This window comes from Macrotis lagotis, chromosome X (genome assembly GCF_037893015.1).
Source record: "Macrotis lagotis isolate mMagLag1 chromosome X, bilby.v1.9.chrom.fasta, whole genome shotgun sequence".
Classification (NCBI taxonomy): domain Eukaryota; kingdom Metazoa; phylum Chordata; class Mammalia; order Peramelemorphia; family Peramelidae; genus Macrotis; species Macrotis lagotis.
Genome location: NC_133666.1, coordinates 574,694,939 through 574,767,027, shown reverse-complemented (window position 1 = coordinate 574,767,027; position 72,089 = coordinate 574,694,939). Strand labels below are relative to the sequence as shown.

Here is a 72,089-nt window from a genome sequence, read left to right as displayed (position 1 = left end):
CATTCCTGGGAGTTTTCATGTTGCAATTCCTTTCAAAAAGGCACGAGTAGATTTATTCAATTTTTAATTTTTTCCTATGGTTCCATATAAAGTAGGAAGTTTTACTTCATAATTTTTAATTTAATTGTATTTTATTTTTCAAATTATAGATTTAGTTTTCAGCATTCATTTTTGTAAGGTTGTGTGTTCTAAATTTTTCTCCCTCTCTGTTCCTGATATAAAATATACATGCTCAATCATATTAAACAAATTTCCACATTAGTCATGTTGTGAAAGAAGAATCAGAACAAAAGAAAAAAAAACACAAGGGAAAACATCAAAATAAAATTCTTTGATCTGCATTTAGATTCCATAATTCTTTTTCTGTCTGGGGGTAACATTTTGTAACATGAGGCTTTTAGAATTACCTTGAACCCTTGTTTTGCTAAGAAAAGTTAAGACTATTATTATATAACATTACATAATGTTGCTATTACTGTGTACAATGATTTCCTGCTTATGCTCACTTCATTCAGCATCATTTCAGGTAAATCTTCCCAGTTTCTTTCTGAAATATACCTGCTCATTATTTCTTATAGAAAAATAGTCTTTCTCTCTGTCTCTGTCTCTCTCTGTCTCTGTCTCTCTCTCTGTCTCTCTCTCCTGGTGTGGGTGTGTGTGGGTATGTGGATGTGGGTGTGTTTGTGTAAGTGTGTGTATGCATATATGCACATATATATGTGTGTATGTTTGTGTGTATTTGTTTTTATATAAAGGAACCATGTCTTTACCCTAAGCTTCTTGTTGTACAAATACAGTTTTGATTACATTCTAAATAGTATTCTAACTTAGGGCTATCAGGAAAAAACAGTACTGTGAAAGTTCCTAAGGCTCACAGTATGACTCTATTTTGAACATAAAAGGGATGTTTGGATAAAAATACTATTTAAAAAGTCCTGTTTAAAAAAAAGGAAAAAAATCTTTTCAGAAACAGAGAACAAGGTACTCCTTTTGGTCTTTTCCTATCAATTCTTTAAAATAAAGACCAATTACAAAATGATGGATTTTTTTCTTCAAATACAGGTGCAATATTTTGAAAGATTTTATACGCAATAATGATCTTACAAGCACTGATTTTCTAAAAATGCTAACACTAACAAATAATAAATACTAACCTAACATTGAGAAAAGGGAGAAAATTAATATTTTAAAGTTGTAACTTGTGTAACAACATATACACACAAACACACACACACACACACACAAAGCACAGTGACAACCCCCTTTATGTTTACAGTTTTCTTAGAAAACTGAATAGCAGGACAGCTAGGTGGCATAATGAATAGAGCACTGGTCCTGAAGTCAGGAGTACCTGAGTCCAAAGCATCAGAAACTTTGTAATTACCTAGCTGTGTAGCCTTGGGCAAGCCACTTAACCCCATTTGCCATGCAAAAACCTAAAAAACAAACTGATTAGCATTTTGCTTTTCTCAATGGAAAAATACCATAAAAACAATTGTCTAAATGCATTTGGTATTTAATTGACTTTTGTGAAGTACTTATATACCTATGCAAATTTAAAATAAAACTGAAAATAAAATAATTTCTTGTCCTCTGCCTCCAAATACCCATGTATACCTTTAATTTCCAATTCTTTCCCACCACAAGAAAATTATTAAAAATATTTTTGTATTCATGAATTTTTTTCATTTTTTTACATAATTCTTGACAGCTTTCTAGCCTTTTTAAATCATACTTTTCAGGTAGTGAAATAATTCTGAAATTATCTCTTCTATAACTATTTTCTAAGTCAGTTTATTTTTCCTAAGAGCTATTTCACATTTTCTATTTATTCTTTCAACCTTATTTTATTGTTTCTTGATGTCTTGTAGAGTCATTACCTTGCACTTGACCAAATCTAATTTTTAAGGAATTATTTTACTTAGTGAAGTTTTTAAATGCTTCTTTGCCACTTTTGCATTTCTGATTTTTAAGGTGTTATTTTCTTCAGATTTAGAATTCTAATTATCCTACTTTGAATGTTCTCAGTCTTTTCAATAGCCTTTTAAACCCCATTAGATTTTTTTTCCCCACAATTCTTCACATGTCGTTTGATTAGAAAGATTTAAATACAAATATTATTTCAAATATTTTTTGCTATGGATCTTTTCAAGTCTTTCACATTTGTGTGTGTATACACATATATTATACATGCATTAATATGCTATTAATACATATATAGACACATATACATACATTATTTTATATGTACTAGTATTGTATATTATATAATATATGCACATATGCAAATCAACACACATTTCTAAAATTACCAACACATATAAAACATGTTATATATAGTTATTTTAACCACATGTATGTCATATATATATACACATATATGTATATATAAAACCATTACATTACATCATTTTCAGTATTCTACTGTGTCAGGATCTTTTTGTACCTGATAATATCATGTAATTTGTTAGCAATTCCTACAAGTATGCTTGATATTCATAAATTCGAAAAGGATTCAATGAATAACTTTTAAATACATTCATAGAAAGTATAAAAATACACAGACCTAAGAACTATACATCTTCATTCCAATAAAAAAATAAATTATTAATGGCTACATGGATATGATGTTTCAATAAGTTCAACATCTACTAAACTACATGGTAATCTATATATGTCTTCATTATCTCTATAATTATGAAGAATTTTAATAAAAATATTTGGATAAAATCTAGAGTGATACACACACAGACATATACACACATATAAATATATATGCATATATATGTGTATGTATATATTTGTAAAAATGGGTCTAAAAAGTATTGCCCAGCAAGTTGGACTTTAATTCTTTGAAATTCTAATTTTCATATTTAAAGGTTTAGTTGCTATTATAGAAAAAGAAATGACAACTACAAAGAGCCAGTGTAGTTTTTTCAAAAGTAGGTTATGGTACACTATGTTCATTTGCTTTTTAGACAAGGCAACTAGACTGGTAGATCAGGAGCAAGCTAATCTTTTAGAGTATTTATGTTTGTGTGTGTGTGTGTGTGTGTGTGTGTGTGTGTGTGTGTGTGTGGAAGGGGGGGCAAGGCAATGGGGGTTAAGTGACTTGCCCAGTGTCACACAGGTAACTAATTATTAAGTGTCTGAGGTCAAATTTGAACTCAGGTCCTCATGACTCCAGGATCCATGCTCTTTCCATTCTGTCATCTAACTGCCCTACAAATATATTTTGGTAAATAGAGCAGCATTGTAATTTTCCAATCCTGCAATACTCCGTATTCCTGCTATATTTTTTTCAAGCTCTCTGACAAGGGGTTAGCAATCACATCTGATAGTCCTTTCAGAACTCTAGTTTATTTTCTTGGGGATCAAATACCTTGAAAACATCAAGGGAGGAGACAATGTATTTATTATTATTTTCTTATTTAACTTATTTAGGTGGAAACTGATACAATCAAATATATCAGATTGAATTGAGCAACACTTAAAAGATCCTGTTCTAACAATGAGTTATTGAAACCTAAAACCTATTAATAATAATTTAATAAGTAAGTAGAAAAATTTCAAATGTTTCTTTCCATAGAAGTAAGTTGATTTATGTTCTATTGTATTTTGGACTACTTAGTTGTGATATGCATCGGATAATTCATAACTGTTCATGAGAGCTGATTGTTAAATTTTAATTGATAGCATTTAGAACAAATAGATTTGCAAATGCTAAAAGTCAGGGTTTGGATTACTGTTTTTTGATTGTCTAAACTTAAGAAAAGTATTGAAAAATATTAACTCAAGCTAATCTTAAAGGTACATTCAATTTAGGGGTGAAGTGATTTTTTTTCTTTTTTTAAATTGCCAGCACAGCATTATATTTAACCAAGTTTACCCAAAATGAATAAATTCCTCCTGTCTCAAATAGATCAGCTTTTTAAAAATTTTATGAAATGTTTTACAAAGTATTTTTCAAATAAATGTTATTCTATTTCAGATCATGGGGAACATTAAACATATGATTTAAAAGGGATCTCAGAAATGAACTTTCTTCTTATCTCATTCATGAGGGAAGGGGAAGGAAAGAAAAATGACTTTACCAGTGCCAAATATCTACTATTTAGAATTAAAGCTAGAATTTGAAGGCCAGGACTACTGACTACAATATGAGTGCTCCTTCAATTCTAATACACTTTTGGTTGTTTAAAATGATACTATCTAAATTTTGAATGTATACTAGTCAATAATGTATGCATTTTTCTAAAATCATTTGTCTATTGGATTCAAAATGTTTGTTTTTAATACCCTGGAAAGCATTTGCTAAAATTAACTTCCTATTATTAAATGTGTTTCTGAGACTAAATATCTTAATATAATCTTGAGAGGTTGAATTGCTTTACTTGGAGTAGACTAATTTTCATATAAATTACATTACTGAACACATTAACCCTATCATCTTAAATCTCAGGGACACCATTAGCTGAATTGTTTGAAAATCTAGCTGTATTTCAATGTGGTCTAAGGAATCTATGATTGTCAGGCTCCCTAGAGATAAATGTTAGCTAAATTCTCATGTAAGGAAAGAATCACAAGTGATAGTCATTAGGGATGAGATGTAGTGGTTTTTCTGGGTTAATGTTAATGAGTACAAATCTATGTAAATCTGGCTCAATATTTGTAGTTTTGGTATGAATAAGCATTATGTAGAACAGCAGTTTAAGGACACAATGGAGGAGTGTTTTACTAAAATCCACTTTATCACTTGATAGTGATACTGGAATCATTTAAATTATTCCAAAGAGATGAAAGCAGTAGACAATCCAGCAAAACTATGAAAAATGCCAGCATGGATGTGATTGTGAACAAAATTTTACTAGTCTTGATTGACTAAAGTCATCATCACATATTATTTTTATCCATATTGATTCTTAAAATTATCTAATAATAGGTATTTCCCGAATAGTAGTGGTAATAATGGGCATAGTTGTTTCACCCCTGTTCTTATTGGGAATGCCTCTAGCTTCTCCCAGGTTCTTGGGCCCTCAGGCTCCCAGTCTCCAGCCCCGCCTATAATCAGGCTAATCCTTGGCTGATCTAGGCTCTCCAGTTCTCACCAGTCCCACGCTCCTGGCAGAGTCTGCCCTCTGTGCTGGGATTCACCCAGGATTTTGGAAGATGGATCCTGAGGTCAATATTCTTCTCCTGGCTTTTCTTTCTAGGTTTTGCCAATTGGATTTCTGTTAAGAGGTTTATTTCATATTATTTATAAGTGAAGATAAGGAGATTAGCGTTGTGCCTGTCTTCTCTCTGCCATTTTGTCCAGAAGTCTAAAGGTCTCATTTCTAAAATATATAGAGAATAGCATCAAATTTATAATGTCACAAGTCATTCACTAATTGATAAATTGCCAACAGATATGAACAGAGTTTTCAAATGAAGAAATTAAAGCTATATATAATCATATGAAAAGGTGCTCCAAATCATCATTGATTAGAGAAATGTAAATTAAAACAATAATAGGGTATTATCACATATATATCAGATAGACCAAGATGAGGAAAAAAGGAAGATGATCAGTGTTGGAGAAGTTGTGGAAGGATTGGGACATTGAGGCATTGCTGGTGGTTTTGTAAAGGATCCAACCTTTCAGGAGAGCAATAAAGAACTATGCTCAAAGAGCAATATAACTGTTTATACCCTTTGACCCAGCAATTCCAATTCTAAGTCTATATCCAGAAGAAATTATAAAAAATGGGAAAAGTCCTACATGTTCCAAAATATTCATAGCAGCTTTTTTTTAGTGGCAAAGAATTTAAATTAGAGGGGATGCCTCAATTGAGGAATTACTAAGCAAGTTATGGTACATGAATACCATGAAATACTATTTTTTCTATAAGAAAAAATAAATGGTGAAACTTTAGAGAAGCATGGAATGACTTATGAGATCTGATGCTGAGTGAAGGGACTAGAACCAAGAGAGTAATGTACATATGAACAACATTGCACAATGAATAACCCTGATAGAATCAGCTGCTCTCAGTAGTTCAGAAAGCTAGGACAACTATATTAGACTAGCTATGGACTATAATATCCCCAACCAGAAGAAGAAAACAAAACAAAACACCCTACAGAATAGATAAAAACTTTATAAAATTATCTCTTATGTGTCTCTTTCCCTTAATTCTAATTCTTCATACCAAAAATAACTAATCTGTCAACATGTTTATCAAAATATGTTATGTGCAATGCTAACGACTGTTTGTTGATGAGGATCAGGGAAGGGGAAGGGAGGGTAGAAGGAAATTTTGCAGCTTAAAATTATAAATGTGCATATGGATGAAAAGAAAAAAGAAAAAATGATTGGTTTAGATGTATCTACTCTTGTTATGGTGGTTTTCTCTTGAGAATTCTAATTTCTTTCCTTATATTTAAAATTTTTCATTAAATATTTTATTGGATTTGCTCTATTGCCATTCCTTAGGATGCATTTGGGAGCAGAGTGTTTGGGGAGGGCTTGATACATTTTAATCTTCCTAATTGTTTTTCTTTTATTTCCAAGCATTTGTTTATTGTGATGGATATATTATTGGTTTTTTGGGGGGGTCATCTTTCCTCAATTTCAATTTTTATCAGACTTGAGTCAATCTCTTGATGTTTTTAACATTGTAGTACAATTTAATGATATTAAATTATTATATATTTCCATATAACTTAAATTTTACCCAAGTATAGCTGCAACCATATCCAATCCCTTCTACCTATACTCTATTCGTTTCAGATTTCTAGGACTGGCTTATTGGGCTATAAGGATTCCCAGAGGAGTCATTTCAATGGCTTATTATTATAGATTTTTCATAATTCCTATGTTTTAAAATTCCATATTCTTCTACTCAATCAAGTTTTTTCAAATGTTAGACTGACTATAAGAACTCAGCAGTCATACACTCTAACAAATCAAACTTTTTTAGGGTTCCCCTTGTTACCATTGAGATGAAACTTAGAAAGTTTTTTTTATCAGGGTATATTCTCCAACTTCAGCTCTTTCTTCATGCAGGTTTCATACTGTTTATTTTACTGTTTTTTTATTATTACAACATAGATCTATATCTGATATTTTCTGTAGTCATCAATATTGGTCATTCTCTGCTTTCTCTTGGAACTTATTAGGTTCATGGATTCCCAAAGCACAGAGGACTGTGAGGGGGATCCACTCTTCAATTGTCACAGACAAACTCTTAGTCTTGCTTTTTGAACTTCTATTAGAAAAATCTCTTCCCTTAATGGAAGTTTGACATTATATTCAATTCATCGTTCATATCTTGTTTCTACCCAGCTTGCTTGCATGTTGTCATTTTCTTTTTGACTGTGTGTACCTGAGAGCTGGCTGCCTTTTCCCTTTCTTCAGGTGCCAAGAGCTCAGTACAATATTTGGCATATAGTAGGCATTTAATAAACATTTATTTACTTGATTTGATTGCTCTACATAAGCATAAAATATAATGCACAAATACATAAATATATAGAATCCAGAAGAAGTCCCAACCTTTGGCAGCTGAAATAGGATAGTATGGGCAGAGCATCAAGATTACTTAGGTACTTAGAGCACATTCTATAATATTTTGTGGATGAATGAGAATTATTTTATTTAATGTGGTTCCATTTTTCTCTTCATGCCACTATTATTTATTTATATATGATTATTTATTTATATTATTTATATAAAGCTTGTTGTTGATTTTTTTCTTTTGAGGGAAGATGAACTTTGAACCAATTTCATTCCATCATCTCCCCCATAATTTTTTAAAATCTCAAGCCACATAACATTATTGACGTCTTCAAAATATCTCTGTTTTAAGCAACTACTCCAAAAATCTGTATTGTCTCTATGTACAGATGAGGAGATCAAAGCAATCCATAGTCATATGAAAAATTTCTCTAAATTATTACTTATTAGAGAAATGCAAATTAAAGCATCTCTGAGGTACTACCTCATACCTCTAAGAATAGTCAATATGACCAGAAAGGATAATGATCATTTTTGGAAGGGTTGTGGGAAATCTGGCACACTAATCCATTGCTTGTGGATCTATGAACTCCTCCATCCTTTCTGGAGATCAGTCTGGAGCTATGCCCAAAGGGCAACAAAAATGTGTATACCCTTTGATCCAGCAATACCACTGCTGGGCCTATACCTGTAGATAAAAAAGGGTAAAAACATCACTAGCTCAAAAATCTTCACAGCAGCCCTGTTTGTGGTGGCAAAGAATTACAAATCAAGTAAATGTCCTTCAATTGGGGAATGACTTAGCAAAATGTGGTATATGTATGTCATGGAACACTAGTGTTTTTTGAAACCAGGAGAGATGGGAATTCAGGGAAGCCTGGAGGTATTTGCATGAACTGATCCTGAGCGATATGAGCAGAACCTGAAGAACATTGTACACCCTAACAGCAACATGGGGGTGATGATCTATCTTGATGGACTTGCTCATTCCATCAGTGCAACAATCATGGACAATTTGGGGCAGTCCATGATGGATAATACCATCTGTATCCAGAGAAAGAACTCTGGAGTTTGATCAAAGACCAAGGACTATTATCTTTAATTTAGAAAATTAAAAAAAACTGATGTCTTACTGTCTGATCTTGCTGTCTCTTTTACTTTATGTTTCTTCCTTAAGGATATTATTTCTTTCTTCACATTCAATTTGGATCAATGTATACCATGGAAACAATGTAGATTGTCAAATTGCTTTCTGTGGAGGGGGTTGGGGGAGGGAAGTAACATTAGGGGAAAAATTGTATAATCAAAATTAATAAAATCTTGAAAAACAAATGAGACCTTTATCATAATTCCTAGTTCTGAAGATTGTTTCCCAGCTTTCTGCTTTTCTTCTAATTTTGGCAGCATTCATTTTATTAGTGCAAAAACTTTTTAATTTAATAAAGTCAAAATCATTCATTTAGCCATTTATAATGTGCTCTAATTCTTTTTTGCACATAAATTCATCCCCTTTCCATAGATATGATAGATAAAATATTTCTTGGTCTATTAATTTATCTATGGCTAATCATTTTTTCAACAGTAGAATCTTTGAAACATAGATGAAGATATGTAAAAAAAACACATCAACAAATCAAGAAGAGAGATTAACTTGCCAAGAAAATAAATGAAGAGTGATAGAACAAAAGAAAGTCTCAAATATAAAACCACTAATATTAATCATGAATAATATTATGATTTGAAATATATTTGTATATATATGTATATGTATATATATATATTTATATATACTGAAAATGACATTTCGAGAAATCATGAAGAAAAATTATACAGAAGTACTAGCGTGAGATGGAAATATATACATAAGCATAGCATAGACCAATAATAGAATGAAATATGAAGTTAAGAACACATCAAATAACATGACCAATAAGTAATAATAAAATATCAAACATAAAATTACTGTCACCCAGAAGAAAACACAAACAGAAGCACACACAGAGTTGCCTCATTTTAAAGATAAGGTTATAATAAAACAAAATTATTCCTGATTTGAGAGAAATTAGGAGAAATATGAAAAGTAAAAATCTGTTATCAAAGTACAACTTCTAAAGTTGCAACTACTAATCAACAAAAAAGATGATGCATATATATATATATATATATATACCAATTGAATTATAGCATGTACATATCATTTCATATGCACACTTATATTAATGTACATGTGTGTCCATTGTTTTTGCAAAAATATTTTTATACATCATATACATAGGTCTATATTTGCTTATATAGTTTTAATGATAATGACATGATTTTGGAAAGGATATGTGGATAAATGCAGATAAATATATGGATACAGATATGTATTTGCTTATGGATATGGATATGAATATGTATTTAGTGTTGTTAAATAGACAGTTGCAAACTACTGAAACCACTTAAAGCATGCAAGAAAGAGTGAAAGATGATCTAATAATGGGGAAATCAATGAATAATCTATGAAATATAAATGTAATTAAATTGTGAAATAATGAAAAATTCAGAGAAAGCAAAATTTAAATGCTTTGATGTCATATATGTTTGTGTATATAAGAATAATATTCACAATAGGTAATTATGTAATTGAAAAGAAACCCATAATTAACAAATTTTAAAATATGCACACCTCATTTTTTTCTAGAAAACAACTAGTGATACAAATTTCTCTTCTTGGCAAAGAGATAAACAGTATAAAGGGCAGAATATCACAACATTTAAAAACATGGTCACTGTATTTATTTTACTTCATAGACTTCTTTATTAGTGTGTTTATAATTCTTTTGGTATAATTTGGTTACATTGCTATGACAAATCAATTTTGTAAAATCAAAACTTAAGTAAAATATAGTCAAAGGAAGGGTTTTTTATTAGTTTTAAGATTTTAGGTAATGGTTTACATTTAATTCATTATATCTCCTTGGAGAGTGGAACGAAATGAGGGAAACAAGAGGAGAAAACCATTTAAGTTTGGGTCATGCACTGTGTAAAATATTTTAAAAATATCTCTTTGAGTTCCACCTAGAAAATAGACTAACACTTATGTCTTAGATTAAACTCTTAAAGAAGGAGGCTGAATAAGTCAATAAGATCACAAAATCAAAAGAGAATTCAGTGAATGTCCAAGGACCTTTTTTGATCATATACTTTTTAATGTTTATTATTGAACTTGAATAAACACATAGAAAATATGCCTAAGAAATTTGTAGTTTGCTCAAATTCAAGAGTTACAATGTATAAAACAGATGAGAAGACAAAAATGCAAAAATATTTTAACAAGCTATAGGTTTAGAGTGACTATGATATGATGAAATTTGAAAATCATATATATTTGATCTCAAAAAATTCAATAGCACAAGTATAGGAGATAAATGCTTAATTAGTAGTTTGTCTAAAAATTATTTGAGAGCTTTAAGGACTACAAAATTAATTATAAAATACAATCCATCATGATAGGCATATAAATAATGAAATCTTTTTCAAGGAATATGGAGCTACTTCTTTCACTTTTCCCTATCCCAACTTGGACCAGGAAGATCTGAGTTCAAATTCTTCATCAGACTCTTAAAATCTTTGTGACTCTGGTCAAGTTTCTTAAACTGTCTGCCTCAATTTCATCATCTGTAAAATGGTCACAATAACAGAATCTCCTCATGTTTGCTGTGAGGAATAAATGAGATAACATTTGTAAAGTACTTTGAAAAGCTGAAAATAAGTACATACATAAAAAATTACATATATATACACAGGTACATGTAATATATATATATATATATATATATATATATATATATATATATATATATAAACACAATATATTATATATGAAGAATGATTTTATTATTGCTGAGTTTTATAGTAAAACAAAAATGAAACAAACCCCATAGTAATGAGATTTATATATCATTTTATACAAGTACTATATACATATAATCTCATATTTATTTTAATTTTTTGCAAAATACTTTAGAAGTTCTCATTTGAAACTCAGAATATCTCTATGAATTAGGTTCTCCAGGTACTAAATTCCATTTTATAGATGAAGAAAGTGAGACTTCAGAGAATTTAAGGGGGGGGGGGGGGGGAATCAGGATGTAGCCCAATGTTTTGCTAAAGCCAGTACAACAGTGTTTCCACTGTAAGCTGTAAGCTGGTAGCTGACCTTCTGATAATGAACTTCTCTGAATTTGAAAAAACTTTGGCATATGACAAATGTATTGTTTGCTGCCAGGCTTGTAAGTTGAACTTTTCTAACTTAGATGGACTTGCCAGAGATTGTGTTCTGCTGGCATTGCATTTGAGAACACAGGGTCACCTCTACATCATAATGCTGCATTACAGTTATATTTTATTGGAAGAAGTACTATTAATAATGAAAATTGTAAGGATCCAAAGAAGTGAATGTTGTATAAGTAGAAAATAGGAATAATAAGTTGAAAATAGCAGAAAAGGAACCCATTTTCTAATCTTACAGATGAAAGCTACTAATACAAGAAGACCATAGCTATAAAGAACTAATATTTATTTTTATCATAATGAATTAATAGTTATTGATCACCTGTGTAAGGTACTGAACTAAGCACTTTTCAAAATGTAGAGAAGTCATGGTCACTGCCTTCAAGGAATTTACAACCTAAAATAAGCTGGACAAACAGATTGCCTTTCATAGCTGATATTTATTCTCCTCTTTGTCTGTCTGGTTTTAAGTATTTGAGTGGTCTTCTAGTAATATAAATGTCAAGATGTTTTCCATTATTCATGGAATATATGATGGGAGGGTAGAATTCAAGCTACGCTTTAGTAAATGAAAAGGTAATAATTTATAGATTTGGAGATCCTAGGCAAAAGCACAAAGAAATATGTAATATAATGAAATTGGCATACATTTATGGTGAATTTCAAAAATGCTCTCAGATTTTAGCATGAGGAAGAAATTTGAAAAATTATTCATCCCAAGTCCCTTCTTCCATTACATAAATAAGAAGTTTTAAGAGTCAGTACTGAAATAATTTGCAAAAAAATTCAAAAAGTTAACAAATAGCAAATAGTGAAATAAGGTCCATTTGAATCCCACTCCAGTCTTTATCTATATATATACATATATATATATATATATATATATATATATATATATATATATATATATATATATATGATTTGTCTAAAAGTCAAATGATTCAAATTTCTTGCAAGATATGGAATTATGAGTATTTTATGAAATTAAAATTTCATTTAGTTCTATTTTTCATGTCCCACCACACACATACCTTAATTGCCTCTGTTCTTCATTTCTGCATCAGGTATCCATAAAAATAATTATAATTGTAACATGCCTCAGTACCTAAAATTGATTCTTTCATTAAAAAGTCAGAGAACTAAAGAAAGAAAGAGAAATTTTGATAGAAAGTTGAGCGTTTGTTCACTTTTAATTTGAAGGCTATCTGGAAATTCAGAGGTGTATATCCAACAGGCAGTTAAGAATATGAGATTGGAATTTAGGATAGAGTTTTTGATTTGTCATTATCTGCATGGAGGTTATGATTGAATCAATGAATATGATCAGCAAAAGAGAGAAAAATAAAGAAAAAAGATAAGATAATCATAGGCACAAGCTTGAAGGACACATGTTTAAGTCATAGGAGTTAGAAAAGGAATAAGTAAAAAGCCTATTGAGAAGGCATGAACATAGAGGTAGGGAGAGAACTATGAAAAGAGTTGTGCCCTTAAAGAAATAAATTAAGAGAATGTATTCAATAGGAATAGGCTGTCATAGTTCCAAATGCTCCCAAAATATTCATGATAAAAAATTTAATAAAAAATATTATTGCTTATCTTTGAGAAATATATTTTAACAATGTTAATGATAGTAGTTAAGTGAAGTAGGTACATGATGACAAATTGAAGATGTCATCTAATTATTTTTTTTGGAAATATGATAATGAAGAGATTATAGGAAAATATCTTGAAAAAATAAGGGTGATGGGGTAAAATTTTGTTTGTTTCATTTTTAAGAATATTTGAGAGAATTATATATTTATAGATAAATCAAAGGATTCATCCAATCAGGAAAAAATAAATCTTTGTGATAAGAACAATGGAGTGGAAGACATGTAAATAAAACATAAAAGTATTTCTGGAGCATGATCAAGAAGGAAGTGAAGAAAGAGCATCATAGACACAGATAGAAAATAATAGTTTGAGAAATGGATAAGGTCCTAAGATTATATGGAGAACCAATTGCCTTTCTCACATATGACAAAACTAATGAGTTTAAATTGGCCTGGCTAAGAAGGTAGAGATACCAAGTATCTGAGGAAGTATTCAAATTGAATGTTTATTGACTCTAAGACCAGGGTACTCTTCACCAGACCAACTAGTACTCTATAAAAGTACTCTTCCCATTGAGTGGGAAACACTTATTTCCCAAAGAATATATATGTTATAGAATTAGATTTGAAAGAAATTTCAGTGGTTATTGATTTCAAACTCTTCATTTTCTATATGAGAAAACTAAGATCTAGGGACCTAAAGAGTATTACCAAAGGGTCACACAGATAGTTATATTCGAAATGTGATTTGAATCAAAGAATTCTGTTATCAGAACCAGTAATTTTTCTGTTTTATATTGTGCAATAAAATAATATTGTTTTAGGAAAGAAAATTATGAACTAAATTATTAATTAGAAAATCTATTATTTTATATGATGCAATATATCAAATAAAGTGCTATTTTTGGATAGACAAATAGAAATTAAATATAGTTCCTAGTCTAAAGTAATTCACATTATGAAAGAGGATGACAACACACACACACACACACACACACACACGCACACATACACACACATAAATGTTTTCACCTTTGAGGTCAGCTGCAATACTGATGAAAAATTAATTAACTTGAAAAGGCTATAATCTAAGACTAAAGTGCAAAGGAAATTGGTGTTTGCTTTTTTTTTGTATCATGCATTCAATTTTGACTTTGAAATTGTGTTCCAATGATATTGATCAATTCTCTGCTACTTTGTCTAATTTTGGCCTAACAATTAATGCCAAGAAAGTATAGGTTCTCTTCTGGTCAGCACCATTCTGCAGAACCATTAAGTACAGCAAATAGAAAAACTTTGAATACTATGGATAAATTCACTTATCTTGGAAATATACTTTCTAGACATGTAAACAGACATATAAATTAGATAATCAGGTTGATAATATATTGCTAGAGCTAGCTCAGTATTTGGGGAAAATTCAAAGAAAAAATGTGGAAGAGATGAGGAATCAGATTTTCTACCAAATTGAAGGTCAAGAGAGCTCCTGTGTTGACCTCATTATTGAATTCCTGTGAAACTCAGAGAATATATAGCAGTTACCATGTGAAAAAAACAATATCTTCCATTTGAATTTTCTTAGGAAGATTCTAAAAACTCACCTGGTAAGATAAGGTATTGGACATTGAATTCCCTTTCTTATGTTGAACTGCCAAGCATTCAAACAATTTCAGAGAATATGATGGGCCTGACCATGTTGTTCAAATGCTAAAGTATATTGTCAAAAAAAGATTATTTTATGAAGAACTTATTCAGGGAAGGTGCTCACATAGAAATCAGAAGAAGTTGAACAAGGGAACTTTCAAGGTCATTCACTTTGGAATCAATTGCATGGCATGGAAGATAACTGGCAAAAGACCGCCCAGAATGGTGTGACCATCAGGAAAAGAAAATGGTTGTGCTCTACTAGCAAGGTAGAATTTCAGTAACTCAGAAGAAAATGTTATTTACACAAATATAGAAACGTTTCTTTTCCAAATATTCATATGGGTTATTTTTGCCCTAACCTATACTAAGAATCTTCTAAACTTATATTGGTCTAATCAATCTCAGTCAGACACTCTGTACCTTCTCTTCTGACATATTGATCTCTCTTTGAGTGTTAAGGAAAGGGGGTGGCTAGGTGGCTCAGTGGATAAAGCAGCAGCCCTGGAAGTCAGGAGTACCTGGGTTCAAATTCGGTATCAGACATTTTAATAATTACCTAGCTGTGTGAGCCTTGGACAAGCTACTTAATCCCATTTGCCTTACAAAAACCTAAAAAAAACCCTAAAGTTAAGCAGTGGATAGAGCACCAGCCCTAGAATCAGGAGGACCTGAGTTCAAATCCAGCCTCAGACACTTAATAGTTACCTAGCTGTGTGACCTTGGACAAGTCACTTAACCCACTGCCTTGAAAAACCCCCCAAAAAAGAGAAGTTAAGAAAAACAACCAAACATTATCTGAGTGTATATGCATGATAAATTAAATATAATCAGCAAAAGTTAGACACAAGAAATTAGGGAGCTTGAGGAAAAATTTTAAGAGAGAGTGGGATTTCAGTGGGATCATGGATATGTATAGTATTGCCCATGCCCTAGACTTGATCTAGTAGTCTCCACTTGAACTAGTAGGCTAAATCACCAAATGGCAATTACCACCTCTTCTCTCTGGGTTTCAAGTGTGGCAATATGATCCTGACAGTTTTCAAAAGAAGCCTTTGGATTTCTTATAAAGCAATATCTTTTTTTTTAGGTTTTTGCAAGGCATATGGGGTTAAGTGGCTTGCCCAAGGCTACACAGCTAGGTAATTATTAAGTGTCTGAGGGTTGAATTTGTACTCAGGTACTCCTGACTCCAGGGCCGGTGGAAAGAATCACAAGTGATAGTCATTAGGGATGAGATGTAGTGGTTTTTCTGGGTTAATGTTAATGAGATACAAATCTATGTAAATCTGGCTCAATATTTGTAGTTTTGGTATGAATAAGCATTATGTAGAACAGCAGTTTAAGGACACAATGGAGGAGTGTTTTACTAAAATCCACTTTATCACTTGATAGTGATACTGGAATCATTTAAATTATTCCAAAGAGATGAAAGCAGTAGACAATCCAGCAAAACTATGAAAAATGCCAGCATGGATGTGATTGTGAACAAAATTTTACTAGTCTTGATTGACTAAAGTCATCATCACATATTATTTTTATCCATATTGATTCTTAAAATTATCTAATAATAGGTATTTCCCGAATAGTAGTGGTAATAATGGGCATAGTTGTTTCACCCCTGTTCTTATTGGGAATGCCTCTAGCTTCTCCCAGGTTCTTGGGCCCTCAGGCTCCCAGTCTCCAGCCCCGCCTATAATCAGGCTAATCCTTGGCTGATCTAGGCTCTCCAGTTCTCACCAGTCCCACGCTCCTGGCAGAGTCTGCCCTCTGTGCTGGGATTCACCCAGGATTTTGGAAGATGGATCCTGAGGTCAATATTCTTCTCCTGGCTTTTCTTTCTAGGTTTTGCCAATTGGATTTCTGTTAAGAGGTTTATTTCATATTATTTATAAGTGAAGATAAGGAGATTAGCGTTGTGCCTGTCTTCTCTCTGCCATTTTGTCCAGAAGTCTAAAGGTCTCATTTCTAAAATATATAGAGAATAGCATCAAATTTATAATGTCACAAGTCATTCACTAATTGATAAATTGCCAACAGATATGAACAGAGTTTTCAAATGAAGAAATATAAAGCTATATATAATCATATGAAAAGGTGCTCCAAATCATCATTGATTAGAGAAATGTAAATTAAAACAATAATAGGGTATTATCACATATATATCAGATAGACCAAGATGAGGAAAAAAGGAAGATGATCAGTGTTGGAGAAGTTGTGGAAGGATTGGGACATTGAGGCATTGCTGGTGGTTTTGTAAAGGATCCAACCTTTCAGGAGAGCAATAAAGAACTATGCTCAAAGAGCAATATAACTGTTTATACCCTTTGACCCAGCAATTCCAATTCTAAGTCTATATCCAGAAGAAATTATAAAAAATGGGAAAAGTCCTACATGTTCCAAAATATTCATAGCAGCTTTTTTTTAGTGGCAAAGAATTTAAATTAGAGGGGATGCCTCAATTGAGGAATTACTAAGCAAGTTATGGTACATGAATACCATGAAATACTATTTTTTCTATAAGAAAAAATAAATGGTGAAACTTTAGAGAAGCATGGAATGACTTATGAGATCTGATGCTGAGTGAAGGGACTAGAACCAAGAGAGTAATGTACATATGAACAACATTGCACAATGAATAACCCTGATAGAATCAGCTGCTCTCAGTAGTTCAGAAAGCTAGGACAACTATATTAGACTAGCTATGGACTATAATATCCCCAACCAGAAGAAGAAAACAAAACAAAACACCCTACAGAATAGATAAAAACTTTATAAAATTATCTCTTATGTGTCTCTTTCCCTTAATTCTAATTCTTCATACCAAAAATAACTAATCTGTCAACATGTTTATCAAAATATGTTATGTGCAATGCTAACGACTGTTTGTTGATGAGGATCAGGGAAGGGGAAGGGAGGGTAGAAGGAAATTTTGCAGCTTAAAATTATAAATGTGCATATGGATGAAAAGAAAAAAGAAAAAATGATTGGTTTAGATGTATCTACTCTTGTTATGGTGGTTTTTCTCTTGAGAATTCTAATTTCTTTCCTTATATTTAAAATTTTTCATTAAATATTTTATTGGATTTGCTCTATTGCCATTCCTTAGGATGCATTTGGGAGCAGAGTGTTTGGGGAGGGCTTGATACATTTTAATCTTCCTAATTGTTTTTCTTTTATTTCCAAGCATTTGTTTATTGTGATGGATATATTATTGGTTTTTTGGGGGGGTCATCTTTCTCAATTTCAATTTTTATCAGACTTGAGTCAATCTCTTGATGTTTTTAACATTGTAGTACAATTTAATGATATTAAATTATTATATATTTCCATATAACTTAAATTTTACCCAAGTATAGCTGCAACCATATCCAATCCCTTCTACCTATACTCTATTCGTTTCAGATTTCTAGGACTGGCTTATTGGGCTATAAGGATTCCCAGAGGAGTCATTTCAATGGCTTATTATTATAGATTTTTCATAATTCCTATGTTTTAAAATTCCATATTCTTCTACTCAATCAAGTTTTTTCAAATGTTAGACTGACTATAAGAACTCAGCAGTCATACACTCTAACAAATCAAACTTTTTTAGGGTTCCCCTTGTTACCATTGAGATGAAACTTAGAAAGTTTTTTTTATCAGGGTATATTCTCCAACTTCAGCTCTTTCTTCATGCAGGTTTCATACTGTTTATTTTACTGTTTTTTTATTATTACAACATAGATCTATATCTGATATTTTCTGTAGTCATCAATATTGGTCATTCTCTGCTTTCTCTTGGAACTTATTAGGTTCATGGATTCCCAAAGCACAGAGGACTGTGAGGGGGATCCACTCTTCAATTGTCACAGACAAACTCTTAGTCTTGCTTTTTGAACTTCTATTAGAAAAATCTCTTCCCTTAATGGAAGTTTGACATTATATTCAATTCATCGTTCATATCTTGTTTCTACCCAGCTTGCTTGCATGTTGTCATTTTCTTTTTGACTGTGTGTACCTGAGAGCTGGCTGCCTTTTCCCTTTCTTCAGGTGCCAAGAGCTCAGTACAATATTTGGCATATAGTAGGCATTTAATAAACATTTATTTACTTGATTTGATTGCTCTACATAAGCATAAAATATAATGCACAAATACATAAATATATAGAATCCAGAAGAAGTCCCAACCTTTGGCAGCTGAAATAGGATAGTATGGGCAGAGCATCAAGATTACTTAGGTACTTAGAGCACATTCTATAATATTTTGTGGATGAATGAGAATTATTTTATTTAATGTGGTTCCATTTTTCTCTTCATGCCACTATTATTTATTTATATATGATTATTTATTTATATTATTTATATAAAGCTTGTTGTTGATTTTTTTCTTTTGAGGGAAGATGAACTTTGAACCAATTTCATTCCATCATCTCCCCATAATTTTTTAAAATCTCAAGCCACATAACATTATTGACGTCTTCAAAATATCTCTGTTTTAAGCAACTACTCCAAAAATCTGTATTGTCTCTATGTACAGATGAGGAGATCAAAGCAATCCATAGTCATATGAAAAATTTCTCTAAATTATTACTTATTAGAGAAATGCAAATTAAAGCATCTCTGAGGTACTACCTCATACCTCTAAGAATAGTCAATTAATGACCAGAAAGGATAATGATCATTTTTGGAAGGGTTGTGGGAAATCTGGCACACTAATCCATTGCTTGTGGATCTATGAACTCCTCCATCCTTTCTGGAGATCAGTCTGGAGCTATGCCCAAAGGGCAACAAAAATGTGTATACCCTTTGATCCAGCAATACCACTGCTGGGCCTATACCTGTAGATAAAAAAGGGTAAAAACATCACTAGCTCAAAAATCTTCACAGCAGCCCTGTTTGTGGTGGCAAAGAATTACAAATCAAGTAAATGTCCTTCAATTGGGGAATGACTTAGCAAAATGTGGTATATGTATGTCATGGAACACTAGTGTTTTTTGAAACCAGGAGAGATGGGAATTCAGGGAAGCCTGGAGGTATTTGCATGAACTGATCCTGAGCGATATGAGCAGAACCTGAAGAACATTGTACACCCTAACAGCAACATGGGGGTGATGATCTATCTTGATGGACTTGCTCATTCCATCAGTGCAACAATCATGGACAATTTGGGGCAGTCCATGATGGATAATACCATCTGTATCCAGAGAAAGAACTCTGGAGTTTGATCAAAGACCAAGGACTATTATCTTTAATTTAGAAAATTAAAAAAAACTGATGTCTTACTGTCTGATCTTGCTGTCTCTTTTACTTTATGTTTCTTCCTTAAGGATATTATTTCTTTCTTCACATTCAATTTGGATCAATGTATACCATGGAAACAATGTAGATTGTCAAATTGCTTTCTGTGGAGGGGGGTTGGGGGAGGGAAGTAACATTAGGGGAAAAATTGTATAATCAAAATTAATAAAATCTTGAAAAACAAATGAGACCTTTATCATAATTCCTAGTTCTGAAGATTGTTTCCCAGCTTTCTGCTTTTCTTCTAATTTTGGCAGCATTCATTTTATTAGTGCAAAAACTTTTTAATTTAATAAAGTCAAAATCATTCATTTAGCCATTTATAATGTGCTCTAATTCTTTTTTGCACATAAATTCATCCCCTTTCCATAGATATGATAGATAAAATATTTCTTGGTCTATTAATTTATCTATGGCTAATCATTTTTTCAACAGTAGAATCTTTGAAACATAGATGAAGATATGTAAAAAAAACACATCAACAAATCAAGAAGAGAGATTAACTTGCCAAGAAAATAAATGAAGAGTGATAGAACAAAAGAAAGTCTCAAATATAAAACCACTAATATTAATCATGAATAATATTATGATTTGAAATATATTTGTATATATATGTATATGTATATATATATATTTATATATACTGAAAATGACATTTCGAGAAATCATGAAGAAAAATTATACAGAAGTACTAGCGTGAGATGGAAATATATACATAAGCATAGCATAGACCAATAATAGAATGAAATATGAAGTTAAGAACACATCAAATAACATGACCAATAAGTAATAATAAAATATCAAACATAAAATTACTGTCACCCAGAAGAAAACACAAACAGAAGCACACACAGAGTTGCCTCATTTTAAAGATAAGGTTATAATAAAACAAAATTATTCCTGATTTGAGAGAAATTAGGAGAAATATGAAAAGTAAAAATCTGTTATCAAAGTACAACTTCTAAAGTTGCAACTACTAATCAACAAAAAAGATGATGCATATATATATATATATATATACCAATTGAATTATAGCATGTACATATCATTTCATATGCACACTTATATTAATGTACATGTGTGTCCATTGTTTTTGCAAAAATATTTTTTATACATCATATACATAGGTCTATATTTGCTTATATAGTTTTAATGATAATGACATGATTTTGGAAAGGATATGTGGATAAATGCAGATAAATATATGGATACAGATATGTATTTGCTTATGGATATGGATATGAATATGTATTTAGGTGTTGTTAAATAGACAGTTGCAAACTACTGAAACCACTTAAAGCATGCAAGAAAGAGTGAAAGATGATCTAATAATGGGGAAATCAATGAATAATCTATGAAATATAAATGTAATTAAATTGTGAAATAATGAAAAATTCAGAGAAAGCAAAATTTAAATGCTTTGATGTCATATATGTTTGTGTATATAAGAATAATATTCACAATAGGTAATTATGTAATTGAAAAGAAACCCATAATTAACAAATTTTAAAATATGCACACCTCATTTTTTTCTAGAAACAACTAGTGATACAAATTTCTCTTCTTGGCAAAGAGATAAACAGTATAAAGGGCAGAATATCACAACATTTAAAAACATGGTCACTGTATTTATTTTACTTCATAGACTTCTTTATTAGTGTGTTTATAATTCTTTTGGTATAATTTGGTTACATTGCTATGACAAATCAATTTTGTAAAATCAAAACTTAAGTAAAATATAGTCAAAGGAAGGGTTTTTTATTAGTTTTAAGATTTTAGGTAATGGTTTACATTTAATTCATTATATCTCCTTGGAGAGTGGAACGAAATGAGGGGAAACAAGAGGAGAAAACCATTTAAGTTTGGGTCATGCACTGTGTAAAATATTTTAAAAATATCTCTTTGAGTTCCACCTAGAAAATAGACTAACACTTATGTCTTAGATTAAAACTCTTAAAGAAGGAGGCTGAATAAGTCAATAAGATCACAAAATCAAAAGAGAATTTCAGTGAATGTCCAAGGACCTTTTTTGATCATATACTTTTTAATGTTTATTATTGAACTTGAATAAACACATAGAAAATATGCCTAAGAAATTTGTAGTTTGCTCAAATTCAAGAGTTACAATGTATAAAACAGATGAGAAGACAAAAATGCAAAAATATTTTAACAAGCTATAGGTTTAGAGTGACTATGATATGATTGAAATTTGAAAATCATATATATTTGATCTCAAAAAATTCAATAGCACAAGTATAGGAGATAAATGCTTAATTAGTAGTTTGTCTAAAAATTATTTGAGAGCTTTAAGGACTACAAAATTAATTATAAAATACAATCCATCATGATAGGCATATAAATAATGAAATCTTTTTCAAGGAATATGGAGCTACTTCTTTCACTTTTCCCTATCCCAACTTGGACCAGGAAGATCTGAGTTCAAATTCTTCATCAGACTCTTAAAATCTTTGTGACTCTGGTCAAGTTTCTTAAACTGTCTGCCTCAATTTCATCATCTGTAAAATGGTCACAATAACAGAATCTCCTCATGTTTGCTGTGAGGAATAAATGAGATAACATTTGTAAAGTACTTTGAAAAGCTGAAAATAAGTACATACATAAAAAATTACATATATATACACAGGTACATGTAATATATATATATATATATATATATAATATATATATATATATATATATAAACACAATATATTATATATGAAGAATGATTTTATTATTGCTGAGTTTTATAGTAAAACAAAAATGAAACAAACCCCATAGTAATGAGATTTATATATCATTTTATACAAGTACTATATACATATAATCTCATATTTATTTTAAATTTTTTGCAAAAATACTTTAGAAGTTCTCATTTGAAACTCAGAATATCTCTATGAATTAGGTTCTCCAGGTACTAAATTCCATTTTATAGATGAAGAAAGTGAGACTTCAGAGAATTTAAGGGGGGGGGGGGGGGGAATCAGGATGTAGCCCAATGTTTTGCTAAAGCCAGTACAACAGTGTTTCCACTGTAAGCTGTAAGCTGGTAGCTGACCTTCTGATAATGAACTTCTCTGAATTTGAAAAAACTTTGGCATATGACAAATGTATTGTTTGCTGCCAGGCTTGTAAGTTGAACTTTTCTAACTTAGATGGACTTGCCAGAGATTGTGTTCTGCTGGCATTGCATTTGAGAACACAGGGTCACCTCTACATCATAATGCTGCATTACAGTTATATTTTATTGGAAGAAGTACTATTAATAATGAAAATTGTAAGGATCCAAAGAAGTGAATGTTGTATAAGTAGAAAATAGGAATAATAAGTTGAAAATAGCAGAAAAGGAACCCATTTTCTAATCTTACAGATGAAAGCTACTAATACAAGAAGACCATAGCTATAAAGAACTAATATTTATTTTTTATCATAATGAATTAATAGTTATTGATCACCTGTGTAAGGTACTGAACTAAGCACTTTTCAAAATGTAGAGAAGTCATGGTCACTGCCTTCAAGGAATTTACAACCTAAAATAAGCTGGACAAACAGATTGCCTTTCATAGCTGATATTTATTCTCCTCTTTGTCTGTCTGGTTTTAAGTATTTGAGTGGTCTTCTAGTAATATAAATGTCAAGATGTTTTCCATTATTCATGGAATATATGATGGGAGGGTAGAATTCAAGCTACGCTTTAGTAAATGAAAAGGTAATTATTTATAGATTTGGAGATCCTAGGCAAAAGCACAAAGAAATATGTAATATAATGAAATTGGCATACATTTATGGTGAATTTCAAAAATGCTCTCAGATTTTAGCATGAGGAAGAAATTTGAAAAATTATTCATCCCAAGTCCCTTCTTCCATTACATAAATAAGAAGTTTTAAGAGTCAGTACTGAAATAATTTGCAAAAAATTCAAAAAGTTAACAAATAGCAAATAGTGAAATAAGGTCCATTTGAATCCCACTCCAGTCTTTATCTATATATATACATATATATATATATATATATATATATATATATATATATATATTATATATATATATATGATTTGTCTAAAAGTCAAATGATTCAAATTTCTTGCAAGATATGGAATTATGAGTATTTTATGAAATTAAAATTTCATTTAGTTCTATTTTTCATGTCCCACCACACACATACCTTAATTGCCTCTGTTCTTCATTTCTGCATCAGGTATCCATAAAAATAATTATAATTGTAACATGCCTCAGTACCTAAAATTGATTCTTTCATTAAAAAGTCAGAGAACTAAAGAAAGAAAGAGAAATTTTGATAGAAAGTTGAGCTTTGTTCACTTTTAATTTGAAGGCTATCTGGAAATTCAGAGGTGTATATCCAACAGGCAGTTAAGAATATGAGATTGGAATTTAGGATAGAGTTTTTGATTTGTCATTATCTGCATGGAGGTTATGATTGAATCAATGAATATGATCAGCAAAAGAGAGAAAATAAAGAAAAAAGATAAGATAATCATAGGCACAAGCTTGAAGGACACATGTTTAAGTCATAGGAGTTAGAAAAGGAATAAGTAAAAAGCCTATTGAGAAGGCATGAACATAGAGGTAGGGAGAGAACTATGAAAAGAGTTGTGCCTTAAAGAAATAAATTAAGAGAATGTATTCAATAGGAATAGGCTGTCATAGTTCCAAATGCTCCAAAATATTCATGATAAAAAATTTAATAAAAAATATTATTGCTTATCTTTGAGAAATATATTTTAACAATGTTAATGATAGTAGTTAAGTGAAGTAGGTACATGATGACAAATTGAAGATGTCATCTAATTATTTTTTTTGGAAATATGATAATGAAGAGATTATAGGAAAATATCTTGAAAAAATAAGGGTGATGGGGTAAAATTTTGTTTGTTTCATTTTTAAGAATATTTGAGAGAATTATATATTTATAGATAAATCAAAGGATTCATCCAATCAGGAAAAAATAAATCTTTGTGATAAGACAATGGAGTGGAAGACATGTAAATAAAACATAAAAGTATTTCTGGAGCATGATCAAGAAGGAAGTGAAGAAAGAGCATCATAGACACTCACATGTCGTTTGATTAGAAAGATTTAAATACAAATATTATTTCAAATATTTTTTGCTATGGATCTTTTCAAGTCTTTCACATTTGTGTGTGTATACACATATATTATACATGCATTAATATGCTATTAATACATATATAGACACATATACATACATTATTTTATATGTACTAGTATTGTATATTATATAATATATGCACATATGCAAATCAACACACATTTCTAAAATTACCAACACATATAAAACATGTTATATATAGTTATTTTAACCACATGTATGTCATATATATATATACACATATATGTATATATATGTATATATAAAACCATTACATTACATCATTTTCAGTATTCTACTGTGTCAGGATCTTTTTGTACCTGATAATATCATGTAATTTGTTAGCAATTCCTACAAGTATGCTTGATATTCATAAATTCGAAAAGGATTCAATGAATAACTTTTAAATACATTCATAGAAAGTATAAAAATACACAGACCTAAGAACTATACATCTTCATTCCAATAAAAAAATAAATTATTAATGGCTACATGGATATGATGTTTCAATAAGTTCAACATCTACTAAACTACATGGTAATCTATATATGTCTTCATTATCTCTATAATTATGAAGAATTTTAATAAAAATATTTGGATAAAATCTAGAGTGATACACACACAGACATATACACACATATAAATATATATGCATATATATGTGTATGTATATATTTGTAAAAATGGGTCTAAAAAGTATTGCCCAGCAAGTTGGACTTTAATTCTTTGAAATTCTAATTTTCATATTTAAAGGTTTAGTTGCTATTATAGAAAAAGAAATGACAACTACAAAGAGCCAGTGTAGTTTTTTCAAAAGTAGGTTATGGTACACTATGTTCATTTGCTTTTTAGACAAGACAACTAGACTGGTAGATCAGGAGCAAGCTAATCTTTTAGAGTATTTATGTTTGTGTGTGTGTGTGTGTGTGTGTGTGTGTGTGTGTGTGGAAGGGGGGGCAAGGCAATGGGGGTTAAGTGACTTGCCCAGTGTCACACAGGTAACTAATTATTAAGTGTCTGAGGTCAAATTTGAACTCAGGTCCTCATGACTCCAGGATCCATGCTCTTTCCATTCTGTCATCTAACTGCCCTACAAATATATTTTGGTAAATAGAGCAGCATTGTAATTTTCCAATCCTGCAATACTCCGTATTCCTGCTATATTTTTTTCAAGCTCTCTGACAAGGGGTTAGCAATCACATCTGATAGTCCTTTCAGAACTCTAGTTTATTTTCTTGGGGATCAAATACCTTGAAAACATCAAGGGAGGAGACAATGTATTTATTATTATTTTCTTATTTAACTTATTTAGGTGGAAACTGATACAATCAAATATATCAGATTGAATTGAGCAACACTTAAAAGATCCTGTTCTAACAATGAGTTATTGAAACCTAAAACCTATTAATAATAATTTAATAAGTAAGTAGAAAAATTTCAAATGTTTCTTTCCATAGAAGTAAGTTGATTTATGTTCTATTGTATTTTGGACTACTTAGTTGTGATATGCATCGGATAATTCATAACTGTTCATGAGAGCTGATTGTTAAATTTTAATTGATAGCATTTAGAACAAATAGATTTGCAAATGTTAAAAGTCAGGGTTTGGATTACTGTTTTTTGATTGTCTAAACTTAAGAAAAGTATTGAAAAATATTAACTCAAGCTAATCTTAAAGGTACATTCAATTTAGGGGTGAAGTGATTTTTTTTCTTTTTTTAAATTGCCAGCACAGCATTATATTTAACCAAGTTTACCCAAAATGAATAAATTCCTCCTGTCTCAAATAGATCAGCTTTTTAAAAATTTTATGAAATGTTTTACAAAGTATTTTTCAAATAAATGTTATTCTATTTCAGATCATGGGGAACATTAAACATATGATTTAAAAGGGATCTCAGAAATGAACTTTCTTCTTATCTCATTCATGAGGGAAGGGGAAGGAAAGAAAAATGACTTTACCAGTGCCAAATATCTACTATTTAGAATTAAAGCTAGAATTTGAAGGCCAGGACTACTGACTACAATATGAGTGCTCCTTCAATTCTAATACACTTTTGGTTGTTTAAAATGATACTATCTAAATTTTGAATGTATACTAGTCAATAATGTATGCATTTTTCTAAAATCATTTGTCTATTGGATTCAAAATGTTTGTTTTTAATACCCTGGAAAGCATTTGCTAAAATTAACTTCCTATTATTAAATGTGTTTCTGAGACTAAATATCTTAATATAATCTTGAGAGGTTGAATTGCTTTACTTGGAGTAGACTAATTTTCATATAAATTACATTACTGAACACATTAACCCTATCATCTTAAATCTCAGGGACACCATTAGCTGAATTGTTTGAAAATCTAGCCGTATTTCAATGTGGTCTAAGGAATCTATGATTGTCAGGCTCCCTAGAGATAAATGTTAGCTAAAATCTCATGTAAGGAAAGAATCACAAGTGATAGTCATTAGGGATGAGATATAGTGGTTTTTCTGTTTTAATGTTAATGAGTACAAATCTATGTAAATCTGGCTCAATATTTGTAGTTTTGGTATGAATAAGCATTATGTAGAACAGCAGTTTAAGGACACATTGGAGGAGTGTTTTACTAAAATCCACTTTATCACTTGATAGTGATACTGGAATCATTTAAATTATTCCAAAGAGATGAAAGCAGTAGACAATCCAGCAAAACTATGAAAAATGCCAGCATGGATGTGATTGTGAACAAAATTTTACTAGTCTTGATTGACTAAAGTCATCATCACATATTATTTTTATCCATATTGATTCTTAAAATTATCTAATAATAGGTATTTCCCGAATAGTAGTGGTAATAATGGGCATAGTTGTTTCACCCCTGTTCTTATTGGGAATGCCTCTAGCTTCTCCCAGGTTCTTGGGCCCTCAGGCTCCCAGTCTCCAGCCCCGCCTATAATCAGGCTAATCCTTGGCTGATCTAGGCTCTCCAGTTCTCACCAGTCCCATGCTCCTGGCAGAGTCTGCCCTCTGTGCTGGGATTCACCCAGGATTTTGGAAGATGGATCCTGAGGTCGATATTCTTCTCCTGGCTTTCTTTCTAGGTTTTGCCAATTGGATTTCTGTTAAGAGGTTTATTTCATATTATTTATAAGTGAAGATAAGGAGATTAGCGTTGTGCCTGTCTTCTCTCTGCCATTTTGTCCAGAAGTCTAAAGGTCTCATTTCTAAAATATATAGAGAATAGCATCAAATTTATAATGTCACAAGTCATTCACTAATTGATAAATTGCCAACAGATATGAACAGAGTTTTCAAATGAAGAAATTAAAGCTATATATAATCATATGAAAAGGTGCTCCAAATCATCATTGATTAGAGAAATGTAAATTAAAACAATAATAGGGTATTATCACATATATATCAGATAGACCAAGATGAGGAAAAAAGGAAGATGATCAGTGTTGGAGAAGTTGTGGAAGGATTGGGACATTGAGGCATTGCTGGTGGTTTTGTAAAGGATCCAACCTTTCAGGAGAGCAATAAAGAACTATGCTCAAAGAGCAATATAACTGTTTATACCCTTTGACCCAGCAATTCCAATTCTAAGTCTATATCCAGAAGAAATTATAAAAAATGGGAAAAGTCCTACATGTTCCAAAATATTCATAGCAGCTTTTTTTTAGTGGCAAAGAATTTAAATTAGAGGGGATGCCTCAATTGAGGAATTACTAAGCAAGTTATGGTACATGAATACCATGAAATACTATTTTTTCTATAAGAAAAAATAAATGGTGAAACTTTAGAGAAGCATGGAATGACTTATGAGATCTGATGCTGAGTGAAGGGACTAGAACCAAGAGAGTAATGTACATATGAACAACATTGCACAATGAATAACCCTGATAGAATCAGCTGCTCTCAGTAGTTCAGAAAGCTAGGACAACTATATTAGACTAGCTATGGACTATAATATCCCCAACCAGAAGAAGAAAAACAAAACAAAACACCCTACAGAATAGATAAAAACTTTATAAAATTATCTCTTATGTGTCTCTTTCCCTTAATTCTAATTCTTCATACCAAAAATAACTAATCTGTCAACATGTTTATCAAAATATGTTATGTGCAATGCTAACGACTGTTTGTTGATGAGGATCAGGGAAGGGGAAGGGAGGGTAGAAGGAAATTTTGCAGCTTAAAATTATAAATGTGCATATGGATGAAAAGAAAAAAGAAAAAATGATTGGTTTAGATGTATCTACTCTTGTTATGGTGGTTTTCTCTTGAGAATTCTAATTTCTTTCCTTATATTTAAAATTTTTCATTAAATATTTTATTGGATTTGCTCTATTGCCATTCCTTAGGATGCATTTGGGAGCAGAGTGTTTGGGGAGGGCTTGATACATTTTAATCTTCCTAATTGTTTTTCTTTTATCTTTCCTCAATTTCAATTTTTATCAGACTTGAGTCAATCTCTTGATGTTTTTAACATTGTAGTACAATTTAATGATATTAAATTATTATATATTTCCATATAACTTAAATTTTACCCAAGTATAGCTGCAACCATATCCAATCCCTTCTACCTATACTCTATTCGTTTCAGATTTCTAGGACTGGCTTATTGGGCTATAAGGATTCCCAGAGGAGTCATTTCAATGGCTTATTATTATAGATTTTTCATAATTCCTATGTTTTAAAATTCCATATTCTTCTACTCAATCAAGTTTTTTCAAATGTTAGACTGACTATAAGAACTCAGCAGTCATACACTCTAACAAATCAAACTTTTTTAGGGTTCCCCTTGTTACCATTGAGATGAAACTTAGAAAGTTTTTTTTATCAGGGTATATTCTCCAACTTCAGCTCTTTCTTCATGCAGGTTTCATACTGTTTATTTTACTGTTTTTTTTATTATTACAACATAGATCTATATCTGATATTTTCTGTAGTCATCAATATTGGTCATTCTCTGCTTTCTCTTGGAACTTATTAGGTTCATGGATTCCCAAAGCACAGAGGACTGTGAGGGGGATCCACTCTTCAATTGTCACAGACAAACTCTTAGTCTTGCTTTTTGAACTTCTATTAGAAAAATCTCTTCCCTTAATGGAAGTTTGACATTATATTCAATTCATCGTTCATATCTTGTTTCTACCCAGCTTGCTTGCATGTTGTCATTTTCTTTTTGACTGTGTGTACCTGAGAGCTGGCTGCCTTTTCCCTTTCTTCAGGTGCCAAGAGCTCAGTACAATATTTGGCATATAGTAGGCATTTAATAAACATTTATTTACTTGATTTGATTGCTCTACATAAGCATAAAATATAATGCACAAATACATAAATATATAGAATCCAGAAGAAGTCCCAACCTTTGGCAGCTGAAATAGGATAGTATGGGCAGAGCATCAAGATTACTTAGGTACTTAGAGCACATTCTATAATATTTTGTGGATGAATGAGAATTATTTTATTTAATGTGGTTCCATTTTTCTCTTCATGCCACTATTATTTATTTATATATGATTATTTATTTATATTATTTATATAAAGCTTGTTGTTGATTTTTTTCTTTTGAGGGAAGATGAACTTTGAACCAATTTCATTCCATCATCTCCCCCATAATTTTTTAAAATCTCAAGCCACATAACATTATTGACGTCTTCAAAATATCTCTGTTTTAAGCAACTACTCCAAAAATCTGTATTGTCTCTATGTACAGATGAGGAGATCAAAGCAATCCATAGTCATATGAAAAATTTCTCTAAATTATTACTTATTAGAGAAATGCAAATTAAAGCATCTCTGAGGTACTACCTCATACCTCTAAGAATAGTCAATATGACCAGAAAGGATAATGATCATTTTTGGAAGGGTTGTGGGAAATCTGGCACACTAATCCATTGCTTGTGGATCTATGAACTCCTCCATCCTTTCTGGAGATCAGTCTGGAGCTATGCCCAAAGGGCAACAAAAATGTGTATACCCTTTGATCCAGCAATACCACTGCTGGGCCTATACCTGTAGATAAAAAAGGGTAAAAACATCACTAGCTCAAAAATCTTCACAGCAGCCCTGTTTGTGGTGGCAAAGAATTACAAATCAAGTAAATGTCCTTCAATTGGGGAATGACTTAGCAAAATGTGGTATATGTATGTCATGGAACACTAGTGTTTTTTGAAACCAGGAGAGATGGGAATTCAGGGAAGCCTGGAGGTATTTGCATGAACTGATCCTGAGCGATATGAGCAGAACCTGAAGAACATTGTACACCCTAACAGCAACATGGGGGTGATGATCTATCTTGATGGACTTGCTCATTCCATCAGTGCAACAATCATGGACAATTTGGGGCAGTCCATGATGGATAATACCATCTGTATCCAGAGAAAGAACTCTGGAGTTTGATCAAAGACCAAGGACTATTATCTTTAATTTAGAAAATTAAAAAAAAACTGATGTCTTACTGTCTGATCTTGAGGTCTCTTTTACTTTATGTTTCTTCCTTAAGGATATTATTTCTTTCTTCACATTCAATTTGGATCAATGTATACCATGGAAACAATGTAGATTGTCAAATTGCTTTCTGTGGAGGGGGTTGGGGGAGGGAAGTAACATTAGGGGAAAAATTGTATAATCAAAATTAATAAAATCTTAAAAAACAAATGAGACCTTTATCATAATTCCTAGTTCTGAAGATTGTTTCCCAGCTTTCTGCTTTTCTTCTAATTTTGGCAGCATTCATTTTATTAGTGCAAAAACTTTTTAATTTAATAAAGTCAAAATCATTCATTTAGCCATTTATAATGTGCTCTAATTCTTTTTTGCACATAAATTCATCCCCTTTCCATAGATATGATAGATAAAATATTTCTTGGTCTATTAATTTATCTATGGCTAATCATTTTTTCAACAGTAGAATCTTTGAAACATAGATGAAGATATGTAAAAAAAACACATCAACAAATCAAGAAGAGAGATTAACTTGCCAAGAAAATAAATGAAGAGTGATAGAACAAAAGAAAGTCTCAAATATAAAACCACTAATATTAATCATGAATAATATTATGATTTGAAATATATTTGTATATATATGTATATGTATATATATATATATTTATATATACTGAAAATGACATTTCGAGAAATCATGAAGAAAAATTATACAGAAGTACTAGCGTGAGATGGAAATATATACATAAGCATAGCATAGACCAATAATAGAATGAAATATGAAGTTAAGAACACATCAAATAACATGACCAATAAGTAATAATAAAATATCAAACATAAAATTACTGTCACCCAGAAGAAAACACAAACAGAAGCACACACAGAGTTGCCTCATTTTAAAGATAAGGTTATAATAAAACAAAATTATTCCTGATTTGAGAGAAATTAGGAGAAATATGAAAAGTAAAAATCTGTTATCAAAGTACAACTTCTAAAGTTGCAACTACTAATCAACAAAATAGATGATGCATATATATATATATACCAATTGAATTATAGCATGTACATATCATTTCATATGCACACTTATATTAATGTACATGTGTGTCCATTGTTTTTGCAAAAACATTTTTATACATCATATACATAGGTCTATATTTGCTTATATAGTTTTAATGATAATGACATGATTTTGGAAAGGATATGTGGATAAATGCAGATAAATATATGGATACAGATATGTATTTGCTTATGGATATGGATATGAATATGTATTTAGTGTTGTTAAATAGACAGTTGCAAACTACTGAAACCACTTAAAGCATGCAAGAAAGAGTGAAAGATGATCTAATAATGGGGAAATCAATGAATAATCTATGAAATATAAATGTAATTAAATTGTGAAATAATGAAAAATTCAGAGAAAGCAAAATTTAAATGCTTTGATGTCATATATGTTTGTGTATATAAGAATAATATTCACAATAGGTAATTATGTAATTGAAAAGAAACCCATAATTAACAAATTTTAAAATATGCACACCTCATTTTTTTCTAGAAAACAACTAGTGATACAAATTTCTCTTCTTGGCAAAGAGATAAACAGTATAAAGGGCAGAATATCACAACATTTAAAAACATGGTCACTGTATTTATTTTACTTCATAGACTTCTTTATTAGTGTGTTTATAATTCTTTTGGTATAATTTGGTTACATTGCTATGACAAATCAATTTTGTAAAATCAAAACTTAAGTAAAATATAGTCAAAGGAAGGGTTTTTTATTAGTTTTAAGATTTTAGGTAATGGTTTACATTTAATTCATTATATCTCCTTGGAGAGTGGAACGAAATGAGGGAAACAAGAGGAGAAAACCATTTAAGTTTGGGTCATGCACTGTGTAAAATATTTTAAAAATATCTCTTTGAGTTCCACCTAGAAAATAGACTAACACTTATGTCTTAGATTAAACTCTTAAAGAAGGAGGCTGAATAAGTCAATAAGATCACAAAATCAAAAGAGAATTCAGTGAATGTCCAAGGACCTTTTTTGATCATATACTTTTTAATGTTTATTATTGAACTTGAATAAACACATAGAAAATATGCCTAAGAAATTTGTAGTTTGCTCAAATTCAAGAGTTACAATGTATAAAACAGATGAGAAGACAAAAATGCAAAAATATTTTAACAAGCTATAGGTTTAGAGTGACTATGATATGATGAAATTTGAAAATCATATATATTTGATCTCAAAAAATTCAATAGCACAAGTATAGGAGATAAATGCTTAATTAGTAGTTTGTCTAAAAATTATTTGAGAGCTTTAAGGACTACAAAATTAATTATAAAATACAATCCATCATGATAGGCATATAAATAATGAAATCTTTTTCAAGGAATATGGAGCTACTTCTTTCACTTTTCCCTATCCCAACTTGGACCAGGAAGATCTGAGTTCAAATTCTTCATCAGACTCTTAAAATCTTTGTGACTCTGGTCAAGTTTCTTAAACTGTCTGCCTCAATTTCATCATCTGTAAAATGGTCACAATAACAGAATCTCCTCATGTTTGCTGTGAGGAATAAATGAGATAACATTTGTAAAGTACTTTGAAAAGCTGAAAATAAGTACATACATAAAAAATTACATATATATACACAGGTACATGTAATATATATATATATATATATATATATATAAACACAATATATTATATATGAAGAATGATTTTATTATTGCTGAGTTTTATAGTAAAACAAAAATGAAACAAACCCCATAGTAATGAGATTTATATATCATTTTATACAAGTACTATATACATATAATCTCATATTTATTTTAATTTTTTGCAAAATACTTTAGAAGTTCTCATTTGAAACTCAGAATATCTCTATGAATTAGGTTCTCCAGGTACTAAATTCCATTTTATAGATGAAGAAAGTGAGACTTCAGAGAATTTAAGGGGGGGGGGAATCAGGATGTAGCCCAATGTTTTGCTAAAGCCAGTACAACAGTGTTTCCACTGTAAGCTGTAAGCTGGTAGCTGACCTTCTGATAATGAACTTCTCTGAATTTGAAAAAACTTTGGCATATGACAAATGTATTGTTTGCTGCCAGGCTTGTAAGTTGAACTTTTCTAACTTAGATGGACTTGCCAGAGATTGTGTTCTGCTGGCATTGCATTTGAGAACACAGGGTCACCTCTACATCATAATGCTGCATTACAGTTATATTTTATTGGAAGAAGTACTATTAATAATGAAAATTGTAAGGATCCAAAGAAGTGAATGTTGTATAAGTAGAAAATAGGAATAATAAGTTGAAAATAGCAGAAAAGGAACCCATTTTCTAATCTTACAGATGAAAGCTACTAATACAAGAAGACCATAGCTATAAAGAACTAATATTTATTTTTATCATAATGAATTAATAGTTATTGATCACCTGTGTAAGGTACTGAACTAAGCACTTTTCAAAATGTAGAGAAGTCATGGTCACTGCCTTCAAGGAATTTACAACCTAAAATAAGCTGGACAAACAGATTGCCTTTCATAGCTGATATTTATTCTCCTCTTTGTCTGTCTGGTTTTAAGTATTTGAGTGGTCTTCTAGTAATATAAATGTCAAGATGTTTTCCATTATTCATGGAATATATGATGGGAGGGTAGAATTCAAGCTACGCTTTAGTAAATGAAAAGGTAATAATTTATAGATTTGGAGATCCTAGGCAAAAGCACAAAGAAATATGTAATATAATGAAATTGGCATACATTTATGGTGAATTTCAAAAATGCTCTCAGATTTTAGCATGAGGAAGAAAATTTGAAAAATTATTCATCCCAAGTCCCTTCTTCCATTACATAAATAAGAAGTTTTAAGAGTCAGTACTGAAATAATTTGCAAAAAATTCAAAAAGTTAACAAATAGCAAATAGTGAAATAAGGTCCATTTGAATCCCACTCCAGTCTTTATCTATATATATACATATATATATATATATATATATATATATGATTTGTCTAAAAGTCAAACGATTCAAATTTCTTGCAAGATATGGAATTATGAGTATTTTATGAAATTAAAATTTCATTTAGTTCTATTTTTCATGTCCCACCACACACATACCTTAATTGCCTCTGTTCTTCATTTCTGCATCAGGTATCCATAAAAATAATTATAATTGTAACATGCCTCAGTACCTAAAATTGATTCTTTCATTAAAAAGTCAGAGAACTAAAGAAAGAAAGAGAAATTTTGATAGAAAGTTGAGCTTTGTTCACTTTTAATTTGAAGGCTATCTGGAAATTCAGAGGTGTATATCCAACAGGCAGTTAAGAATATGAGATTGGAATTTAGGATAGAGTTTTTGATTTGTCATTATCTGCATGGAGGTTATGATTGAATCAATGAATATGATCAGCAAAAGAGAGAAAATAAAGAAAAAAGATAAGATAATCATAGGCACAAGCTTGAAGGACACATGTTTAAGTCATAGGAGTTAGAAAAGGAATAAGTAAAAAGCCTATTGAGAAGGCATGAACATAGAGGTAGGGAGAGAACTATGAAAAGAGTTGTGCCTTAAGAAATAAATTAAGAGAATGTATTCAATAGGAATAGGCTGTCATAGTTCCAAATGCTCCAAAATATTCATGATAAAAAATTTAATAAAAAATATTATTGCTTATCTTTGAGAAATATATTTTAACAATGTTAATGATAGTAGTTAAGTGAAGTAGGTACATGATGACAAATTGAAGATGTCATCTAATTATTTTTTTTGGAAATATGATAATGAAGAGATTATAGGAAAATATCTTGAAAAAATAAGGGTGATGGGGTAAAATTTTGTTTGTTTCATTTTTAAGAATATTTGAGAGAATTATATATTTATAGATAAATCAAAGGATTCATCCAATCAGGAAAAAATAAATCTTTGTGATAAGACAATGGAGTGGAAGACATGTAAATAAAACATAAAAGTATTTCTGGAGCATGATCAAGAAGGAAGTGAAGAAAGAGCATCATAGACACAGATAGAAAATAATAGTTTGAGAAATGGATAAGGTCCTAAGATTATATGGAGAACAATTGCCTTTCTCACATATGACAAAACTAATGAGTTTAAATGGCCTGGCTAAGAAGGTAGAGATACCAAGTATCTGAGGAAGTATTCAAATTGAATGTTTATTGACTCTAAGACCAGGGTACTCTTCACCAGACCAACTAGTACTCTATAAAAGTACTCTTCCCATTGAGTGGGAAACACTTATTTCCCAAAGAATATATATGTTATAGAATTAGATTTGAAAGAAATTTCAGTGGTTATTGATTTCAAACTCTTCATTTTCTATATGAGAAAACTAAGATCTAGGGACCTAAAGAGTATTACCAAAGGTCACACAGATAGTTATATTCGAAATGTGATTTGAATCAAAGAATTCTGTTATCAGAACCAGTAATTTTTCTGTTTTATATTGTGCAATAAAATAATATTGTTTTAGGAAATAAAATTATGAACTAAATTATTAATTAGAAAATCTATTATTTTATATGATGCAATATATCAAATAAAGTGCTATTTTTGGATAGACAAATAGAAATTAAATATAGTTCCTAGTCTAAAGTAATTCACATTATGAAAGAGGATGACAACACACACACACACACACACACACACACGCACACATACACACACATAAATGTTTACCTTTGAGGTCAGCTGCAATACTGATGAAAAATTAATTAACTTGAAAAGGCTATAATCTAAGACTAAAGTGCAAAGGAAATTGGTGTTTGCTTTTTTTTTGTATCATTGTGCATTCAATTTTGACTTTGAAATTGTATTCCAATGATATTGATCAATTCTCTGCTACTTTGTCTAATTTTGGCCTAACAATTAATGCCAAGAAAGTATAGGTTCTCTTCTGGTCAGCACCATTCATATGCAGAACCATTAAGTACAGCAAATAGAAAAACTTTGAATACTATGGATAAATTCACTTATCTTGGAAATATACTTTCTAGACATGTAAACAGACATATAAATTAGATAATCAGGTTGATAATATATTGCTAGAGCTAGCTCAGTATTTGGGAAAATTCAAAGAAAAATGTGGAAGAGATGAGGAATCAGATTTTCTACCAAATTGAAGGTCAAGAGAGCTCCTGTGTTGACCTCATTATTGAATTCCTGTGAAACTCAGAGAATATATAGCAGTACCATGTGAAAAAACAATATCTTCCATTTGAATTTTCTTAGGAAGATTCTAAAAACTCACCTGGTAAGATAAGGTATTGGACATTGAATTCCTTTCTTATGTTGAACTGCCAAGCATTCAAACAAGTTCAGAGAATATGATGGGCCTGACCATGTTGTTCAAATGCTAAAGTATATTGTCAAAAAAGATTATTTTATGAAGAACTTATTCAGGGAAGGTGCTCACATAGAAATCAGAAGAAGTTGAACAAGGGAACTTTCAAGGTCATTCACTTTGGAATCAATTGCATGGCATGGAAGATACTGGCAAAAGACCGCCCAGAATGGTGTGACCATAGGAAAGAAAATGGTGTGCTCTACTAGCAAGGTAGAATTTCAGTAACTCAGAAGAAATGTTATTTACACAAATATAGAGACGTTTCTTTTCCAAATATTCATATGGGTTATTTTTGCCTAACCTATACTAAGAATCTTCTAAACTTATATTGGTCTAATCAATCTCAGTCAGACACTCTGTACCTTCTCTTCTGACATATTGATCTCTCTTTGAGTGTTAAGGAAAGGGGGTGGCTAGGTGGCTCAGTGGATAAAGCAGCAGCCCTGGAAGTCAGGAGTACCTGGGTTCAAATTCGGTATCAGACATTTAATAATTACCTAGCTGTGTGGCCTTGGACAAGCTACTTAATCCCATTTGCCTTACAAAAACCTAAAAAAACCCTAAAGTTAAGCAGTGGATAGAGCACCAGCCCTAGAATCAGGAGGACCTGAGTTCAAATCCAGCCTCAGACACTTAATAGTTACCTAGCTGTGTGACCTTGGACAAGTCACTTAACCCACTGCCTTGAAAAACCCCCCAAAAAAAGAAAGTTAAGAAAAACAACCAAACTTATCTGAGTGTATATGCATGATAAATTAAATATAATCAGCAAAAGTTAGACACAAGAAATTAGGGAGCTTGAGGAAAAATTTTAAGAGAGAGTGGGATTTCAGTGGGATCATGGATATGTATAGTATTGCCCATGCCCTAGACTTGATCTAGTAGTCTCCACTTGAACTAGTAGGCTAAATCACCAAATGGCAATTACCACCTCTTCTCTCTGGGTTTCAAGTGTGGCAATATGATCCTGACAGTTTCAAAAGAAGCCTTTGGATTTCTTATAAAGCAATATCTTTTTTTTTAGGTTTTTGCAAGGCATATGGGGTTAAGTGGCTTGCCCAAGTCTACACAGCTAGGTAATTATTAAGTGTCTGAGGTTGAATTTGTACTCAGGTACTCCTGACTCCAGGGCCGGTGCTCTATACATTGCACCACCTAGCTTCCCCATAAAGCAATATCTTTTGAGTTTCCACTAATGTTTTCCAACTATGAACATGCCCTGATAACAATTAGATAAACTCAACTGTTAACAAGGAAGCATTTACCTTTTATTATATAGTAAAAACAAACAGTTAGTATAAATCATTCCTCCCCATCCTCCAAACAATGAAAAGCCATGACATATTCTCCCACTATTATATACAAAGTCCAAGGGAAATTTGACCTAGATTTCATGAACTCATATGACAATGGAGAATTTACTAATTCTATTTGCTGAGAATATTTTTCCCCTTTATGGGATACTCGTTATATTCACTTTAAGCATGATATAATTTCTCTGTTGAATTCCTTCTAGTTTCCAATTGCCTTCTCATAGTGTTTCTAGTTTCCTTACGCTTTCAAAGCAGATACTGTATCTGCCGTTATAATTATCCTGCTAGGACAAAGATTCTGATGAAAATTCTAAATCCTTCTCACCCTTGAATTTTACAAAATCCTGTTCAGCTCAAAGTAATAAGAGAAATGTATGCTACTAAGAAAAGGATTCTAGCTTCTTCTGCTTGATACAATTGAAGGAAATAGGCAGTGGAAGAAAGTCAGAAACTGTAAGACTTAAGCTTCTACATAAGGAAATATCACTTAACAATTAAACATTTACAAAATACAATGGAATGCTTCAAGGAAAAGTGAGCTCATCCTCCATTCTTTCATTAACTGGGCTTGAAATTTAGATGTCATCCTTGACTCTTCAATCTCTCATCTGACCCAAATCCAATTTATTTTCAATCCTGCAATTTTTGCCTATGTTATAACTCTCTTATATGGCCCTAAGACCTTCACTACCTGAAATATTATGATAATATGACTCACTGGTTTCCTTACCTTAAGTCTCTCCCCACTTCATTCCATCCTCCACTAAGCTACCAATGAAACCTTCTTAAAATGCATTTCTGGGTAAATCATCCTATTAATCAACTCTTGTGGCCCTCTCTTATCTTTAGGAGCAAATTGCTTCTTCACTCCCTCCCATATCCACCTTAAAACTCTACATCAAGCCTAGTGGAAATCTCTCACAATTTTAGGACATTAAAAAACAAGTTCACAAGTGGTGGATTGAGGCAGGGAAAAACTGAAGGATCTCAGCTACAGGAGATATTTTTAACAGAGGATTCAGCAGGTTAACTGGGAGAACTCCAACACATATGTACCAGAGTACCATTCAACCATTGTGCCAGAACTGGATTATCCAGTACAGATGGCGAACCCTTAGCATTTCCAACAGTGAAGGCCTAATCCAGGCAGCAAGCTACTGTCATTCTGGTGCAGATTTCCCAGAAAGCAAGCTCTCTGCGTTCCCACTGTTCCCGATGTAAAGGATGCAGGCAGCTGGAATCTCCAACACACATGGTCCAAAGAGCAAGCCTCTTTGGTATTTCTAACATGGTTGATCCAATAAGCAATCCTTGGAGTTTCCAAGATATATGGTCCCAGAACAGTGAACAGGATTCTAGGAATCTCAACACCAAAGAGATCACATAGGTGGTTTTTCTTATAAAGAAGTTTCTGGTCTATGAGCCACTCCCTTCATCAACTCAAGAACCTTGGTATAGTGCCCAGTAACAAAACTCAAAATGAGTAATCAAGATCAGAGAAACGCAAAGTCTATAGAAAGTCACCATGGAGAGAAGAATGATCAAAACAACATCTCAAAAGAAGATAGCCGAAAAAGCACTATTTGTAAAGAGAATATGAATGAATTGGTATACAGTTCAAAAAGACTTCTTGGAAGAGCTCAAAAAAAGATTTTAAAAGTTAAGTAAAAAAGCTGGAAAAACAAATGCAAGGTAAACATCTTGCAAATGAATCAGAAAAATTAACAGAAAAAATTAATCCTATAGAAATATATCTGGAAAAATGAAATACAAAATGGATCAAAAGGAAAAGGTGATGTAAAAACTAACAGAAGAAAATGATTCCTTGAAGAATAGGTTGTTGCAATTAGAGCTTAATAACTCCATGTGACATCAAGAAACAGTTAAACAAAATTTAGAAAAAATGAAAAAATAGAACAAAACTTAAAATACAACATTGGGAAAACAACTGGCCTGGAAAATAGACCCGGGAGAGATAATTTAAGAATAATTGTACTACTGAAAGCTATGATCAAAAAAGAGCCTGAACATCTTTCAAAAACTCATCAAGGTAGATTATCATGCTATCCTAGAACCAGATGGCAAAATAATCAATAAAAGAATTCACTAATCATCTCCCGAAAGATGAAAATGGCAATGAATATTTTAGCAAAATTTTAGAATTATCAGGTCAAAGAGAAAATCCTGCAGGTAGTCATAAAGAAACAATTTAAATACCAGGAATTTTGCAGGACCTGGAAATATTATGAATAGAGGATTGAAGGGCCTGTGTTATGATATTCTTAAAGACAAGGGTCTTGGATTACAATTAAGAATCAACTACCCATAGAAACTGAGCATATTACATCAGGGGAAAAGATGGACATTTAATGAACTAGATGACTTTCAAACTTTCCTGATTGAGAAAAAAAAGAGCTAAAAAGTAGATTTTATCATCAAACAAGTGACTCAAGAGACACATTAAAAAAAAAGGAAAATAGAGAAAAAGGAAAAAAAAGAATGCTTATTCAATAAATTCGCTATATCCCTATATGGGAGAAAGATTTTCATAACTCTTGAGAATTATAACTATAATAGAGAATTATACTTAGATTGAAGTTGTGAATTTAAGTTGATTTTGATGAGATGATTTTTAAAAATTAAAATATTTTGAAGAGGAATTGTACCAGGATGGGAAGAAAGAAGAGGTAAAGTAGGGTAAATTGCATCACATGAAGAGGTGCAAATGACGTAGTAAAGGCAAAAATGGCAATGATGAGAATTGCTTAAATCTTTTATCAGGATTGACTCAGAGGGAATACAGTTGGATGTAAAAGTTTACCTTATATTTGCGCTATTACGAGAAGAGGGAAGGAATGAATAACTGATAGAAGGGAGGAAAGGAAGAGGAGAAAGGGGAAAGAAAAGTGAGCAATCTGGTAGAAGAGGGGCAGTTAGAGGGGAGGAGGTATACAGAAAGAAAACATTAGTTAGGGGGAGAGGGGTAAGGGGAAAGAACAGAGAGGAGCAAGGAAGAAGGGTAGTAAAGGGTATTAATTATAACTATGAAAGTGAATGGGATAAACTATCTCCCCCAAAATGGAAGCAGTTAGTAGATTGGATTAAAAACCAGAATTACACAGTATGTTATTTACAAAAACCACATTTCAAGCAGAGAGATACATACAGTGTAATGGTAAATGATTGTAGCAGAATATATTATGCTTTATCCAAAAGGAAAAAAGCAACGGTAAATAGTCAATGGCTTCTTCATTGATTGCTGATGGTCTGTTAAGAACACCATGGAAGTATTTAGTCCATCTTTCTAGGACCTTGTGCCTATTGTTAATCAATGTGAATCCATTAAAAAAGGAAGTTAAGGTAAATAGAATTCAGAAGATAGAAATGATAGTCCTTTGCAGAAACTTGAATGGGGATAGAAAGGTATATATCTTTTGCTCTGAAGTGCATGGAAGCTAAACAAAAATTGACCATGCATATAAATCTCACAATCAAATGAATACATAAAAATTAAATGCATACTTTTCAGATCATGATGCAATAAAAATCACACGTAATAAAAGGCTCTTTAAAAATAAACTAAAATGCATTTGGAAACTAGATAACTTAATTTTAAAGAATCAGTGGATCAAGCAACAAATCATAGAAATAATTTGTAATTTCATCCAGGATAATGACAACAAGGAGAAAATATACCAAAACTTGTAAGATATACCCACAGCAATTATTAGGGAGCATTTCCTTTCTCTAAAAGTTCACATGAATAAAATACGGAAAGAGAAGATCAATGAATTGGATATGTGACTAAAAAAGCTAGAAAAAGAACAAATTAAATATCCCCAAGTAGATACCAAATAAGAAATTCTGAAAATCAAAGGAGAGATTAATACAATTAAATGACAATTATTTAACTAATAAATAAAACTTAGTTGATTCTATGAAAAACTAACAAAAATAGATAAATCTTTGATTAATTTAATTAAAAATAAAAGGAGAGAAGAAAACTAAATTGCCAATATTAAAAATGAAAAAGGAAAATTCATCACCAATGAAGAGGAAATTAAAGTAAAAATTCAGAACTATTTTGCTCAATGGTATGCCAATAAATCTGATGATTTAAATGAAATTGATGAATGTTTATAAAACTACAAATAACCCATATTAATAGAAGACCTTAATACTCAAATAACATTTCCAAAAAAGAAATTGAACAAGCCATCAATAAACTTCCTAAGGAAAAAAATCTCCTGAGCCACATGGATTCACAAGTGAATTCTGCCAAATATTTAAAGAACAATTAACTCCAATTTTATATAAACTACTTGAAAAAATAGATGAGGAAAGATTCTGCCAAATTCCTTCTGTGAATCCACTAGGGTTCTTATGACGAAATCAGGAGGAGGTAAAATAGAAAAAAAAAGCAAATTATATAACAATTTTCTTATTGAATATCCATGCAGAAATTTAAAATAAAATATTACCAAAGACATTATAGCATGTTATCACTAGGATAATACACTATGATCCAGTTGGATTTATATCAGGAATATAGGGGTGGTTCAATATTAGGGAAACTACCAGCATAATTGACCAAATCAATAATAAAACTAATAGAAATCATGATTATTTCAATAGATGCTGAAAAAACTTTTGACAAAAAATGACATCTATTCCTCTTTAAAACATTAGAGAACATAGAAATAAATGTTTTCCTTAAAAGGAAAAGCAGCATCTATCTAAAACCATAGAAAAGCATTATAAGTAAGAGGGATAAGCTAGAAGCATTCCTAATTATATCAGACATGAAAATGCTGCCTGTTATCATCACTATGACTCAATATTATATTAGAAATTTTAGATTTAGCAATAAGAGAAAAAAATTGAAGGAATTAGAATTGGTAATGAAGATACAAAGTTCTCACTCTTTGCAGATGATAATGTGGTTTACTTAGAGAATCCTACAAAATTAATTAAACAAATTCTTGCAATAATTGTCAACTTTAGCAAAGTTGCAGGATATAAAATAAACACATAAATCATCAGTATTTCTATATATTACCACCAAAGGCCAGTCAAAAGAGAAAGAGAAATTTCATTTAAAGTATCTGTAAGACAGCATAAAATGTTTGGAAGTTTAACTGCTACTACGTAGTCAGAAAGTATATGAATACAGCTATACAACACTTTTCATACAAATAAAATCAATCTAAATAATTAGACAAATGTTAAATGCTGGTGGTTTGTCTGAGTTAATATTATAAAAATGACAGTTCTATCTAAATTAAATTACCTATTCAATATTGTACCAATCAAACTACCAAAAAATTACTTTACTTAGCTAGAAAAAAATAGCAACCAAATTCATATGGAAGAGTAAAATATCAAGAATATCAAAATTATTCATGGAAATAACTCCAAAGGACAGTGGTCCAGTCATATTAGATGTAAAAATGTCTTATAAAGCACCATTCATCAAAACTTTTTCATATTGGTTAAGAAATAGATCAGTGGAATAGATTAGATGCAAAAGAAACTGTACTAAATAGCTCTTGCTGGAAAACAATTATGTTCCCACCTTGCACTTTGTAGTTGTGGGGGACTGAGGAGTGGTCCATAATACCCTATTCTACACAGTATGAGAAATGACAAATGCAAAGAAAATTGGAAAGATTGTGGATACCCTGGGAGCCAACTTCATCTTATCTCATGGAGACAATTTCTACTTCATTGGAATTCAGGATGCTGAAGATAAAAGATTCCAGGAAAACTCTGAGGAACTTTTCACAGTCCCCTCCCTTCAAAACATTCCTAGCAATGTGCTAGCTAGCAACACTTGGGAAATATTTCAACCCAGATTACTTATTCCAAAGTCTCCAAGCACTGGAATTTCTCCAGTCCTTATTACTATCTCAGATTCAGAATCCTCAAAGCTAATGTAAGTGTGGCCATTTTTATATGGTACACTGTAATACTGTGTGGAAATTCACATGACTTCCTAAGCCAACAGCCTGATAGACCCAAGGATTTGAAACTGGCACGAAGCTATCTGTGTTAACTAAAGAAATAGATAATAATTAGAGTCAAAGAGGACTTCCTACTGGTAGCTGACCACTACCCTGTCAATAGCAGAGCATGAATCTAGCCATGGATTGGTCAAGTACCACGTCATAGCTTACCTATGTGATCATGATCATGACTTGATGTATCTCAAGGAAAAAGACAGTGTGGGTTATGTGTTGAGTGGGACAAAACACTTAATGTGTCCCAAGAAACACCAACGTAAGGTCTCTAATGTTTATCTGCATTTTTACTATGGGCCGGTTATTCCCTTAGGTGACTTTGCCAACATGGAGATCACCCCAAGGGACATGAGCATTACTTTAATTGAAGCTACAGGCAAATCTCTCTATAAGATAACTCTGCTCTGTCAAACTGTATCCTAGACTGTATCAACTTACATTGTTGAACACCTTCTCTTATGTTTGTAATGTCTTGAAGATAATAGGTACTCATTTCACCCTTCCCTGTTCACTTTTAACATGTTTTTTTTCCCATTTCCTTGGGAATCTAACACTGGAATGCTGATCTTCTTTGGGGTTAGGAAAAAGTAAGAAGCTGACTCATCAGAACCTGCTCCCCCAAAGGCTGTGCTGTTCATTAAGTGGGATTTGCCTGTTACTTAAAGAAGCAAGGAGTCACATCAAGGCCAGTTGATGTGAATATGCCAGAGTGGATGAAGAACAAGCATTTCTAAAGAGTAACTTTTCATTCCTATGTGATTATTATCACTCAATCCTCATCTTAAAGACAAATTGGAATAAAGAAGAGAACTTTCTTTCCAAAGAAAGATATTTTCTGTTGCTGCTTTTCAATAAATAATTGTTACAGATGCCTAAAACAGAAAATAAATTGATGCTAATTAATTTCTCAGCATGGTCTGATTCTTAACTTACCAAAAGACAATATATTTTTGATAAGAATATCTTTAGTTGTTCTAAAAATGAACTCCATATTGGAATTTAGAAAATATATTGTGTATTTAAAGATGGAACATCATATTGCTTATCTTCTTTGCTTATAATACAAATTAGAAAACTGAAGTTTAGAAATGCAAATTATTTATCCAGTGGTATTTGGATAGAAAGTATCAGAGAAAGGAATCAGGACCATACCTGATCCTCTTTCTACTTTAGCATAGGGACTATAGAGATCATTCTTTCCACTAGCCATAGATCAAAGCCTAATTTGTCTTTTTCATTAGCTTAAGGAGATAAAATTTAAGATTAGTTCCAAAGGCATCTAATGAAGGAGAATGTAGTGAATTTATAAAGTATTGCTAAGCTTAGTATCATATTTTTCATTTAATAGTGTGGGTGAAGTGAAGACAATGGATAGCTCTGAATACTAGACAGATATGATTATGTTAGAGCAATCAGCTTTAACTAATGATGAAAAATGTACTATTCTCAAAAAGAAGAAGATAGATTTGTGAGCTAGGGAATGAACAAGGAAGGGTCAAATCCAAAAGACATAGTCAAATCAAAAATTACTACCAACATTTAGAACATGAAGGACAGGAAAGATTGCTGACTCAAACTGAAAAGGGCAGATGCAATGATTCTTAAGAGAAACATCTATTTAACAAATCATTACATAATGAGGCGTTCAAGTAGTGCATAATTCAGATGTGAATAAATGTCTTTGGGAGAAGAAAGAGGACAAAGAAAGTTAGGAATTGGAGAACAAAAATAATACTGAAAATATAATCATGAATAAGATCAAGGTATATGTTTCTCTCTCTTCCCCTCTGTCTTTCACTTGCATGTCTATGTGTGTGTGTGTGTGTGTGTGTGTGTGTGTTGTCCAAATAAACCTCCCAGTCACATTTGACCAAGCAATACCAAAAAGGAAATCGAATAATTACAAAACATGTCAAAATAATAGCATTCTATATCACAGACAATCACTTAAGAGAAGAAAATTTTACTATATATGACTTTGAACATTATTTATGTAAATAATCAAAATTATATTTCTCCTAAAAAGAGATCTGATTGTGAAAATAACTTTTAACTCATGTTAAATAATTTGAAGTAATTAGTGTATAGTAAATTAGAAAAACTGAACTTTCACTCTTTGTAGATGATATGATTGTATTCTTAGAGAATCCTATAAACTAAAAAATTCCTTTCAACAATTAACAACTTTAGAAAAGGAGCAGGATATAAAATAAACCCACATAAATCATCCGTATATATATATATATATATATGTATATATACATATATATATATATATATACACATATATATATATATGACCAAGAAAAGGCCAACAGCAAAAGACAGACTGAGAAATTCAATTTGCAATAACTGTAGTAAATATAAAATACATGGGAATCTATCTTGCAAAGCAAACCAAGAAACCATTAGGAAAAATGACCATACAAGAATGGTAGAAGACTACAAATTGCAAAATGAATGATTTTGACTACAATAAATTAAAGTTTTAGCAAAGTAAAAACCAATTCAATCAAAATTAGAAAGAAAGTAGAAAGTTGGAAAACAATTTTGACTGTTTCAGAGCACTATTTTCTAAAACATATAGGGAAGTGAATCAAATTTATAAAGGTATAAGTAATTCTCCAATTGATATATAGTAAAATGACATAATCTGGCAGTTTTCAGATGAGCAAATTAAAACTTTCTTTAGTATATGAGAAAATACTGCTTTATTAGGAAAATAAATGCTTATTTATTCAGAAAATGAAAATTAAAAACAACTCTGAGGTTCACCTCACACCTATCAAATTGACTATGATGACAACAAAGGAAAATAATCAATGTTGAAGAAGATGTGGGAAAAAATGAGATGCTAATGCATTGTTGGTTGAGTTATGAACTAATCTAATTGTTCTGGAGAGCAATTTCAAACTATGTCCAAAGGGCAATAAAATTTACATACAACCAGAGTTGAACAGAAAGTTTGATCTCCAAGTACAGGATTCTGGGGGTAGAAGAGAAGGACTAGCTATGAGGAACATAATGATATTGAGCTGTTTGTACTCCTGCATGGGAAGAAGATATTGATAACTCATATGAAATTTTTTATAAGAAGATGGAGTCAATGGGTGATAAAGGAAGGTACTAGTAGGAAAGGAAAGGAGATGAAGAAGAAGCTAAGAAATTTCACATAGGAATCAAGAAAAATCTTTTCAATGGAGTGGAAAGGGGGGAGCCAAGGGGGAATGAGTGAGACTTCATTCTCATGAGAAATGGTTCAGAAAGTAAATAACATACACACTTAATGGGGTGAGGAAATCTATCTTTCCCTACAGAAAAATGAGAAGAAAGGGATATGATAAGCGGGAATGGGGGGAGGGAAGGGGGCAATAGGTGATAGAAGAGAGGGAAGATTGAGGGAGAGGGTACTCAGATACAATGTACTTTTGGACAGGGCCAAGATAAAAGGAGAGAAAGAATAGGATAAACAAGAGTGGGGAGGAATAGAGTGGAGGTACAGCTAGTCATAGCAACTGTGGGAAAAAATATTGAAGGAACTTTTCTGGTGGACATATGATAAAGAAAGCAAATCACCCTAGAGACAGAGCCATTGGAATCTGAACACAGATGGAAGTACATTTTTTTTCTGTCTCTATTCTTGAGGTTTCTCATTTTATTGGGGTGGGGTGAAGAGCATATAACACATTCAATTTCCATCAATATTTAGCATGGAAACAATGTAGAGACTATCAGCCTTCTGTGTGGGGGAGGGGAGGGAAGGAAGGGTTGGGGAAAAAATTGTAAAATTCAAAACCTTACAAAAAATGATAGGTAGATACTACTATTATATATAATTGGGAAACAAATAAAATATTAATAAAGAAAAAAGAAAAAATTCTACTTTCCCTTTGATCCAACAGTTCTACTACTAGGTCTACATCCCAAAGAGATCATAAAAAATGGGAGAAGTCTCACATATTCAAAAATAGTTATAGCAGTTCAAATATTTATGGTTGCAAAGAACTGGAAATTGAGTAAATATCCATCAATTGGGAAATATCATAACAGATAGGGAAACTAAATATTATGGAGTAATAGTGTCACAAGAAGTCATGAGCAACTTTTTGAGAAGTATGTAAAAATTTGGTTGAGCTGATGCTGAGTGAAGTGAGCAGCAACAAGAGAGGATTATACATATCAACATCAACATTTGTGATGATCAACTATGATGAATGCAGCTCCTCTAAGCAGTTCAGTGATCAAGAACAAACATGAGAGATTTTTTACGCACAACCAATCACATCCAGAGAAAAAACCTGGAGTATCAATGCAGAGCAAAGCATACTATGTTTACTTTTAAAAATTTCTTCTACATTGGAAAAATATCAAATATTCATGGTCAGGTAGAGCTAATATAACAAAAATTACAATTCTGTCTCAAATTGAATTACTTATTCAGTGCCATACCAATCAAACTACTTTATTGAGCAAGAAAAAAATAGTAACAAAATATATCTAGAGCAACAAAAGATCAAGAATAGCAAGGGAACTTATGTGAAAAATGTAAAGAAAGGTGGCCTAGCTCTATAAGATCTAAAACTTGACAACAAAGCTGTAGTCATCCAAACTGCCTGGTACTGGTTAAGAAATAGAGTAATGGATTAGGATAGGTTCAAAAGAAGTCACAGTAAATGACTACAGAAATCTACTATTTGACAAACCCAAAGACATCAGTTTCTGGGGTAAGAACTCACATTGACAAAATTGTTGGGAAAATTGGAAATAATATGGCAAAAACTAGGCATAGATTCACATCTCACACCCTATCTCAAAAGGTCAAAATGGGTACAGTATTTAGACATGAAGAACAATACCATAAAAAAAATAACAGACCGAGAAATACTCTATTATATCTATGGAAAAGGGATAAATTTATGACCAAACAAGAATTAGAGTACATTATAAACTACAAAATGAATGATTTTGACTATATTAAACTAAAAAAAAGGCTTTTCACTAATAAAATCAATGCTGTAAAGTTTAGAAGGAAAACAGAAAGCTGGGAAACAATCTTCATAACTAGGAGTTATGATAAAAGTCTCATTTCTAAAATATATAGAGAATTGCATTAAATTTGTAAGGTTACAAGTCATTTCCCAATTGTTAAATGGTCAAAGGATATGAATAGACAGTTTTCAAATGAAGAAATTAAAGCTAAATATAAAGACATGAAAAGATGCTCTGAGTGATTATTGATTAGAGAAATGCAAATTGAAACAACAATAAGGTATTATCTCACACCTATCATATTGGCCAAGATGAGCAAAAGGGAAGATAATAAATATAGGAGAGGTTGTGGGAGGATTGGGACATTGATGCATTGCTGGTGGAATTGTGAACTGATCCAAACTGTATTAGACTGGCTTATTAGACCATGTTATCCCCATCCAAAGGGAAAAAAAAACACTCAACAAAGCACACACACACACACACACACACACACACACACACACACACACACAGCATCCCTTCAGAGTCTTTTGAACAATTTATAAAAATGATCTCTTATGTATCTCTTTCCACTAATCCCAATAACTCATAGCAAAAATAACAAATCTGTAACCATGCTTATCAAAATATATCTGTACAATGTTAACCTGACTGTATGCCATTGAGGAGAGGGTAGTGAGAAGTAGTGAGGGTGGAAGGAAATTTGTAACTTAAAAATATACATATGCATATGGATGAAAATTAAAAAAGAAAGACACAGAAAAAACAAAGAATATAAAAAAGGGGAAAATAATTTAGCAAAGCTAATCACCACATCAATAAAGTCTTATATGATGTTCCATAAAAATTTTGTTTCATGCTTCTTTTTTCTTTCTCATGGTTTTCTTTCCCCTTAGTTCTAATTCCACTTTCAGAAGAGGATTAAAATGGAAATATGTTAAATCTGATTGTACATGTACAATTTATACCAGTTTTCATGGGCATGGAAGAGGGAAGGGAGGGTGTTAGAAAAATGTGGAGCTCTTAAGTTTGCAAATGTGTAAATATTGAAAACTATATTTGCATGTAAATGGGAAAAACAAATAAAAAGAGACAAAAGAAAAAAGAAAGTATGAAGTTGATTTAAAACATATCTATAATTACTTAGCTCTAGGGTAGAAGCTATAGAATTAAGAATATGATTATAGATATTATCAAGTTTTCTGACTAGACATGGAGGCAAATAACCCTAATGCCTGCTGGAGACTGTGCCTCATGAATCACTTGAATTCAGGAGTTAAGCATGAGGATGCTATGGTAAGGTTAAGTCATTTTGGGTCCATACTAAGTCCACCACAAATAAAGGAGCCAAAAAGATTGGGAAATCATCAATATGTGTAAGGAGGAGTAAACTCCCTCTAATTGAAGAGTAGATAAATATTTCTTGTTGATGACTAATGGGATTAGCATATAATTTGTTGATGCCCTTCCAGTCCCAATAAAATAGAGATTAGCATAAAGAAAAAAAAAACAGAAAAAACAACTATCTCCAAAGAACAATAAAGCTGTTTCCAACCCATTGACCCAGCAATTCCAATTCTAGGTCTATATCCAGAAGAAATTATATAAAAAAGGAAAAAGTTCTGGGTGTTTCAAAATATCCATAGCAGCTCTTTTTGTAATTCCTCTGGTATGAGATCTACTTAGCCCTTTTGGAGTTGCTTTTCACCTTTGGTGTCCATGTTTCACTTAACTCTCACCTGTAACTCCAAGAAGTGATAGAATGTAATGCAGTCACACTCCAGGAAAACCATCTCAGCATGCAGGTTAAATTAGATTAAAGGAAATCAATGAATATCAACCAATTGATGACTTGAGATTCATGGTGTCTGCTCCAAATTTGTGATGGTTTCCCAGTGGAAGAGGCAAATGTAAACTATTTGTTTTAATGGGCCTTGAAGGTGGCAGAAGCAGATATTGTGGAACATTTCAAGCCATTGTCAATCTTCTTGAGTTTTGTATTGCCATTAAAGTTTGATGACCATGGAAGAGAGGGTGAAACTCACATCTTTGTATAATTCTGACTCATTTAAGCCAATTTTTACACAAATCAAAAGATATAACTCATAGCATTTACATTTTTAACTTCCTCAAGTCCTGGGGTGATGAGTAAGTGATAAAGCAATAGATAATGATCTACTTAAATTTCTAGTCACAAACTTGTACAGAGGGGTCCCAGGGCATAGAGTCATCTTCTAACTGAACTGAAGCAGCCCTCTGGGTGTTTAAACAACCTTTTTTAAGGATCACCTAACTTAGCTCCTGTCAAGAGGAGAGGGCTAGCTCAGGTTACTTAAAATTATTCTGCTTCACCTACCCTAACCCTGGTTTACTTAGTCCAGGAGGCAGCAATCCTACCCTGTAAACAGACCACACAAAACATACAAAAAATTTATGAAGATAATTCCACTCACCATTATTACATGAAATAGGAACACTTCATGAACAATAGAATACCTGGTACACTTGAAGGGTGCATAGCTCTTCTGAGAATTCAGCAATAGCAGTCCTGAGTGAAACACAAATGACAAATGGTGACAGATTAATAAAATCAGCACAGGAAATATACATTTGTTTTTTGTTTGTTTTACCTAGAGTGTTTGCTATGATGAGGAGAATCAGGAAATTAGTGTAAGTTTACAATCAATTCCAATCTAGTTAATGCACTTATATGTCTCTTGAAAGAGTAAATGACAGGCTGATGACAATGAGATTTACTCTTTCAGTAAAGTGCAATGTCAGCATCATCAATGTGTATGCTCCCACTATGAAGAACCCTGATGGGGTTAAAGGAAAAAAAAACTGTGAATACCTGGGGACTCTCATTAACAAAGTGATGAAAGAGGGATAGTTGTAATCTGGGTAACTTTAATGTCAACAGAGGCACAGACCATCAGACAAAGTCAGGAATCCTTGGGAGGTATAGAGTAGCCAATAGCAGCACCAGTGGTAACTTACTGCTGAAGACTCATATGTCTCCTTACCTTCTCATTATCAACACTGTAATCCCTTTACTTAAATGCAATAAAACTTCATGAATGGACCTTGCATTAAATAATGGCATTTAATGTAGGCATTTAATTGTAAGCAAATAATGGCATTTAATTGTAAGAGGAGATAGAGAGCATGTGAAAGTGATGAAGGTGATTTTTAGCAACAAGTACTGACTGGATCTTAGCCTTATACTCTTAATACAAAATATTCACATTCAAAAAACAATGATTACTGTAAGGCAAGACAACTACCAAAAGACTTAATGTCAATTGATTAGAGTATTTCTCCATGAATGAGCATTTTTGGTTTGTTGGTTGGTTTTTACTGTCTTGGAGGGGGAAGTTGAGCCAACATGTGGTTAACTTTGGTGTAGCAGGAAAGGCATGTATAACTTTCAGAGATTTGGAGTACAGCATCGCATTTACTCATCCATGCCAGAATACTTACAAACATCAGCATTAGTTTGATGAAAAAGGATTAGAAATTAAGAAGTTACTAAATACAAATAGGAACTCCTTAGGATTTACCAAGGATAGTTAATGCATCTCTAAGAAGGTAACATTTAATTTCATCAAAACTGAAGTGTTAATAAAGCTTGAGAGATGCAGGTTTCTTAGATCAGTGACAAGGCAGAACAAATTCAATTTTATGCTGCTAGTAACAATCCAAAGTACTTTTATGGTATCCTGAAGTCTATTTAAGGGCTAAAGCCCCGTGGTGCATCTTAAATACTCAGAGCTGATGGAGTTGTACTAATTAGTCATAAGGACATTATTCTAAAGAGGTGAGCTGAGCATTCCCATAGGGTTTTCCACAGATTGTCATAAATCAATAAGGAAACCATTTATTATATATCACAGGTTAAAATAAAAAAAAACTTTCTAGTTGAACTTCTAACTGAAGAATTGTTTAATAGAATTAAATTCTTCTCATTAGCATTGTGCTAATGTATTCCAGTATTCCATCAAAGTGCATTGTGCTGATTGTATTCCAGCAGAATTTAACAAATCAAGTTGACTGAAATCTTCAGGTTATTTGGCAAGAGTACCTACATTATCCATTCCTAAAAAAAGGAGAAGGAATTAAATTGTCTTGTGTGATTGCAGTGGTGCTCTTTTCTTAATCATGATCAGCAAGATTTATTCCAGAGTCCTCCTTAATAGATTATAGAATTATCATCTATATGAGGGCCAGTATCATTTCAAAAATGGATAAGGAGCAGTTGATATAGTGTTTTTGTCCAACAAATCCAGGAAAATTTAGCTTGTCTATTTGACTAAGAACTTTCATACAGGCCATTGTAAGGACTTGAGTATCATGGAAAATTTTAGTTATCTGGAAAAGCTCATAAGTATTGTTTGCTAGTTTCACCATGGCATGCTTACATGGGTTCTTTGACAATGGACAATACTCTCAAGCTTTCTCAGTCTCTAATGAAGTAAAGCAGAGCAGTCTGCTGGCTCCCAGGGTTTTTAGCTTGACATTTTCAATGATGTTGTCAGTCATCTTCCAAAAAGATAAAAATGGCATTGAGGTCAACTGGTAAATTATTAATCTTAAAAAGACTTCAAGCCAAGACTAAAATGGATGGAGAATTGATTCATCACTTATTCTTTGCAGATGAATGTGCCCCCAATGCAGTCTCTGAGACTTAGATGCAAAAGAATAGATGTATTCTCCATTGTATCTATTTTGGTTTAACAATCAACAAGATAAGAGAGATTCTCCCATAGCTAATACTGCAACATTTAAAGGTTGAACATTGTAGCAAATGGAAACATCTGGATGTTATAGATTAGTTCACTTATCTTGGCAGTACACTTTAGAAAACTATAGATAGAGATAATAAGTTTGACATTTATTCCTACATGTAGCTTTGAGTTTTGGCAGCTCCAAAGGAAAGTGGAGAAGAGAAGGGGATATTAGACTGCCTAACAAAATGAAAAAATAGAGAACTACTAGGCTGGCTGGATAGAATGCCAGTAGTTTGTGAGGAAATTTAATTGCTTCCATTTAAATTATCTCAGGAAGATTCTGAAGATCACATGGGAAGATAAGATATCTGGCATTGAGTTCCTTTATCAAGCCAGACTGCCTAGTATTCATGACCTACTACAAAGGATCAACCCTGATGCTGGTCACAGCAAATATACATTTGCCTAAAAGCCTCTTTTACTGAACTCACAAAAGGTAAGAATTCACATAGAGGTCAGAAGAGACAATAAAATTATAATCTCAAGATCTCTCTTTCTGAATCTATTGTGAGACATGGGAGACACTAGCAAAGACACACCAACATGGCATGCTCACATCAAAGAAGACAGTGTCCCATGAGGAAAATGGAATCACAGTTGCTCAAAAGAAATATGAGAAGCATATGAATTTGGAAATATCTCCATTCCAAATATTCAAATGGGTTATATCTAAACTATGTAAGTGGCTTTCAGACTCATATAGGTCTTCTGAGCCACAGCTGTACTGTACATGGACCTCAACAAAGTGATGTGTTTTTGGTTCCCTTCAAAGTTGATGACAATAACCAATCACTTTATATTTTCTTCATTTCTGCCTTTAACCTTTATGTAAATGAATTCTTATTATCTCTGCTTATCAAAATTCTACCCCTTCTTTTCATTCTTGAATAATGAAAACATTCTTGGCAAATGCATTCACTCTCCATTTTGTGAAGGACAAGAAAAGGGGTCATCCCTCTTAATCATGGCTCCAGTTCTGGTGTTGTTTAATTATTCTTAGTTGTGGTATCCAGGTCACTTTGGCCTACTTTGAACACTCCAATTTTTTCAAAGTAAATGATTTGGTTCCTATGGGACACCCAGCTAAGAGCATTGATAGAAAGAGTTTGGATCAGGCATTGACTGGTCTTCCCATGGGCCACCAGCTTGATCTCCAGATCCAACTATGAGGTTTTAACAGTGATAACTTTAGTAAATGCTATTGGAGTTGGAATTACCTGGCACCAGATTTACTCTCCAATATATCCTCAATAAAAGATTAAATTGAATTTGTTCCAATTACAGAGCCTCAAAAGAGTACTATATTTTAATTTATTTTTCATTACAACCTCCCTGGGTTGCTATTGGTAATTTACATACCTGTTGCCTTCCCTGGATATAGTAGGAAATTCAAAGACTAACAGATACCATGCCATGTCATCATAGCTTCAGCCATAAATAATGCCAATTAGTGACCACATGATGTTTTTTCCATGACCAGCTGGAAACTTTTGGGAAACCAAAGAATTTGGTTGCAGAGCACATACCATCAAATGACAGGTAACTTTGATCCTGTTGTGGTAAGTCTGTCACCATAAAACAACCATACTGATGTTCTGCCTGGCATTACTAAGATGTTATGGTGCTTCAATGATATGGGAAAGACTATCATCCAAAAGGCAAAGATCTCCCACTCTTTCCAGACCGAGACTAGAAATCCTGTTTATCATATTTTCAGACCACTGGATTAAGACAGTTCTAGAAGAAGGAGTGAGAAGGATGTCTTTACACAATATTCTTCTCAATTTAATATTTAATTGCCTATGTACAGACTGGTGAAAGGTTTTGAGAATGCTAGTGTGGAGAAAGGGAGGTTTGAATTTTGGGGTGAAAGGGTAAAAGAGTTGTCTTTGATGAAAGATTTTCAGTGTTTGACCCTAGAAAGCAAAACTAGGAACAATATTCAAAAGTAGGAAAAGGGAATATTTAGCCTTGACAAAGAAAATCTAATCGACATTTTTTTTCTTGTAGCATTATTTAATCTATTTGAGGAAGTCTCAAGGTAGAATTCCCCTCCTTGAAGGTAGATAAAATATTCATCACAGAGGAAAAAAGTGTCATGAAGCAGTGAGGAAGGAGCAGAAGGTAGAGACTTGGAATCAGAAATAAATGAGGTCAAAGCTGTCCTCAGAAACTTGGGCAAGTTACTTAAATCTCTATTAGCCTCAGTTTCCTCAACAAATTAGTGACAATAATACTATCTATCTCATAGTATTATTGTGAGCATCAATTGGCATAACAATGGTAAAATAACAAACATGATGATAATAAGTACTATATCAAACTTTATTACTTTTCTCCTTCCCCCTCCCCTTCCCTTTCCATTTTCTCTTAACATCCTATTCTACTCATGCATTAGAATGCTAGACTTGGAATGAAAAAGGCTAGAATTCAAATAATTCTTGAAATATTTTTTAGTTGTATGACTATGAAAAGATACTTAAATTCTTCCTATAATCCTTAGATTTTCAATAAAGACATGCCTTCTAATTTATAGGATTTCTGTGAGCACATAATATATGTTAAAGTGCATTACTAACCTTAAAATCATACATAAATTGTGGGTGTGCATATATAAATGTGTAGACATATTCAAATACAAACATTTTCTCTGAATAAACCAAATAATTAATCTTAGAAGTTCCTTTTAAATATCTATTTATTTATTAGTATTCTTTTATTTTAACATTTGTAGTTTCAAATTGTCTTCTTCTGTCCTACAACCTTTTCCATTCACAAAACAGATAAGCAACACAATATCTATTATACATGTGAAATCATGCAAACTATATTTCCATATTATCCTTTAAATTATCCTATTAAATTATAAGAATCTTAAGACATAGGGTTAAAATAAACTAGAAAATATATAGATTAGACATGAAGTTTTATTCCCTGGAATCTACCATTAATCTAAGGTGAAGGTCATTCTAGTAATGACCACAGCAAGCCAAGGGATATCAGAAAATTTATACAGTAATAAGGGGAGGGAAACAGAATATACATAACAAGAGAAGACAAAATTTTAAACTTTCCTGGAGATCATTCTTTTATTTCATAACAAAGAGCAACAGTCTTCTATAATGCTATCTTTCCTGGCAGAGGTAACATTTTTCTTTTTGGATTTAAGTACCAAGAGAAAAGGGCAAATACTCTTTTCAAATTATGAAGGATAAAATTATTTTCTAGAATAAGGAAGGTAGGACAAGTCTTCCTTTCAAAGTCTCCTCACAGTAGCTTAGAAGTATTCACCTTTGACCAGGAATAGTTGTAAAAACTTTTAGTAATTATTATATTGACATTTCCCTTATTTTTATCAAAGATGATGATCTTATGTCAACTATAGATCAACTAAAGAAAAAAAATTTGAAGGGCATATTGGAGGTAAAATTAGCATCTCTAGGAGACCTAGAGTTATAAGAAAAATGGTTGGGCAAGAAACATCAGGTTCATCTATGGGGCGGGGGGCATAAGGATGAACCACACATTTACAGAGTCAATGGCAAGTTACAAAAATCAAAAGGGGGCAGGCCCCTCTGATTGAAAAATCTGTACAGTCAAAAAGTCCAAAAGGGAGAAAGAAAATAACATAAACTTCTTGCTCATTTCCTCTTTCTTCTGGATACATCTGAAGTCTTTTATATTTCCAGGAATATGTCAATGACACTCAAAATACCATGATCACAATCATGCATTTTTAAACTTAAAAAAATGAATTAATACAATAAATTTCAATAATGCACAGAAAAATCAGTCCATATATGGCTATTTAAATAAAGATCATCATATATAGCTCTAAGATATTTCTTAATTTAGAAGTCCTAAACAGGAGTTTTTCCTTCAGAACTAGATTTTGGATTTAAAAAAAATATATAAATTTTTAGGTCCTTCGCAACTGAAACATATATTCTCCCCCCCCACTCAAAAAAAAGCAAAAAAAAATTCTTTCTGCAGTTTCTAACTAAAAAAAACAGTTAATATCAGAATATGATTTTCAGTTTTCATTTTTTTTCTAAATCCAAACACATGATTAGTTCATGAGAACTCAACAAATCAGCACTGTTTTGATGCAGGGGAAAGATGAAGAGAATTGTGAATGTAGAAATTGGTTGGAGATGCAAATTGACTACCACCTACTTTTGAGATGTAAATTGACTAGAAATAGAGAATTATGATTGTAACAGAAACAATTTGTAAACTTAAAGGCTGCTAGGGTGGAGACCCCCTATTCTTGAGATACCATTGATTATTTAATGTAAAATTTGGCTTCACCTTCTATCTGATTCTTGGTTCAGTAAGAGAAAGGGAGTTCACCTTTTGCAATCAGGGTTGCAGAGTTCTCTGACCTATGGTTCAGCCAATGCTGCCTGGCTGTTCTTTATTCTCTCTCTCTCTCTCTCTCTCTCTCTCTCTCTCTCTCTCTCTCTCTCTCCCCTCTCCCTATGTCTTATAACCTTTTTAATAATTTTTTGTTTTATTTCTACCCTTGTTTTCCTCAGTTTGAATAATGATTTCTCATAGGCAGAACCAAACTCACATAGCCAAAGGCTACAGTTTCATGATGCTAGAATGCTAGAATTCAATATACTTCAAATATGAACAAGTCCTAAACCATTTCAAATCTTGGTTCCACATTACTGATACAGGTAAATGATGTAGAGAAGTGAGAGAAGCTTTAATGCCATTAAAATCTGGTTGATTGTGGAGGGCTGTTTGCTTCTGAGATGTAAACTGACCTTGATTGCTGATTTTATCCTGTCTCTATTTGGCACTAATCTTATCATCGATTTTCACCTTCACTTAACCTTGGTCTGGACACTGGCCATATGTTGAATCTAAGAGTTGAACACCTTGGGACAGTAAGGACCATTACATAGCTTGCCATTGGAAGATACCTGGCTCCAAGCTACTTCTGGCCTCCTATTGAGAAGGATGGGGAGTTTTCTTGCTCTTCTTTAATCCACATGGAACAGAATGGGTTTCACCATGGTCTCTGTCTCTGTCTCTCTCTGTCTCTCCCTCTCTCCTTTCAGACTTCACCTGGCCTGTCCACTTTTCTTACTAATTTTGACCAATGTAACACTGTTTTACCAGAATAAAATCTTGAACAATTTTAATATCCCAGAGAGCACACAAATGACTTTGCCTTTTCAGTGGCCTTAAATCTTCTGTCTTCAATCACTAAATCTTTAAAAATTAGCAACACTCCCAAAAAAGTTTCATTATTTATTTTTTTACATATATATGCATACACATATCATAGTTAAATAGGCTGCTTGTGAGATTTTAAGGGCTCTGATTTAACCTCCTTAAACTCCAAGAAAATAACTTCTCAGTTCTCCAGGTCAGAGGAGAAGAGCTGCTGGGGGAAGCAACACACACAGTCCTCCGATTTAAAATATTATTTTTTTTCCATGCTAATTAAAACTGGTCAGAAAATAATTTTAGAGCCAATTACAATTTGCTTTAGGTACTTTGTTTGTGAATTAAAATTTTAAATAGTCATTCGGTAATTAAATATTTAAACATATCAATTTTTTATTATAATTCAGATATCTCTTTTTAACTCTTTAAACTATTCACAACCCAGCAAAAACATATTTCTCATTTTATCAACTTATGGAGAGGAACAAGACTTTTTTTTTTTTAAATTTAAAGACAATTTTAAGAAGTATTTAATTTTAATATGATTTGTGTCCAAATTCTAAATGCTCACACTATACCTTTCAGATCAACAGACCAGTTTCCTTAAAATGATCCTTTATTTATAACCTTTAAAATACTCTATTAAACTTGAAATATCTCTCTCTAATTTTTTTCTTAACAGAATAGCAGCTAACCTATGTTATCTTTTAAGAGTTAATAGAGAGACAGAACTGAGAGATGCAAAAGAGCAGACCTCCAATGTGTTTGAAATAAGGAGAGAGAGAGAGAGATAAGAAGAGGTAGAACTAGAGAGCTGTGCAGTTAGATTTTTAGAGCAAAGTTTAAGAATTGGATGGGTTGATACTATCTTTTCTTATTCAAGGGAAAAATTTAATTCTCCCCCATTTTTTAAGCTAAAAGAGGGAAAAAAGTCATAAAAGTATAAAATAACACTCTCATTTCAGACAGAGAGAGAGAGAGAGACAGAGAGAGAGAGAGAGAGTGAGAGAGAGACAGGAGGCCACAGTTGATCAAATTCAAACAATATACACAAATAGCAAACATTCACCTAGGAAATTCACTTCACCCAGTTAGAGAGGGAATTCAGCCTTTTGTTCACTGTTGGCCAGTAACTTTGGGAAAGTGGGTGAGAGAGAGAGAGAGAGAGAGAGAAACCTGTTGCTCAATCAGATCATCAGATCAGAACTTTAAAAATTTAGGAAGAGAAAAGTAGTCCCCATTTCTCCTCAAAAAACAATCCAATTTTTCTGTCCTGGTCACTGAGTTTTTGAAAAAGTAAAAGCTACAATTGAGAAAAGAAAATTGAAGTCAAAAGTTGGCCAAAATGAACACCAATATATAACAGCAAGCCTGACCAGGCAGAAATAGCCAAGAGTTTCATTCTGCCTGTATCACATAGAACACACAATTTATAACAAACACCTATAAAGCTCATTAAACTGAGTCAGAGCACCTTGAACCTGAGTGGCCCCAGAACTCAAGGTAAAATCTCCATTGCTTTCATACTAGAGGGTTCCTAAAACAATGCAGAGACAGCAAGGTGCCAGATAATTACATTCATCAGAAATGCCACAAAGATCTAGCACTAGATTCTTTAAAAAAATAATTGCAATAATTAGATCTAAGGATGTCTTCATCACCCTCCCTGGTTGGAAAGCAAAATCAATTACCACTAAAATTAATAGTACCCAACAAACCAGAGTCAAAATCCAGAGAATATTTAATTTCCAAATAAATCAATTGAGTTGAAAAAGTGGTAGTCTCACTTATTCCAAGGCCAGTTTTGGTTAGGCTCAAATTATTTTGGGAGGGAGGAGGATCCCATATTCAACATCATTTCCACATCAAAATTGTCTAAATCTAAGTTTGTCAATTTAAAACACTGGTTCAGAATAGAGCTGGGATTTTAAAAATAACAGACCTTTTTTCTCCCAAGGAACACATCAGACTATAGACCAAGAACCTGTTTTACAGATGTCTTTTCTTCCGAGGAGTACATCTGAGTTCAGAGTCCTGTCCCTTTTCAAAATTCCCATCCATCTGAATCACAGCACAATAGCTGTGGGTAAAGCATAGGGTTAAAATTATATAACAGGAAAAAAATTGATTAGACCTGAAGTTTTATTCTCTGGGATTTATAATTAAGCTAGATGTGGAGGTCATTCTAGTAATGACCACACCAAGCTGAGGGAGATCAGAAAAGTTGTATAGCAACAAGGGGAGAGGAACAGAATATATATAACAAGACTAGACAAAACCTTAAAACATTCTATTATTTGATATCAGAGAGAACCATCTTTCTATTAATACTATTTTGCTTTGGGGAGTTAACTTTTTTTTTTATCCCAGATTAAGCACCAGGAGGGAAGAACAAGTAATCCTTTCAAATTATAAAGGGCACAGTTCTTTTCTGGACTACTGAGATCAGACAAGTTTTCCTTTCAAAGTTTAATGAGAAGGAAGATTCCATTCCTCACAATCACTAAGAAAAATCAACCTTTGACCAGGGATAGTTGTAAAAATTTAGAGTAATTATTATACTTTGACACTGTATTTTTTTTCAAGTGAGAAAAGAATATACTCAGAGTTTTTCAATTCTCTCTATTTTTCATTTTGAGTATTGGGGATTATCTTAAATCATTTTATTGATCGGAGTAGTTAAGTCTTTCACATTTGATCATCAGGACAAAATGAGTTATACTGTGCACAATGATCTCTTGAGACTCCCCATTTCACTTTGCATCAGTTTATATATCTTTTCATTTTTCTTAAACCACCCCCTCATCAAATCTTATAGGAAAACATAATTTGATTGTTCCCACATATATATGTATATATGTATATATGTTTATATTTGTGTGTATAGATATATAATATATTTACATATATAGACTATTGAGAAATGGTTCTTGTACTTAATGTATTTGAAAAGTAAAAACTTAATCAGAAAAATCTGCTGTTTACTTTTTTGATATTATTTCATTATTCATCGTAAATTTTAACAAAATGCAGTTTCCCTGATTGTCACTTTTAATTAGTTCTATTTTTGTTTTTGCTTTGTCTGAGATCATGATTGCTATCCCTGTCTTTTTAGTTCAGTTTAAGTATATTACATTCTGATTCAGCCCTTTATTTTTAACTCTCTGTGTTTTAACAAGATTTGGCCATTTTGAGCTGAGCAGATTTTAGTTAAAACAGGGATTTTACTGGAATTTCATTGATATCTATTTCAACTCAGCTTCTATGATTATGAGGTCAGTTGTGCCTCCCCAATCATTAGGTCCTTCATTCCCTTCAGAGTGCTGGAAGTATGCAGTATTTTGTGGCCCAGTAGCAAGATTTGTTTCTCTTTTTGCTTTCTTATTTCTTTTCTTTTCCACTTTCACTATAAATCAGGTTCATTTCTAAACAATGGATTCTAGGAAAAATGCATCAAATTGCTGCCAATTATTCCAAATTTAGGGATTGAAGACAGAAGATCTAAAGCCACTGAAAACGGTCAGTCTAATTGTTTCTTGTGTTCCATTCTGCCCTGTGAAGAGCTGTGACTCAGATTCAGGAATGCAGGTTTTGGAAAGAAAATAGAGATTTATTAAAGGAAGTTACAGCATATTAAGGAATGTGATAGAAAAGTTAGAAAGAGTTTAAAGAGAAGACCAGGTGGATTGCAGATTGAATTGGCCAGGTCGGCTGGCCAGGGTTCAGCAGGAGACTGGAAGGTAAAAGGGTTGGGCTGCTCCCTCCTTTTCCTTAAATTCTCTCCCAGAATCCATGGGAGGGGGTGGTGACCTGGGAATAACCCAAGTCCCTCATTGGAGATTTTGACTTTGGGAAAGGGTCTCTTTTGGGTGATCTTCCAGGGCCTTTGCTCCCTGGCTGCCCCACCGAAAAAAAGGCAATCCAAAATAAGGTTGAAAGTCACACCTTCAGGATGAGGAAGGTTCCCTTTACAATGAAAACAAAAGATTTACAAAGTTTGTCTCCCACTGATCTCTTCACTCCCATGCCCAGGTTTCTCTGCTTCAAAAAGGCCAAGGAATTTTCAATTCTCTAGGATGTTACAACTGCTCAGGATTTTATTATAAAATATAACAAAGTAAATAAGGTTAAAAAAAACTTGTCCTCCCTAAGGGTCAAAAGCACTTGAGAGAGAAGGAATAATAAAGACTTTGAGGCAAAGAGTGAGGCAGAGACAGAGAGAGGCAAATAGGTAAAGTGAGACTGAGATAAAGAAGGTCTAGCAGAGTTGACTGGGCCCAAGAAAGAGGACAGGCTGAGTGGAGGTCCAACTCAGAGTTTATAGTCTTGCCCCTTATCTGGGCACTGAGGGAAAAGGGGAATTCCCTCCCCTGTTATGTGACCTGAATCAGGTGGAAGGTTGAAGACTGAGGAGATCAGAATACAAATTTTGCATTAAATAGTGAAACAATGGGAGTCAATTTACATCTCAAGAGTGGGGAACCTTCACCCATTTAACAAGATTTAAAAGCATTTAAGATTATAGATTTTGTTTCTGCTACATTCATAATTCTCTACATCATTTTACCTCCTCAAAATTATTTGGGATCCAGATTCGTCTGGGCCTTTCAGAGTTCATTTGGAGATGAATGAACTGCATTGAAAACTTCATTTTGTGGCAGGGTCCAGAGAATGATTGACTGGCACAACTGACTGGCATCCTGCAGAGGCTGGTCTTGGAGATGTATAGCTGCTAACCTAGAGAAATGAAACTGGGGTGGGGGTAAGGATTGAGCAAGCAAAAACCAGAGAGAGATACTTTAACAGAAAAGGCTATTTAACAAAGGGCCAATACTTAGGGAAAAAAGAAGAAAATAATTACAAAAAAAGACCTTTAGAGAATGTCTATAAAGAGCAAGAATTATACTTTATGATCCTAAGCCAGTATCAAAATACCTTTTATAAGAACAATCATTCCAATATAACACAGAATCATTAATGGATGTCACATTAAGTTGTAACCAAAAGTTCAAAGATAGTATAAACAAATGCATTGAATAAACATTTTAAAACTTCACATGTTCAAAAAGCAATTTGCAACAAAATTTTCTATTTTAACTTTGACCTTGTTTAAAATGAACAAAGAATTCTAGTTGAAGAATGGATCTCTTCTTTAAAGCACTTTAAAAAATAGATTAATAGGCATTATCCTGATATAAGCAGCTAAGCTGATATTTCTTTTCCCTAAGGGAACTTGTGATTAAAAAAATCAAATCAAAAGCTGAGACAAAATATTTGCCAATTATTTAAGATTTAGAGGATAGAGTTCCAAAGGCTCACTCTCATAATTAATTATGGTGTATCTAGCATGATTATGGCCATTTGCTATTATAGAGCAGAGAGGGACACGAGGGCATGTGCTATTATTAATTATATGTCCTTTTCAGTCAGAGGTTCCACACAATCCTTTTCAAAGAGCCAGATTCCAGGTCTGTCAGTTTAGTGCTTCCTTTAAAAGAATTGTATCACAGTTGAGATTGAGATCCTTCTTTCAAAAGGCCTCTCACTCCATCTGCAGCATTAAAATTCAAACTTCATGGGTTTAATGGCTTCAGTAGCATATTGTTGTCTTTCCATTTTTACAGACCTTATGTCAGACATATCAATTATCAATATGTTGTAATATAGCAATTACCTATACTCAGAGTTCAGGTGACAAGAACTTTTAAAGTGAATCAAGCAAATATCAGGCTGTAATTTGACATAAGAAATCCAGGGAAAACTTCTAGTTCAATTGTTGCTCATATACTTGAGGACACTGCTGTGAATGAAATACAATTAGCAGTTTTTGAGATGTAAAAATACAATAAACCTAAATTACATTTAGAACTGAATATTTTTTATAAAAACAAATTTTTGAAATGAACTAACTTATTTATTAACCATGTTTAAAATAACTAAACATCTTCACCTAGGAGATTGCCAGTCTTCTCACATAACAATTAACTAGAGATTGTCACAGTGAAATCTCAAATTATCACTGCTGTTTCCATCTTCCTCATGTTACATAGATGCTTTTCACTCAAAGCAAACAATGAAAGTTTTAGTCCCAGTTTACATATAAAGCTAGAAATTTCTATAGATTAACTTGTTAAATTACAAACCATATTAAAAATACAAATTACTTTCAGAATTCTTTAAAATCATTAGAACAACTTAGGTGACTTTATAACATTTATTTGTTATTTATTATTGTTATTTGTTATTGTTATTTGTTATTTTCTAACATTTATTTGTTATTTATTCCAATGCAATAAAACAATAGTAAGAATAAGTCAATGAAGGCATAAATTATTAAATTTTACAAAATATTTACATCATTACATTTTGTATGAAACCACAGATCACAGAAGGGGGTCATAATTTATGATATTTCCCTTATTACCCTTCAAAAGAATCCCATGTTAATTCCAGGCTTTAATACTCTTATAGTATTTGAATAGTTTATGTTCTTAAGAGATAGCCAAATTACAAGTTTGCATAAGCATATCACATAATTGAAACAAAACAATGGAAAAAGAAAATGAGAATTCCCAAGAATTAGATCTTATGATAATTTTTTAAAAAGCCTAATTGACTCTTATTCATGCCATGGTTGCTAGGAAATGTTACAAGGTTTCAAACTGATACATTTTTATACATATTTTTCTTAGGCTACAAATGGTTAGCAAGGTTAATTTACAAATGAAGTTTTAAACTCTATAATCTTACCAATAACCCCATGGGTGGATGGCATCCTTACAAATGCCAACCCTGATACAAAATTTTGGGGCATTTTTATACAGAAAGAATGAAGAAGAATAAGAACTGAATTAGATAATCAATGAGATTTCACGTAGATGACATACTTTTACAATATGATTCTCTCAAATCTTATATTTGCTTAAAACTCCTATTGAGGATTATCTCACTTAAACTGGAGAGTAAATGTTTACAAATAATAATAGAATCTTCTCTCTCCTTTTCCAGTATGTCTCTTGAATTTTGTTGACCAGGTACAGAATTCACTGGTGTCATCAGCAAGATGATCAGGTACTATTGACACAGGCCAAGTCAACATGGCAGAAGATAGTAGAATGACATTTTATAACTATTAGTTAAAGGTTAAGAGGCTAATTTCTGATTAGCAATGTATAGCTCAGAGTATTAATTCTAATTTAAAGGATATCAGAGTAGACAACACATTTTCTTGTTTTCAAATAACAGATGTTAAATAGATTGTACTTTCAGTCATACATACATATAATATACATATAATGTACATTTACGTTATATATATAAAATCCCTTCTATAAGCATGTGATAAGAGACAGAAATTACAACAAACTTTCTTCCTTTACCAACAAAAGACTTGTGAGATTATTGACAATGCATTATCAGTATTAATTTAACATCAAAACAAATCAGAGTACAGTAATTTCTTTCCCAGAAGAAATCAGAATATATCCCTGATAACATAATTATATATTATTCATTATTTCCAAGTTTCTTCACATACATTAATCCCAATTATGTATTTTTCTTATTAATATTACTTTTAGGGGTCAGCTAGGTGGCATAGTGGATAAAACACCAGCCTTGGAATCAGGAGTACCTGGGTTCAAATCCGGTCTCATACACTTAATACTTCCCTAGCCACTTAAACCTCATTTGCCTTGCAAAAACTAAAAAAAAAATATTACATTTAAATTCCCAGATTTGTTATAGAACTTCCAGATGACTTGAAAACAAGAGGAGATTGTGGCAGCTAGGTGGCTCAGTGAATTAGAGCATCAGCCCTGGAATCAGGAGGACCTGAGTTCAAATTCAGTCTCAAACATTTAATAATTACCTAGCTGTGTGAACTTGGGCAAGTCACTTAACCCACTGCCTTACCAAACCCCTCCCCAAAAAAATTTAAAAAAAAGAAATTAAGAGGAGATTAAATTATTCTTCAATTTACCATTTTTCTTTTTTAAACACAAAGTGGGGACTTTTCCTTCCAAACAGTCTCTCAACCCCTTTTCACAGAATAGCTTCTTGAGGGGAGGGCAGGATGTCTACATTTTCTAAACCTCAAAATCTCAATTAGCATAAATTGAATACCTGTCAATATATTATTAGTATTATATTAGTATATATTATATATTAGTTTATATAATATATAATATATTAGTATATATTATATATATAATTAGTATATAATTAATATATAATTAGTATATATATATTATATATATAATATATTAGTATATATAATATATATTATATATTATATATATATTAGTATATATTATATATATTATATTAGTATATATTATATAGTATTAGTTCACAAGTGATAACATTTCTCACAAGCATTTCTCATAAATTAGCAACTTGCAGATTTTCAAATATAAACCACAGATGGGCCTCAGTTTTCTCTAAGTCAGAGACAGGAAAAAATCTCTTTATTGTGCTAAATTCATTTATTTTCTAGTTTAACCTGATCTGGGGCAGAGCCAGCATGAAGGTAGCATTTCCCAGGAACTCCAAACTCCCAAAACCCCAGAAAACAAAGGATGGCTCTAGCCAAAATTGAGAGGGGCAGAACCCACAGAAAGTCTGAGTGATACTTTTCCCCAGTCCAAGATAACTTAGAAGTTCCACAGGAAAGGTGTGTTTCACCAGGACTGGGGAATGGAAAAAAAGTTGTGGTGCAGCCCAGCCTAGCCCAGCCCAGCCTAGCCCAGAGATCACCAGCAACAGCTTAAAGGGGTATTGAGAGAACTCTGCTCCACCAGAATGAGTGTGGAGTGAGGAGCACTGGCCACAGAACCTGCAGTGAGAATCAGGAGAAAACAGCCTGTACTCCCAGAGACAGTAAGGGAAGTCTGCAGAGATTTCTCAGCTCTCCCTAGGGTAGCACTCTGCTGTTTGCCTACACTCAGATACTGCAGTTTGGACTTCCATACTAAATAACCAATCTGGATCTCTTCTTATAGTCCCAGGTAAGAGGGTAGTGTTGTTTTCATCTACATATCAAAGCACAGGCTAGAGAGCATAAGACCTTGGAGGAATAAAGGTCCCAGTGGGGTAACCCCCCTATAAAAACAACCCCAAATCCTTGGAAGTGCTGTAAGTTAGTCTTGGGCTGTGGAAATGAATAAACAACAGAAAAAGAAGAATCTGACAATAGAGAATTACTTAAGTTCCATGGAAGATCAAAACACATATAAGGACAAAATACACAGATAAGGACAAATAGAAGCTTCTGTATCCAAAACCTCCAAGAGAAATAGAAAATGGACTCAAACTATGGATGAGCTCAAAAAAGACATTGAAAAGCAATTCAGGGAGGTGTAGGAAAAATTGTCAAGAGAAATGAGAGTGATGCTGGGGCAGCTAGGTGGCATAATGTATAAAGCACTGGCCCTGGAGTCAGGAGTACCTGGGTTCAAATCTGGTCTCAGACACTTAATAATTACCTAGCTGTGTGGCCTTGGGCAAGCTACTTAACCCTGTTTGCTGCAAAACCTAAAAAAAAAAAAAAAGAAATGAGAATGATGCAGAAAAATCATGAAAACCAAATCAAAAAGCTTGGTGAAAGATATACAAAAAAATACTGAAGAAAATAATATGTTAAAAACCAGTTTAGGCCTAATGGAAAAAGCAAAACAAAAGGCAAATGAGGAGAAGAATGCCTTAAAAAGCAGAACTGGCCAGCTGGAAAAAGGAGATAAAAAAATCTCTCTGAAGAAAATAACTCCTTCAAATGCAAAATGGAACTAGAGGAAGCTGATGACTTTGTAAGAAATCAGGAAGAAATAAAACTCTTCCAAAAAAAAAATAAAAATTAGAAGAAAATGTGAAATATCTAATTGGAAAAACAAACAATCTCGCAAACAACCTCAAAAACAGATCCAGAAGAAATAATTTAAAAATTATTGAGCCATCTGAAAGCCACAATCAGGAAAAGAGCCTAGACTTCATTTTACAAGAAATAATACAGCAAAATTGCCCTGAGATCCTAGAAGCTGAGGGTAAAACAGAAATTGAGAGAATTCATGGGTCATCCCCTGAAAGAGATCCCCAAAGAAAAACTTAGAAATATTATAGCCAAATTCCCAAACTCCCAAATCAAAGAGAAAATTCTAAAAGCTGACAGAAACAAACAATTCAATTACCGAGGCTCCATAGACAGGAATACACAGGATCTGGCAGCATCTATATTAAGGTTTCATAGGGATTGGAATATGATGTTCTGGAAGGCAAAAGATCTTGGTTTACAACTGAGAATCAACTCTCCAGCAAAACTGAACATCTTCTTTCAGGGAAAAAAAGATGGACTTTCAATGAAACAGGGGACTTTCAAACTTTCCTATTGAGATGACCAGAGTTGAACAGAAAATTTCATCTCCAAGTACAGGACTCTGGTGAACGGTAGAGGGGGTGCATTTGAAGGTATAAGTATGAGGAACTTAATGACATTGAACTGTTTTCATTCTTGCATGGGAAGAAGATATTGATAATTCATATGAACTTTCTCATTTATAAGAGCTGTTAGAAGGGGTATATATATAGATAGACAGGAACAGAGGAAGGAGTGGAATATAATGGTATGATGTGGTAAAGCAATGGAGTCAATGGGTGATGGGGGAAAGAACTGGAAGGAATGAAAAGGAGATGAAGAAGAAGCTGTGAGATTTCCCATAAGAGTCAAGAAAAAAGCTTTTACAATGAAGTGGAGGGGGGGGAAAGGCAAGGGGGAATGGGTGAGCCTTCATTCTCATTGGAAATGGTTCAGGGAGGAAATAATATACATACTTAATAGGGTATATCTTGCCCTGGAGAAGGATGGGAGGAAAGGGATGGGTTGAGGGGCAAATGGGGGGAGGGAAGGGGGCAATAGGTGATAGAAGAGAGGGAAAATTGAGGTAGAGGGTACTCACATATAACACACTTTTGGACAGGGCCAGGATGAAAGGAGAGAGAAAATAGAATAAATGAGAGTGGGGAGAAATAGAGTAGAGGTACAGCTAGTAATAGCAACTATGGGAAAAATATTGAAGCAACTTTCTTGGTGGACTTATGATAAAGAAAGCAACTCACCCTAGAGACAGAGCCATTGAAATCTGAACACAGACGGAAGTACAATTTTTTCTCTCTCTCTGTTTTTGAGATTTCTCATGCTCTTGGGGGGGAGGGGTTTATGTTTATTCTTATATTTACTCATCACATTCAATTTACATCAATGTATGGCATGAAAACAATATAAAGACAGTCAGACAGCCTTCTGGGGTGGGGGAAAGGAGGAGGGGAGAAAAATTGTAAAATTCAGAGCCTTGAAAAAAATGATGGGTACATATTACTATTGTATATAATTGGAAAACAAATAAAATGTTAAAATGAAAAAAAACCTCATCCAAAAGGGTAGCTAGGCTTTGCAATTCCAATTGAAGTCAAATGGTGTTAAAATTAAAGAGGTAGGATCCAATCTTATTAATTATTTAATTTTTAATTTGTCATTTTAAGATAATTAAATTAAAAATAAAATAATGTTTTAACT

At 32.3% G+C, this 72,089-nt stretch overlaps 1 pseudogene; it reads left to right on the top strand.

Moving 5' to 3' along the window:
- The first annotated feature begins 41,019 nt into the window (after window positions 1-41,019).
- LOC141499374 (tartrate-resistant acid phosphatase type 5-like) lies at window positions 41,020-45,983 on the top strand (annotated as a pseudogene).
- Window positions 45,984-72,089: the final 26,106 nt, after the last annotated feature.